At 37.7% G+C, this 72,089-nt stretch overlaps 1 long non-coding RNA gene and 1 other non-coding gene across 2 annotated transcripts; one reads left to right on the top strand and one right to left on the bottom strand.

The window, feature by feature from the left end:
* Positions 1-15,182: 15,182 nt before the first annotated feature.
* Positions 15,183-43,250, bottom strand: LOC114679396 (uncharacterized). Its single transcript, XR_003731230.2, has 4 exons — positions 43,161-43,250; positions 16,649-16,886; positions 16,105-16,316; positions 15,183-15,757 (listed from the first exon to the last, which is right to left on the bottom strand). It is a non-coding gene; the product is annotated as an uncharacterized LOC114679396 (long non-coding RNA).
* A 21,363-nt stretch (positions 43,251-64,613) lies between these two features.
* LOC114680036 (small nucleolar RNA SNORD11) lies at positions 64,614-64,693 on the top strand. Its single transcript, XR_003732111.1, has one exon. It is a non-coding gene; the product is annotated as a small nucleolar RNA SNORD11 (small nucleolar RNA).
* The last annotated feature ends 7,396 nt before the right edge of the window (positions 64,694-72,089 follow it).

The raw sequence follows: 72,089 nt of genomic DNA, 5'->3' as shown, positions 1-72,089 counted from the left end.
GTAAAGGATTTTATTTCTCCTTCACTTATGAAGCCTAGTTTGACTGGATATGAAATTCTGGGTTTAAAATTCTTTTCTTTAAGAATGTTGAATATTAGCTCCCACTCTCTTCTGGCTTGTAGAGTTTCTGCCGAGAGATCTGCTGTTAGTCTGATGGGCTTCCCTTTGTGGGTAACCCAACCTTTCTCTCTGGCTGCCCTTAACATTTTTTCCTTCATTTCAACTTTGATGAATCTGACAATTATGTGTCTTGGAGTTGCTCTTCTCGAGTAGTATCTTTGTGGAGTTCTCTGTATTTCCTTAATTTGAATGTTGCCCTGCCTTGCTATGTTGGGGAAGTTCTCCTGGATAATATCCTGAAGTGTTTTGCAATTTAGTTCCATTCTCCCCGCCACTTTCAGGTATACCAATCAGACGTAGATTTGGTCTTTTCACATAGTCCCATATTTCTTGGAGGCTTTGTTCATTCCTTTTTATTCTTTGTTCTCTAAACTTCTCTTCTCACTTCATTTCATTCATTTGATCTTCAATCACTGATACTCTTTCTTCCAGTTGATCGAATTGGCTACTGAAGCTTGTGCATATGTCATATAGTTCTCGTGCCATGGTTTTCAGCTCCATCGGGTCATTTAAGGTCTTCTCTACACTGTTTATTCTAGTTAGCCATTCGTCTAATCTTTTTTCAAGGTTTTTAGCTTCTTTGCCATGGGTTCGAACATCCTCCTTTAGCTCAGAGAAGTTTTTTATTACCGATCATCTGAAACCTTCTTCTCTCAACTCATCAAAGTCATTCTCTGTTCAGCTTTGCTCCATTGCTGGCGAGGAGCTGCGTTCCTTTAGACGAGAAGAGGTGCCCTGATTTTTAGAATTTTTGGCTTTTCTGCTCTGGTTTCTCCCCATCTTTGTGGTTTTATCTACCTTTGGACTTTGATGATGGTGATGTACAGATAGGGTTTTGGTGTGGATATCCTTTCTGTTTGTTACTTTTCCTTCTAACAGGACCCTCAGCTGCAGGTCTTTGGGAATTTGTTAGAGACCCTGGAGCTTTGCTCCAGACCCTGTTTGCCTGGGTATCACCAGCAGAGGCTGCACAGCCGCAAATATTGCACAATGGCAAATGTTGCTGTCTGATTGTTCCTCTGGAAGCTTCCTCTCAGAGGTGCATCTGGCCGTATGAGGTGTCAGTAGTCCCCTACTGGGAGGTGCTTCCCAGTTAGGCTACTCGGGGGTCATGGACCCACTTGAGGAGGCAGTCTGTCCTTTCTTATATCTCAAACTCTGTGCTGGGAGAACCACTACTCTCTTCAAGGCTGTCAGACAGGGACGTTTAAGTCTGCAGAAGTTTCTGCTGCCTTTTGTTCAGCTATGCCCTGCCCCCAGAGGTGGAGTCTACAGAGGCAGGCAGGCCTCCTTGAGCTGAGGTGGTCTCCACCCAGTTGGAGCTTCCCAGCTGCTTTGTTTACCTACATAAGCCTCAGCAATGGCGGGCACCCCTCCCCTAGTCTTGCTGCCACCTTGCAGTTCATTCTCAGACACCTGTGCTAGCAATGAGCGAGGCTCCGTGAGCGTAGGACCCTCCAAGCCAGGTGGTGTGCCGTTTGCTAAGACAATTGGAAAAGCACAGTATTAGGGTGCGAGTGACCTGATTTTCCAGGTGCCGTCTGTCACTGCTTCCCTTGGCTAGGAAAGGGAATTCCTCGACCCCTTGTGCTTCCCAGGTGAGGCGATGCCTCGCCCTGCTTCGGCTCATGCTCCGTGGGCTGCACCCACTGTCTTGCACCCACTGTCCTACAAGCCCCAGTGAGATGAACCCGGTACCTCAGTTGGAAATGCAGAAATCACCTGTCTTTTGCGTTGCTCATGCTTGGAGTTGTAGACTGGAGTTGTTCCTATTCGGCCTTCATGGAACCTCCTCTTAAATTTCTTATAAATGTTTAAGTGGATTGTTTGTTCCATTTGGTTTTTAAGTTACAAAAGTTATTTATGTGTGTGAGCAATTATATTTAATTGTTTTAGATAAAATCTAATACAAATTTGAGCTTTAATTATTGAATAATGCCATTTTCCAATAATTGTCATGTTACTGTTTGTATTGCATATCAAAATATTATTATTATTTTATTTTGTTTTTTGAGATGAAGTTTTGCTCTTGTTGCCCAGGCTGGAGTGCAGTGGCGTGATCTTGGTTCACTGCAACCTCTGCCTTCCAATTTCAAGCAATTCTCCTGCCTCAGCCTCCTGAGTAGCTGGGATTACAGGCACCCGCCACCACGCCTGGCTAATTTTTGTATTTTTAGCAGAGATGTGTTTCACCACATTGGCCAGGCTGGTCTCAAACTGGATCCGCCTGCCTGGGCCTCCCAAAGTGCTGGGATTACAGGTGTGAGCCACTGCGCCCAGCTGACATACCAAATTATTTTTAACTTTTTGTTATAAATTTTCTGAAGTAAAAGCATAAAAAGTAAGTAAAATAGTACATGGAAACCCCATGGACCTATCATTCAGATTTTACAAATATCAACATTCTTCCATTTGTGTTTTTTCTGTGCTTTCAACCATTTTGTATCTACAGTTTGGATATCATTAGTAGTATTAGTGGTATTATTTTAATTTTTTGAGGTAAAATTCACCTATAATAAAATACACAAACATGAAATGTACACTTCAAAAAACTGAATAGAACTGAGTAACCCACAATTCACACCTCATAACTTAGGGCCTTCTTGCCTCTCCTTAAAGCGTTGTTGTATTCCATTCCACTTGTATCCCCTTATCCCAAACCAGATAACCAGTATTCTAATATCCTTTTTGCCTTGGATAAGGTTTTCTTCTTCTAAAACTTTACAAAAATGAAATCATTCAGCATGTACTCTTCTTGTCTTTCTTTCACTCTACACATTCTAGCCATTTTATAGGAATTCAGTGATAAATCATTTTAATTTGTTGAGTAATTTTTCATGTATTTATTGGCCATGTATATAACTTAATTTGTGACTTGTCTGTTCATGTCTTCTGCCCATATTTTGAACTGTGGGAATTATGAATCTATTCTGGATACAAGTCCTTTGTCAAATATGTTTTGTAAATACATATTTTTGAATATTTTTTACACTCTTTATGCCTATTTCTTTAATGTTTGTAATATTAATAAAAATACTCTTGTATGCTGCATTATAGATTTGGATTTTATATTTAGGCCTCTGAGCTATCACAAATTAATTTTTGTGCATGACGTTACTAGGAGCTGAACATTTTTGTTTGCATATGGATATTCATTTGATCCAGCACCATTTATTGACAAGACTGTCATTTTCTTATTGAACTAAATTGACATCTTTATTGAGACTGAATTTGCCATATAAACATGGGTTCATTTGGACACTCCATTCTATTTCATTGATTTGTTTATCTTTGTGATGGTGCTATGTTGTCTTGATTAAATTAACCTAGAGTAATTTTTAGAGTCAAATAGTGCAAGCCTTGCAGGTTTTTTCTTTTTTGTTTTCTCTAAGATTGTTTTGCAAATACTAGGTTCTTTGCATACTCATGTACATTTTAATACAAGCTTATCGATGTCTATAAAAATGGCTGTTGGAATATGATTAAAATTTAATGTTAATTTGGGGAAAATAATGAATATCTAATACTGTATCTTCCAAAGTATAATTGATGTTTTCAGCACATTTGAGAAGTTTCCAGCTATTATTTCCCCAATTTGTTGTTATTCTGCTCCATTTTCTCTTGCCTTGACTTCTAGAACTCAAATTACGTGTACATTAAACTTCTTGTTATTGTCCCACAGATCTCTGAAGTTCTGTTCAAGTTTCTTCCGTTTTTCATTTATTTGTTCTTTTGATTAGATAATTTCTACTGATAAATCTTCAAGTTTACCAATTCCTTCTTTTGCTATCTGAAATTTGTTTTAAGCCCCTCCAGTGAATTTTTCATTTCAATTACTGTATTTTGGGGGTCTATAATTCCCACTTTGCTCTTTTTTTATAGTTTTTATTTCTGCGCTGAGATTCCCCATCTGTTCATCTATTATACACATATTTCCCTTTAAGAACTTAAACATGTTTGTAAGAGCTGTTTGAAGTATTTGTCTGCTCACTGCAACACCTGGTTTACCTGGAGGTTTGTTTCTGTTCATTGTTTCATGAGTGAGGGTCACATTTTCCTTTATTTTTACATATCTAATGATTTTTATTTGGATCTAGGACATTATGAATGATGTATTTTGTAAAGATTCTGGATTCTGCTGTGTTTATCTGGGGGAATGATTTTTAAAAAATATTCTAGGAGGCAGTTAATTTGATAGTCAAACTCTGTCTCTTACATTGGTATTAGCTGACTCTCTACACAGTAATTTTAGCCTCCACCTGCTGCTTTTATTCTGGCCTCTGAGGATCTTCCCTGTAAATATATAGTTTACTGGTTAGCCAAGAGTCTGGGTAAATTTTGGACACTTGTTTTAGGGATTATCTCCTCAGTCCCTTCACTTTCCAGATTTCCTCCCCAAGCATTCTGACCCCTCTTGACAACCCAAAACTATATTCTCTGAGACCTCAAGCATGTAGAGTTTTGTCTTTCTGCTGTATTTTATATATTTTTTTTAGGCAAATAGCCACAAAATGGTAAGTTTCACCTATTGCAGCTTGTCTTTCAAAAGCAGTCTTCTCTAGTTTCGGCTTGTTTTTGGTCACTGCAGTGCCTTCAAATAGTTGTTTGTTTGCTACTTTTAAATTTTGTTTACATTTAATCATTGTTACTTATGGGAGGGTTGACATGGCCAAGATAATCCATAGAGGCCAAAACCCTAAAACCTTTACTTTTTAATCTAAAGGCGAGCAATTGAGGATCATAAGGGTCACAGTGTTTAACAAAATGTGTTTAGCAAGTGTTTAACACATTTTACAAAACACGAGTAACACAGGAAAAATCACAGGGACTTGTCTGCCTTTTTGTGTGTGAGTTTTCTTCAACCATGCACAGAAGAAATTTTCTTGGTTATCCTGTGTACTTTTCCTGAGGCATTTTGCTAAAGAATTAGGACAAATCTGATCAGGATATACTTTGTTTGGAAATAAGATTATGGCAACGTATGAAACCCTGCCAAACACCAGTTATTCCCCACCCTCTGTTTCTCAGGCATAGGGAGTTAAAAGAAACAAGGTTATATGAATTCAAGTCTGCTATTATAATTGACAGACATGACCTAGCTCACCATTTTAAGTCCCCCAGCATGTGAAAAACTGACATAGAAAAGATTGAGACCAGCTGTTCTTTTTGCTGAAGACCTAAAAGGAAGAAATAGACAAACTGCTACATTAGAGATTAAGATCATCTATGTAAGAAAACCTTTCTCAATGTTGGAAATGATTATATTCCTCAATGGATAACCAAAGGCACTGTCTGAGAGAGAGTCAGAGAGAAAGAGAGAGAGAGAGAGAGAGAGAGCGAGCATGTGATTTCTCTGAAGGGAGACATCTGTGCTTTAAAATGACAGCATATGCTTTTATCTTTTTTGAGTTTTTAATCAACACTGTCATAAAAACTTGTGCCAAAATTTTAAAAGATATTATTTTGAAATGGGCCTTATTTTCCAAAATGCATAAGGAGCACTCAGCATAATAATGTGACTAGATGACACATCTCAGTTATTTAGAATTTTGGACCCCCAGATTTCCTCAAGAAAAAGGGTAAGTATCAATACTCTCTCAGATCTACTTCCACTACCCAAAGCACAGTATAAATATACAACATAAAATTACAATTTAATAAATACTTGAATGTCAGTATGTTCTAAACATTTTAAAGCCTATATACCAAAAAAGTAAAGATTTGGCATCAAGGTAACTGATTTCAAGACCCAACTATGCCATGGAAAGGCAGGACAATTAAAAGATACGTTTCTGTGCTGTTACTGCTCTGCGCTGCACTGTGGATGGACCTACAGATGCCCATGGTCATGGGATGCTACAATTTCCAGTAGTTCCTAGGATTGGGGAACACCAAATGCTGCTTAGTAAGATATGTAAATATCACCATTTCTTCGCTGGACACTTCCCATAGGCTCTCGGTAGTGTTACTAAATCGCCAGGGTTAAATTATTTATGTACATATGGTCTGAGTTTGACTGGCCATTTTCGACATGTGTTCTAAAGGCTTATCAAGATTTGCTTTTTCGTTAATACAAGTTTATTTTAACTAATTAAAGGGGAAATGGTTAAATGAAAAACAGCTAAAGCCTGCATTTTGCTCTATACTGTATTTGCTAGGGCTGCCATAACAAAATACCACAGATTGAGTGGCTTCACAATAAAAATTTATTTTCTCATAAGTCTGGAGGCTGGAAGTCCAAGGTGAAAGTGCTGGCAGGGTATGATTACTTCTGAGACCTTTAGCTTGCAGATAGCCTCATTCTTGCTGCCTCTTCACATAGTCATCCCTCTGTGTGTGCCCCCAGTGTCTCCCTCAGAACCAGATTTCCTCTTATAAGCACACCAGTCAGATTGGCTTAGGGGCCTGCCCTAATGGCTTTGTTTAAATTTAATCACCTCTTTGAGAGCCCTGTCTCTAAATACAGTCTCATGGGTTAGAGCCCACCAATATGCCTCTTTTAACCTTAGTCTTTAAATGCCTATGTCTAAATATAGTCATATTCTGGGTTACTGAAGATTAGGACTTGGACACATACATTTGGGAGGCAGGGGGACACAGTTCAGTCCATACTGGACACCAAATATATCATTAGCCATTTTGGCACAGTCGAAAACATAACTACTGCTCTACCAAAGCAAAGGCACACAACTCAATTGACACCATTGAGAAACTACAATAAAATCTATGCTCATCCTTTACTCATCCCCTATTATATATTTGGAAGCTTCTCTGCCCTTTCTTGGCAAAGAGGAAACTTTCAAGCCAAGTTTGTGATGAGTGAATGAAGTCGTAGATCACGTAAATGATGAAAGTCAACAGCTTTTACATATCAAATGGAAAGAAAGGATATAGGAAAATTCAAACAAAACAACATTAAGTAAAATAGTAGTAGAGAAAACTGTTTACATATTATAGTCCTATACATTACCTTATAAGGTTGAGGTGAGGATTAAATGAGTTAATACTTGTAAAACACTTAGAAAATTAGCTGGCAGAAAGAAAGTGTTCCATATACAATAGCTTATTATTCCTTGTATCATCATATAAAAATAATTTAAGATTTTTACCATTTACCTGTCTTTCTCTGTACCACAGTACCTGACCTTTCTCTGTCATTCATCCTCCAGATTTCCTTGTAAAGCCTCCTCTTTGGAATTCAACATCTTTTGGAATTCAACATCTCTGTTGAGGCAGAGGTGTCACAGGTGAGCCTGATGTTCTAAGTCCAGCCTACTTATGAGACTTGAGAATTTCCTTAGAGGTTGCTTTGTGACTGAAATTGAGAGGAATACTTTTCTTCAGCAGAAGCTATTGACCAGTCTGTCAGATACACACCAGATACAAAAGACTTGAATTACACAATTGTTTGGGGAATGCTCCTGCAGCCTGTAGTATCATTAGTTAGGAAGAAGAGGTTCTTATATTAATCAAGTCCCCTAAGGATGTTGACAAGGATAATAATTCTTTCCCAATGTGCTGTTATAACTCTCAATTGTTTCATATTAAAACAAGAGAGTAAAAAGGCTTTGGGAAAGGATACACATTTTTAATAGAAGCTATAATTCTGTGTGAAAGGTTATCTGAATAGGTTGCCCAAGAAATGAAATTATAGCACTTCTTCTATTGATATAGCGATTGAGGGAATGAAGCCAAAGTCCTGTCATCCCTTTCCATAGAGGTTTGTAAGGATACAGTTAACCCTGTGTAATTTCTGTCCATAAGTCCAAAGGCTTTTGCCTTTCTCTGAAAAGAACAAACTGGTGCTATTAACCTTTGCTTAATCTGACTACACAGCCTTATACAAAATAAAAGGCATTGTAGCCAATGAATCCTTGCAGATATTAATATTTTTAAATGAATGACAAGTTATAAACCTAAAGAGTATGTAGCCTCATGAGTAAACTTACCTGGGCTGGATAGTACAGTTAATACGTTTTACCCAGCATCATCCTAACTCTATGAGATATATATGGTGCTTCAGTTTAGTTAAACATATCAGAAATGTCTAATTGCCTGGGTAATTTTTGGTCCCTTCATACTCTAGAAAATTACCAGAGGCTTAAGTAGGAATAAAGTTCGTTTTAGTTTGATCCCTCCAGAGAGCTGGACTATGCTTCCTTGTTTAACAATAACTTCTTTTGAGCACCTAGCCACTGCTGAATCTCACAGAGAAAATACAACATTTCTAATCAATTTTGAAGTAGATTTAGACCCAGAAGATAACCAATTAATGCTTTTCAACTTTCCAAAAAGCCTGAGTACAAGCAAGTAGCCCCCAAGGCCCCAGATAATGATTGTTATTTCCATCTTCATCCAGGAGAGAAAAAGCTAGAAACAGCCTTCATTTCAATAGCGTGTTGGGCCAGTGGTTTTTATCACCTATGTAAGAGTCACTTGCAATTCATGTGCAGGATCATAACCTCTTATAGCTATAAGGATCCATAGAGAAAATCTAATCCAGTGGTCTCATTTTACAGATGAGCAGACTGAGGCCTATAGAGGTTTAGAGACTTATTCAAGGTCACATGCTTGTTAATGGCTCAGAAGGGATATTGATCAAATGTACTATTGCTAAAAGATGTGGAAAACAGCTGATTCTGCTTAGGAGCTGTATTAGTTTGTTCTTATACTGCTATAAATATACTGCCAGAGACTGAGTAATTTATAAAGAAAAGAGGTTTAATTGACTCACGGTTCTACATGGCTGGGGAGGCCTCAGGAAACTTACAATCATAGCGGATTGGGAAGGGGAAGCAAGGCACATCTTCCCATGGTGGCAGGAGAGAGAGAGAGCAAGGAAGCTGCCACTGATAAGACCGCCAGATCACCTGACGTCAGGAGTTCAAGATCAGCCTGGCCAACATGGTGAAACCCCATCTCTACTAAAAATGCAAAAATTGGCTGGGCGGGGTGGTGAGCGCCTGTAACCCCAGCTACTCAGGAAGCTGAGGTGGGAGAATCACTTGAACCCAGGAGGCAGAGGTTGCAGTGAACTGAGATTGCGCCACTGTACTCCAGCCTGAATGACGAGAGAAACTCTGTCTCAAAAAAAAAAAAGAAGAAGAAAAAAAAGAAACCCACCAGATCTCATGAGAACTCAAACTCACTATCATAAGAACAACACGGGGGAACCTCTCCCATGATTCAGTCACCTCCCGCCAGGTCCCTCCTTCAACGCATGGGGATTACAGTTTGAGATGAGAATTGTGTGGGGACATATAGTCAAACCATATCAGCAGCATAAACATTTCCTCTTCATTGTTACTTACACTGTTGTTTGTAGAAAGTATAAAATTATATTTTAGCCCAGCTCCCACTAGAAATAAACTAAAAATGAAAATGAAAACACACAGATTTTTGTTTAGAATTTGATGCTGTTTTAAGCAAAACAGTATTTAAAATGACCTTGCTAATAAGTGTGTCATGTTTTCTCCTATGAGCAGTAAGAGTGGGAGTGGGGAGAAAAATGCTTGCTAAGTTCATGGAAAAAAGAGATTGCTGGGCCTGGTGTGTTTTTCCCTCCAAGGCAGAGAAAGTCACTTTCTCATTTTGAAGAGGATTAGTGTTTCCTGGCTTTCTAGACTTGAGGCTGCATTCTCCCTACTCTCTGGCTACAGTAGATTTGGGACACTGGCTGGTGCCCAGAATTCCAGGCCCTTCTTTTTTTTATCCCTGTTTAGGTTGGAGAATAGGAAGGATGCAACTAGATAGAGGGAAAAGTTGATTTGACTGTTACAGTTAAATAAATAACCATCATCAGTCATTGCAGTGAAATACTCAGGCAAAATTAAAAAGATGTACATATATATTTATATTGTAAAAACCAGTATCTCTCACACAGAGCAGCATTACAAATTAATTGAGCCCATTTGTTTTTTGGTGTCATGTTAGTAATGAGGATAGCAGGATATTCTACAGATTTAGAGGGTGTTGATGAAGTGGATACCTTGTAGAAAAGCAATGTGCTGTAGAGTAATAGAGGTCTCAGCTTCTCTGTTCCTTCCTTAATTAAACTAGAAATTTCATTTAAGAAGAAAGAGAATCTCAGCATCATGTTTGGTCTCAAGTAAGCATGGAGGTTGGGATGGTAGGTGAGATTTCACCTTCATTGTTGCCATGTCCACTGTCCCTTGTGCATATGCTGCCATCGACCAGCTGGAGGAAATCTTCTCTGCGGGGAGAGGTCAGCAGTTGGCAGAGCATGGGTCAGTGTGGAAAAAGCAGGACATTACTGCAGTTGCTCCATTGCGTTACTTTTTCAACTGTAAATGAGGCTCCTCATTAATGAATCATGCACACAGATTGCCAGGGTCTCAGCATTAATTGGCACTAATGGGAACATCTTATGGTTGAAGGAAGAAGCTGTGGGAGCCATTTTCAGTCCGATTTGATTTGGAAGAAAACTCACGCAATTTACATTTTTCCATGAAACTTTAGGGCAGCCTTTTTCACCACATTTTCACTCCAAACCCCGAATAAGTTGCTGAATATCTGCAGAAAAGTCTATCAAATTCTTTATGAGAGAGAAGGATTACCAACAAGTGCCTCAGTGAGATTTGCCTTCTTCTGCCAGGCAGGGCATCTACAGAGAGTGTTTGAATCTCCTTTTGACGGTACTATACATGCTAAGGCCTAATGCAGTGTATATAATTTGTTTTATTCATTTGAGATCATTCAGCAGGGATTCAGTGCAAGTTCGCCTGGAGGATGTTTTATCCAATAAATTTCACTTAAAAATGTGTTCTCCCATGATAATGTACTGTTATTCCCACAAAATAGGTGATGCAAAAGTTTAATCTGAGCTGTCTTGGAATGTTTTGCCCCTTAAGAGGAACCAATATGTAACATCTCTTTTTTAACCCCAGAGTCTCTTGTAATTGGTTTTGTGATATATGTTCGGCATTGGAGAGTCAATGCTAATAGCATTGGTATATTTCAGACCTTTTCAGATCATAGAACAAATGGGTGAATCCCACTTTTCAGAATACCCTAAGCCAATACCCTAGAATGGATTAGCAATAGGCATGCCTGCCTTCAGGTGGATGCATCCATCCAAGGCACCCTGCTTGCAGCTCCCACTTGATCCTTCAGTTGGGTACCCTTGTGCAGTATGTAATCTGGAAAAGATACATAATAGCCTTAGAATCATCCTTCTGAACATTAATACCTCTCTAATCCAACACCGAGTCTGTGGGAGGAATCTGGAAGCAAGATAATCTTATAAAGAAAAATGCAGGGCTCAGAGAAAAAGATATGGAGCAAGCCTATGAGGTAGACACAATGATGATATAATTTTCAGTAGAGGAGAATGTGATAGAAAGTTTGAGATTCATATCAGTACTACAGTTGATCTACTGTTAGAAGTAAATGTTTTCTTTAGGATCACATAATTTCTTGCTGGAAAAGAACTTAGGAATCGTTTAATCCTACCTGATCATTTTACTGGTGAGAAGTCATGTGTGTAGCTCAGTGCTACATAGCTAGCTAATGATGGAGCCTGTGCTAGAATCCAGCTCTTAGGGCAAGAAGTGTAATTTACATTCTATCCTGCCGAGCTAAATGCCACAAGCACACACCCATCTCTCAGCTTCAAGAAGTGCCTTTAAGTCTGACATTCTGCTAATAGGTGACTAAATCCATCCCTATCTTTAACCTTCCCAACTGTTAATTGAAAATTAATAGTTCCAATTCTTCTTCTTTCTCTGTCTTTATGTTTGCAAAATAAATAATAATCTTTTAATATAGCCTTTCAAGGATAGTTGATATTCACTGATGACAATGGAAATGGCATTCCCCATCAAGTAAGAAGTTGTGTTAACTGACCTCTCAGTTTCCTAACATCTCAAGATCTAGTTTGACTAGCATGGCAACCTCTATCTCTTTTGCTTATTTAGTTACCCTTCCCTTTTATACTCTTAGGCCTTGCTTGAGGGGCAGTACCAAGACCTATCTGGTATAGTACAAAAGCAAGGTTAAAGGTGTCTTCAGCCCACCAGCCTGCACCCACATTGCCCTCCCCTCTACCATATACATCACATGCACACACACACACACAAACACACATTTGTGATTACATATAATGTTGTATTGATCGTTTGGATGTCACAGTACATTGGTGTTAGTCCACTATAGCTCCTTAAATTAAGTCTGGTAGGTCCAATTAGAATTTGATGCTGTTTTAGTAATGCTAAGCCTAAAATAACTCTACTGATGGGGGTCTCATGCTTATCTCTGGGAGCATCTTCTACATATGACTGAAGCAGTGATGAAATTCTGAGCAATTGTCAGACCCACAGTCACCAGGAAATGCCAAACCAGTTACTGTATCTAAGAGGTGTTTAAAAGATGGTTGCTGTGTCTCTGCATACTGAAAAGAGAGGAAATGTGTCTGGTTAGCAAAATTCAAAGGAAATGCCTATCATCAAGAAAACAAAAGCTTTCCTCCAACACCATCTGGCATAAGAAAAGTCTGAGTTAATAGTAAAATAGCATCTTGTACATTTTAGCTTTCTTTCTAATGTTTCCTATGTTTCCCCGCTTTTAGATGAGATCAAAATGATAATATTAGCTGCATTCATCTATCCATTCATCCAAATCCTCACTCTCTCTAAAGTATGCCATATGTGAAAGAAAAGTTTAAAAATACGTAAGGCTTCTGTTTTCATCTACTTCCATAAATAAGCACTATAAATTATGGCTAACCACCAAGTAATATTATTGAGCATCTGTTCATGGCATTTAAATGTCTAAAGGGGCTAAGGTTGTTTAGCCAAGAAAGGAGGAAACCAGAGTAGTGTTTGTGACAGTCCATTATCCAAAGGGCAGTAAACAACTGTTTATCATGCCCTCTTAGAAAGAAAGAAGAGAAAAGAAGCTTGCAAGTTTAAGAACTTCTTGAAGTGTCCAATGAAACAATGAAAGAGCTTCTCTATATTTACATAGAGAAATATAGAGAAATATACTTCTCTATATTTACATCTTTAACTATAACCATTTCTATGCTTACATACACATATCCATATAAAATTATAAAATCAGGATGCCCTAAAAGCAATATTTGGGTAGGATAATCAGATAGCTGTCTGAGGATGATGTTACATACATATATATAAAAGCTATCTAGTAACCCATTTTTCTCAATCAATTACTCATGGGGTAACTAGCATGTTATAAGGGCAAGTGCCGTAAAGGAGTATAAAAAGTCCGAAGTGTTTACAGTCTGAACTGAAAGAGTTTACAGTCTGGTTGGGAGACAAATTGAGTGGAGAAAGCAGTGGGCAATACAGTCTTATAGTTATGTCATCTATCGATTGTATAGTGTAGGTGGCAATACTGCAGGTGTTCTGAAGATAGCAGAAACATCATTTGCATGTCTTAGAATAGTCTGAAGGCAGAAAAATATGAATTGATCTTTGAAGGATCATATTTTTATATGTGATAAGGGGGAGAAGAAACAACAGAAAGGAGGGAAACTGAGAAAAGGTGGTAAAGTACAAATTAATAAGGTATTTTATAGAGTCAGTAAATATGTAGATTTAACCAGATGAGAAGGAATGCATTAAGGGAGAGTGGGGAATAAGTTCTAGCAGGTAGAGTGGGAGAATCCACCATAGTGCTCCCCATTGTATGACTGGGACAACGCCCACACATGACGCTACCTCTCACTTCTAGTCATTCATACTCTTAACTGAACAATCTACACTACCCAACTTATTCCTTACCTTTAATCTCTCAGAACAACAAATATCTAACCAAATGGTCCACATTGGAGGGCACTGGAATCAAAACCAATTTAATTGTTGTATAAGATTGTGCTTTGTATTCTCAAGGTAAAGGCAGAGGACTGCTTTTCAACCTCTTCTTGCCATTATCTGCTACTCCTTTCTATTTTTTCACATTTTTGTTGTTTCTCCTTCATTCATTATTAATTCAGCAGATATGTTAGCTTCTATTTTGTCTCATGCTCTGGGCTAGACACTGAGGGTACAGAGCTGTGTAAGACACTCTTTTTACCTTCAAGATGCTTTTAGTCTAGCAAGCCAAACATGCAACTCCAGTAGAGTCGGATGCATGTTATATGTTGCAGCACCTCACCCAGCTCCTGAGGAGGGTCATCTAAACGAAATGCTAAAAGGAAGAAGGAAGTAAAGGTGGTTAGAGAGAGGAATCTGCTCCAGTCAGGCAGCACAGTGTTGAAACCTAAAATGAGAAAACACAGTGCACATAGAGAACCACAAGAACTACACTGTGGGCTATAGTGTGATAGAGGACAGATATGCGAACAGGAGGTTCCTGCAATCAGAACCCCATTACCATAAGTCTTTGATAATTGTGTTCAGTCATTGACTCACAGGCCCGTATTTAATGAGTACTTCTTGTGTGTCAGGAATTATGCTAGAGGCTAGACATAGAGCTCCACACAAGACACAGAGCTACCTCAAAGAAGCTTTCATTCTAGCTATCACTAGCTATCACTCAGAAAATGACAGTTATTGATGATTCTGATGGACGTGAAGGAGCACATGATTCATCCCTAATTCATTCTAGAACAGTCTCTCTGCCTCTGATCTCCATTACTGCTATTCCAGACTCATTTTTAAATTTTAATTTTCTTTTGGAGGTCTGTTAAGTTCTGTTATTCTATTCTACTCTTTATTTTATTCATAATCTTTGTATTGTTTAAACAACCAAAATGAACATATTTCCATTAATGTTCAGAAATACCTTCTTCCAAATAAATTACATAGATGCATGTACTGAGGTTCATTTTATTTTTAAATTTGCTGAGAAATCTTTAAAATTAAGCCTAATATTCAATAATTTTTAATGAAGTATAAAATAAAACATTAGAAATAAATGTTTAAAAAGATAGTGTAGCTATTGTTTGTTATCCTTTCGTCTATTTCCCGCCATCCAAGGCCCAAAATAAAATGTAAAAATACAAAAATAAATGTAAAATTAAGAAAATAACCTTAGTAATATAAAAAATGTACAAGAACATAAAGGATTTATCTCAACAATTTAATTCAGCATTTCTTCAAGGAGACAGGAATTTGTCAATAAACAAGTCTTTGCTAACAGTTCCTGGAGAAGGATGACAAGCTGGCTGAAACAAATAAAACAGTAATAGCACGACTGAGAAAAGGTAAATAGAATTCTGGAGCGAACAGTGGTAAAAATGAATGAGATAGTGAAGAATAAATAATAGAAACGCTGAGAAAGCAATGTTTTGGGATTGAATGCAACAACAAGGAAATTAAATTCAGAGAGAGATAAGAAATGAGAAAGAGAACAAGTACAAGTTGTCTTTTCTTTTTCTTGTTCCTCTATCCAAGAGAAATAACTGTCAGCTACAGGTCGTAAAACTTTATAGACTAATGCCCTCTGACCTCTGACCCTGTGATTTATTTCCTCTGAACAGAGGTGTAGTCCTCCCTCCTCCTGAGAAAAATGAGGCAACATGGCTGGGTAGCTTCTTCCATCCATCAGGCAATGAGATGTGTCTCCAGGTCTCAATTTGCCATCAGCAGTCTTGCTCCAGGCCAAGTCAGGACCGGTTTATACACCAATACAAAGATTCAACAGACACATTTTCCTTTAGAGAAAAAAAAACCCCACCATATATAAGATATATATAAGGCATGTATGTCTTATAAATCCTTTCTGCTGCACCACAGAAAGCAAGCAGTTTCCAATTTAATTAACAGTCTTAAATTGCTGAGAGTCAGCAGAACCAGTTCATAACTGGGCAGTGCTGATTTGTCCCATTTGAAAAAAAAAAAAAAAGTTTCCTAAATGTAAAGGAAGAGTTCTTTCATTTGCATTGAGCTGTTCTACTTGGCAAATAGAAACATCCATTTGTAAATGAGCACATTTCCACACACAGGCCATCAAAGAACTATTTCCAGAAGAGCAAGTGATAATTAAACAAAGTATACATACCCTCTTTGATGCCACTTGAAGCTGCAGGGAGACTGACTGGAGTCTGGGAGGGAACCAGGGTAAATTGTTCTTTTGTGAAGCCAAGACTGCTGGTAGCCAGAGTTGGCTCCGGCTTTCGGGGGCAAAGGAGACTGAGTCATCTCCCTTCATCGAGCTGATTTGTTCAAAGGGCACAAGAAGTTCCCAGGGATTTCATGCTTCTTTGAGGCAACCTGCATTTCAGATGGATGGGAAAGGGGGTGGGCGCAGTGAATTTTGTTGCTAGGTCTCCCAATGACTTGCCAACATTTTGCCTGTTTCTTTGTGAACCTGGTAACCACCCCAGCTGGGCTCCCCATTACTCTAAACAGGAAAGGGATGAATATGCCCAGTCTTTTTTAGCTTGCAAATGTGCCCTGGTGAGGGTAAACATGGCTGTGTTTGTTCACCCTGGGGAACAAGTCAGGCATGAAGTCCCTTTTGTTCAGGCTAAGAACGACCTCCCTTCATTCTCAAGTTCAGAGGGGCTGGTGATTTCATCTGGAAATGTGAACATGAATCCTACCTGAGAAGGACAGCGCTTTCTCAAGTCGCCCGGGAGTTGGCAAGGTCTGTCTGAAGACCTTGGGAAACACAGGGATGCAGGTGATGCCTGGGAGAGACCCACTTTGGTCTGTGTACAGTTCCATAAAGGGAGTCTTCCAAATACGCAGGACAGCAAGCAGCTGGTCCAGTAGCGCCTCTAGTTTGAAATAGTTTTAAAAAGATCATGAGCTGCAGGAATGAGATATATCTTAGATGCCCTAGGAATAAAAAAAGTATAGCCATGATTAGTATTTCAGTGTATGTTTCCTGAATAATAGATGCAGAGAAAAGAGCAGAGCAATGGGTATTTCTCTTTTCGTCACGATGATAGAGAGTGCATGAGTCTTGTACGTTGCTGTGTGTGTGTAATGTGTACGTGCATCCATGTACACAGAGAGTTATATCTGGTGCCGGGGTGAGTTGATTAAAAAAAAAAATAAGCTATCACTCCTAACTTCAGTGGATTTTCAGGAAGAGAAACAGAGTATTAGAGTTGTATGACTATAGTAAGGGGCAAATACAAATTTCGTACTGATGAGTACCATGTAAGAGAAACAAAGCGCTCTGGGGGTTTAACACTAGAGGAGATCATATTTCATCACGTGAAATGAGGAAAGCCTTTATGGTAGACGTGGACTGTATGATCAACCTAGATGTGTGGGGAGGATTTCAACATATGGAGAAAGGGGACGGAAAGAGGGCATTCCACTAGTCGGGCAGAGGGAGGACAAACATGTCCATGAGGGAAAGTGCAGAACATGATGGTAGAACAATGTGGTTTAACTGAAGCATCCCATTCTTATAGAAAAATAGTAAAAGATAAGAATGAACAGTCATCTTGGGGCCATATCAGGAAACGTCTTAAATGTTAGGCTGTTTGGTTTTTAACTAAATAGAGAGTAAAGAATCTTTGAAGATTTTTAATATAAAAATGATATAATTGGAAATGCATTTTTCAAAAATTAATAATGGGATATATTAGAAGGAGATTGGAGGCTGAAACCCATGGGACTAACTCTTCTAGTCATCTAATCTAAATGTAAGAAATCTCTTATATTAGGATTGTAGAAGTAGAAATAGTAAAAGAAGAAAAAGTTTGCAGAAACTCTGAAAGTAGAATCTACAGACTTGACCACTCGTCGGATGTTGCCTGGCAAGGGGGAGAAAATAGTCAGAGATGGTGCCTGGATTTTAGGCCCAGGAGACTGGAATAATAATGTTGTCATGGAGAGATAAGAAAGTCTGTAGTCTTGGAAAGTGTTGAGTTTATTTTGGAGTGCATTGAAATGAAGGTACTAGCTAGAAACAATTATAAATGCTCAGCAGGCAGCTAAATTACAGGAAATAGGCCAGGACTAAGATATAGAATTGGGAGTCATTTACTTAGCAAATTGTTAGCAAGTCATTTATTTAGAAAATCCACTATGTGCCAGGCATTGTATGATGTACTGGGATTACAAAGATAAAGAAGATTCATGGCTTCTGATATCTAACAGCACTTACAGTCTGCTGAGTGATACAGACAGGTGAACCCACCGGTCTCCTGTAGACTGATAATCTGATCATTGTTTGGGGTAAGAGAGAGAAACACAGGGTGTTATGGCATCTAGAGGCGTTTCAGAACGTGTTACTTACACTGTGGGGTCAAGGAATGATCCCAGAGGCAAGTGGCCTCTAAGCGGCAGGAGATTATGGCAGTGAATTGGGAAGAGCATCCCCATGCAGTGTGAAAGCTCAGCTTAGAGTGACAGCAAGGTGCAAATGGGCAGAAAATACAAGATGAAAAATAGTAAGAGAGAAGGCTGGAAAGTTGAGGCCAATTATTCAGAGCCTTAAGGTTACATTAAGGAATGTAGACTCTATCCAGCGAATCATATGAAGTCGCTGATTGGTGTTATCCTAGTTTAACTTTGTTTTTTTGTTTGTTTGTTTGTTTTGGTTTTTTTGGTTTTTTTTGAGACAGAGTCTTGCTCTGTCTAACTAGGTAAAAATCGCTCTGCAACAATGTGGGAATAGAAAGAAGGAGGAGAAACACAGGGCAGTGAGATTCAGGAGACCTGGTCTTGAATAGTATCAATGTGGACTGAGAAATACGAATTGACTCAAAAGATAGAGTTACAAGTCTTCACTATTTCTTTTGTGGAGTAGGGGTAGTGGGAGAGAAGGGTCAAGAAAAACATCAAGTTTCTTCTTGGCTACAAGATGGTCGGTGTTACCATTCACTAAGTAACAAATACAAAAGTAGCGGGGGATAGTGTTTGTGTGTGTGTGTATGAGTGTGTGTTTAATTTGATTTGTAGGAAGAGACCTCGTCTTGTGATACTAAATTTGAGATTATATTTAAAGGGAGATTTCCAATGGTCAGTTGAATATGTGTTTGATGGACATAAGTGAGGTCAATCTGAGGCTACAAATTTTGAAGGCTTTATCACACAAATGAAAAGTAGAACCTCAGAAGAATACGTACTTACTAGACACATTCCCAGGCAAATACAGGAAAGTGCCAAGATATATCCCTGAAGAATATCAGTATTTAAGGGATAGGATGAGAAGGAAGAGACGACAACAAAGGCTGGGCCACTTTTACCAGAGAGGTAGGGGAAACACCAGAAGAGAGTCTGTGTTCTAGAATACAAGGAAGGAATGTGTCAGCTAGGACAATGGGTTAACTGTAGTAAACATTGCCAAGAGGTCAATGGAGAAGCCTGTATTGAATATAATGGAAAGGAATCATTAGTGTCTTAGGCAAGAGCAGTTGCTGAGGGAAGGGAGGAGAGAGGTCAAGATGTAGCAGGTTGCCACGGTGAAGATTCTGAAAGGTTAGGGAGCTTCAGTGGGACAGCCTATTAGCTATGCCAGAAAGTTGAGTGGTAAGAACATAGATCAGACAGCAAGGGCTGGGAAATGAGCAAGTTGGTGGTAAGAAGGAGGTGGAGGAAAGGTGTGAGGACCACTCGCTCTAGAAATTCTGGAGGGAAAATAAGGACAAAAACTGTACTTAGAAGGTCAGTTGAACGTGTTTGCAGGCAAAAAAGAAAGGGTCAGTAGAGGTGGAAAAATGGAAAGTACAAAGGAGAAACAGAGAGGAAGAAGCAATAGGCAGATAGTTGGTTGGAATTCAGGTTTTAATTCTGCTCTCCTTGCCCCTTCATTCCACTGACTCTCTCTCTCTCTCTCACACACACACACACACATACACACACACACACACACACACACACTGAAGTCAGGGCCTTAATGTAGTGATCCTGTGGATATTTCTTTTTTTTAATCTCCTAAATACTTAAGAGGAAGAACAAGCAGCACAGTCTGTGGAATAGACAGGAAGCATCAGAGAGTTGAGCCTAAAATACCCTAGCATAATACACCTGTTTGGAAGGCATTAGCAAACATTTTTTTAAGAATGTAAATATCCTTTTGAAGGGTTAAGGTCCTTGGACTCTGAATCATGTACTTCTTTATATAAATGATATCAGCTTTGATGAAAGGAATACTCTTGGTCATGGTTGTGGGAATGGGATCCATGGGAGAGTGAAGAGCGATTTAAGAAAATTTGGGAAGGGTAAGAAGAAAGGAAAGATTATATCAGTACAGTTCAGCTGTGCCTCCCAACCAGGTAAACACCCTTCTGTCCTCTTCCTAAAGCTCCTCCTGCCTTCCAATAATAATCTTTCTTCCCATTTTCATTGTCATTTATTGACTAGCATCCGGGTTACTAAAAACAAAACTGTTCACAAAATGTTTTAAATAGCCTAGTAGCAGAAGCAGCTCAGTAGCCAGATCTATCAGTGGGATCTGGGTTCTGATTTGGTTAAGCTCCCTGAAAGTAGCTAGCACAATGGACATACTTTATGCCCATCATAGCAAAACCACCAGAAGGATACCTGGCTTCAACCTAGGCTCACCACAGGGTAGCTGTAGAACTTCAATATGGATATTGTGATGGGTAAGGAGGTTACATATTTTGACTGTCTTTTCTTAGGGCAGGGTGGGGGTCAGGGAAGAGGCACTGGCCAGGTGCTGTAGGTCACACTTGTAGTCCCAGCATTTTTGGAGGCTGAGGTAGGCAGATCCCTTGAGTCCAGGAGTTGGAGACCAGCCTGGGCAGCATGGCAAAAGCCCACTTCTACAAAAATGCAACAAATTAGCTTGGCGTGATGGTACACACCTGCAGTCCCAGCTGCTCAGGAGGATGAAGTGGGAGCATCTCTTGAGCCTGGGAGTCAAGGCTGCCGTGAGCCAAAATCGCACCAGTTGCACTCCAGCCTGGGTGATGGAGTGAGACGCTGTCTCAAAAAAAAAAAAACAAAAAAAAAGAGGAAGAGCATGCAGCGTTCTTTCCTTTAAATGTAAATAAATAGCTAATTAATCCCAATAGTTTCTTTTTCTTTCATGATTGGCTTCAGGGACAGGAAGCAAGGTATCTTAGTTTTCAGAACTTTTCACATTTTGAATGCTCAGTAAATACTAAGAAAGCAATCCAATATGTGAAAATAGAAAGCTAGAATAAATCTGCCTCCTTTCTTGAACGTCGAGACTTTAAGCACTCAGCAGGGAAGAAGCATTTATTCTAATATAGAGACAGAGGGTTGTTTGTTACAAATAGGGGGGAAATCCAATTAAAAGTGGGATTTGTGAAACCCCTGCTTTGGCATGAGCAACACGGCAGAGTTGATACATCAGCCCTAATGCCAATGGCATGGAGGCCTGATATTGGTGATCATAAGCCAGCTTCTAGTCTATTGGCTTTCTCATCAGAGGAGGTAGTTTAATGTCCTAAATTCAGCAGTAAATATTAGTGAATTAACTATAAGGCCTGAACTTCTTTTGCCTTCAATGCTTACATAAAAATGTCTAAAACTTGCCAAAGTAATCAACTGAGAAATGAAAAACTTCAGTCACACTGGTTGTGTCATGCAGAACAGAAACAACCAGTTGGCTGAGCGATCTGCCATTTAAGCCTAGCACCTAATCATCAGATCCAGTCAGACCATTTCTAATGACATCCTTGTCATTCTTTAAAGGAAATGAAATTGTGTAATGACATGTTCTCCTAAATCTCTTTACTGTTGTTCTGTACACCTCCCCGAGAGTGCTCAGACTCAGAATGGCCTGCACACGTGTCCCTTTGTTTGACAGCTGCCCTGAGTCTGTGGGTCCTGCTTTGTCTGGGTTGAGAGCCACAGGTGCCCTGCTAATAATATCTAACATTTGCTGAGTGCTTACTAGATGCTGAACTCTGTATTAAGCACTTTAACTCCATTATTTATTTATTTTTTTTTTTTTAGATGGAGTTTTGCTGTTGTCACCCAGGCTGGAGTGCAGTGGTGAGATCTCGGCTCACTGCAACCTCCACCTTCTGGCTTCAAGCAATTCTCCTGCCTCAGCCTCCCCAGTAGCTGTGACTACAGACATGGGCCACCATGCCCGGCTAATTTTTGTATTTTTAGCAGAGACGGGGTTTCTCCATGTTGGCCAGGCTGTCTCAAATTCCTGACCTCAGGTGATCCACCCACCTTGGCCTCCCAAAATGCTGGGATTACAGACGTGAGCCACCATGCACAGCCTCTGTTATCTCATTGAGTTCTCACAGTAACTCTGCATGGTATAAATTAAGAAATTGTTGATGAAAAAATTATTGACTCAATAATTTCCCTTCTATAAAGTTATTATACTAATATTACTACACATATTATGTACTACAATATGTGTACAAAGATGTTTACCATGCTGGCCAACATGGTGAAACCCCATCTCTACTAAAAATACAAATATTAGCCAGGCGTGGTGGTGCATGCCTGTAATCCTAGCTACTCAGGAGGCTGAGGCAGGAGAGTCTCTTGAACCTGGGAGACAGAGGTTGCAGTGAGCCGAGATCATGCCACTGCAGTCCAGCCTGGCGACAGAATGAGATGCCATCTCAAAAAATAAAAATAAAAAACAGATATTTACAGTAATAATGTTTGGGGGAAAAGGCATACTGAAAGCCTAAATTTTCATCAACAGAAGACTGATCAAATCAACATTGGTACATCCTTACAGTGGAGTCCTATGAAGCTGGCAAAAGAACGAGGCAGTTCTATGTGCACTTTAATGGAACAATTTCTAAGACATATTATGTGAAAAAACAAGGTGCTGAACATACATAGATGTGTCTGAGTGTGCACTGACTATTTCTGTGAAGAGACAAAGCATCCAGGAGAATTTGATAGGAAGGTGTAACTCCAGAGATGGGGCACCAAGGGTCCAGTACATGAGAGAAACTTGTCTTTATTTTATATAAAAATATATATATATATGTGTGTGTATATATAAATATATATATGTGTGTATATATAATATATATGTGTGTGTGAGTGTGTGTGTGTGTATATCTATATATATATAAAAATCCATATTATTTACCCAACCTCAGAAATGGGTGTTATTATTTCCATTCTAAGGAAAAGTAGCTGAGTCTCTTAGAATTCACTAAATTGTTCAAATGCACACAGCTAGTGAATAGCAGAGCCAGGATTTGAATCGAAGACAGTTTGATATGTAAGCCTTATTTTTTATAGTATATTATTTATCTTTCAAAATCCATGAGGGAATAAGAAAGCATTTTAGTTATGTTACAAAAATAAATTTTAACAACAAAGAATCCCAATTTTAAATTTGTTCTTTATGATAAAATCTGCCTGCTTCAAACAACGATTAATATGAATATAAATTCAACCACAGAAAAAGTTTTCTCCACTAAATACCAGTAAAGCATATATATATGAGAATTTTTTCCTGAAAACCCCAACTATTATATTTCAACTAAAGCCATTTCTAAAATCAAGTCATAAAACCAAAGAAGCAGAGAAAGGCAGAACCAGTTGTGTGCTGGAGGTGGCTCATACTGGCTCAAGAGAGCCAATCACTAAATTTTGAGAGTCAGTTGTTAGAGACTGACATTATTTTAAAATCAATTATATAAACCTACAAGTAAATAAATTATATTAAAGGTAATAAAAATTCATTACATCTTAATTAATTTAATATTATCTGTGCTCTTTAGATTATTTACATCTAATCAATCATTATGGTAGAAATACTACATAATAGCATACTGCTGTGAATCCCTTCCCAATTCTCTGCTTAGTGATGTCACATTGAGAACTTATAATCAGACTTGATGATACTATTTACACTGAAGAAAGCAGCAAAGGCTAAAAATTAGAGCTTTTCATTCTCCAGAAAGCTGATTGTTAAATAATTATGAAGCATACCACTGGACTCAATCCTCATTAGTAGCATAAGTGTATAACGTTTGCAATTTATAGCCTTCTAATGGGGGAAAAGAAAACCAAACTTGTGGCTGTTGCAGTACAAGATGACTACTAAAAAATCTAGCAACAGAAAATTGGCCAATGATTTCTGTGGTCGACTCTGGAAACTACATTTCCAACTACTTTTTATCTAATATACCCATGTAGGTTCTTTTAAAAAAAGAAATGAAAAAAGAAAAAGTAAAAAAGGCAATTATTATTTTTTATTTATTTATTTTTTTGAGACAGTCTCGCTGTGTCGCCTGAGTGCAGTGGCACGATCTCGGCTCACTGCAAACTCCGCCTCCTGGGTTCACGCCATTCTCCAGCCTCAGCCTCCCAAGTAGCTGGGACGACAGGTGCCAGACACCACGCCCGTCTAATTTTTTGTACTTTAGTAGAGACAGGGTTTCACCGTGTTAGCCAGGATGGTCTCGATCTCCTGACCTCGTGATCTGCCTGCCTTGGCCTCCCAAAGTGCTGTGATTACAGGCGTGAGCCACCACGCCTGGCCAACTTCTCTTCTTAGGATCCATTGTTGGCAGTCACTTTGATTGGCATGTACTGATGATATGTCTTGATGGAGGTGGGCAAACGAGGAGCGGAACTGGGAGCACAGCAGTTTCATTAGCAAACACTAAAATGGCTACCAGTTCTCCCTTTAACACTTCTGGCACTGGGTGACAAGTCCGTCATCATGACACATTAGCTGAAGAAGCTCATCACTGTGGGACAGCGCCTGGCATTTTTATTTTATTATTATTATTATTATTTTCTTTTTTTTCTTTTTAAAGGGAGTCTTGCCCTGTTGCCCAGGCTGGAGTGCAGTGGTGCAATCTCAGCTCACTGCAACCTGCACCTCTAGGGTTTAAGCGATTCTCCTGCCTCAGCCTCCCAAGTAGCTGGGATTACAGGTGCCGGCCACCACACTCGGCTAATTTTTGTATTTTTAGCAGAGACAGGGTTTCACCATGTCGGCCAGGCTTGTCTCGAACTCCTGAGCTCAGGTAATCCACCCATCTTGGCCTAGCACAGTGCTAGGCTTGCAGGCGTGAGCCACCACACCCAGCCTAAATATTTCATTCCTAAGTAGAGATTGTACTTCTAATTTATAATCTCTTCTCAAGAAATTACTTGTGGGGTCCACAGAATGGAGGTTTTGTAGATGGATTTATTCTCCGTGTTATCCACATTTGTAGACTTTTAAAAAAGAAAGAATAAGACAAAGGAGGAATAAAAATGTTTTTCTGCCTCATAATAAAGGCATAATAAAACAATAAATTATTTTCTGGAACACAATGGTAAATAAAGACTTCAAAGATTAAAATAATCTGCAACCCAGAAAACAATCATAATGGAAACCAGTTTAAATGGAACTACTAAATGAGAAATAAATCTGTAAAGACAGTGCTCTATAAGATGTAGTAATGCATGGCTATCACACCTGCAAAGAATATGGGGAACATTTCTAATGGACTATTTGATAAAGACTTGGAATTGTAAAATATTTATAAAAGACCAGAAGAAAAAAAAAAGCCTGAAAACCTGTTAAAAAATTAGTGAGTGTCAGCAGGGCAAGGTGGTTCACACAGGTGCATGCCTGTAGTCCCAGCTACTCGGGAGGCTGAGGCAGGAGAATCGCTTGAACCCAGGAGGCTGAGGTTGCAGTGAGCCGAGATCGCACTACTGTAATGCAGCCTGGTGACAGTGTGAGACTCCATCTCATAAAAAAAAAAAAGAAAAAAATTAGTAGGTGTTACGTACATAAGACAAATGGTCTTATTGATAAACCTCAGGCTTCAACACTATTCTTTTTATTATTATACTTTAAGTTCTGGGGTACATGTGCACAATGTGCACATTTGTTAGTAGGTATACATGCACCATGTTGGTTTGCTGCACCCATCAACTCATCATTTACATTAGGTATTTCTCCTCATGCTATTCCTCCCCCTTCCCCAACCCCACAATAGGCCCCAGTGTGTGATGTTCCCCATCCTGTGTCCAAGTGTTCTCATTGTTCAAATCCCACTTATGAGTGAGAACATGCAGTGTTTGGTTTTCTCTTCTTGTGTTACTTTGCTGGGAATGGTTTCCAGTTTCATCCATGTCCCTGCAAAGGACATGAACTCATCCTTTTTTATGGCTGCATAGTATTCCATGGTGTATATGTGCCACATTTTCTTAATCCAGTCTATCATTGATGGGCATTTGGGTTGGTTCCAAGACTTTGCTACTGTGAACAGTGCCACAATAAACATACGTGTGCATGTGTCTTTATAGTAGAATGATTTATATGATCTTTGACAAACCTGACAAAAACAAGCAGTGGGGAAAGGATTCCCTATTTAATAAATGGTGCTGGGAAAACTAGCTAGCCATATGCAGAAAGCTGAAACTGGATCCCTTCCTTACACCTTATACAAAAATTAAGATGGATTAAAGACTTAAATGTAAGACCTAAAACCATAAAAACCCTAGAAGAAAATCTAGGTGATACCATTCAGGATATAGGCATGGGCAAAGACTTCATGACTACAACACCAAAAGCAATGGCAACAAAAGCCAAAAGAGACAAATGGGATCTAATTAAACTAAAGAGCTTCTGCACAGCAAAAGAAACTATCAGCAGAGTGAACAGGCAACCTACAGAATGAGAGAAAATTTTTGCAATCTATCCTTCTGACAAAGGGCTAATATCCAGAATCTACAAAGAGCTTCAACATTATTCTTAGAGAAAAAATTAACTTTGGTAAATGAAGGGGCTTGGTTTCATCTCTGTAGAATCAGCTTGCATCAACTCGCTGTTGGTATGTCATTTGCTTTAAAGAAGAAGTGTTACATATATTTATACATATTTTAAACCATTCTGGTCTTTCACATCCTCAAAAGGGAGGTTATTCAGTTAGGGTATTTGATTGCTCTCCGAGGACAATGGCATGTACTGAGAGATGTAATTAGGAGATACCAGATTAAGCTGATAGCATCTAAGGATAACTCCCTAGTCATATAGTCATGTTTTTAGAAGTTGTTCTGCTGACTGAGGTTCACTGATGGCCTTATTAAACAAAAATCTAACTTTTTAATTTATAAGACAGACTTAAAGGAGTGTAGCTGAAGTTTCTTAACTCAGAAAAGTACTTGTTCATGATTACTAGGCATGACAGCTCAGGGACAATTACATTTTTACTATGTATGCAAAGCCTGCCCCAACCTCTAGGCAGCCTGGTCACACATATTATGTGATTTCAAAGAATCCAAAAGAATCCTCTCACTTTAAAAGAATTGTTACAGACTTCAGCCTGTTATTCTTAAAATCCATACTATTTAAATTACTGCTTTGAATGAATTATTGCCTCCAAAAGATAGTCTTGAAACCAAGATAAATGTGCGTTTATTTATTTTGTAATTGACACATTGTTATTGTACACATTTGTGGGGTACAATTTGATGTTTCAGTACATGTATATGTTGTATAATGAGCAAGTCAGGGTAGTCAGCATATCCTTCATCTCATGAATTATGTCTTTGTGTTAAGAACATTAAAAAGTTTCTCTTCTAGCTGTCTTGTAATAAACAATGCTCTACGGTTAACCAGGCACCCTGCTGTGCAAAAGTACAGTAGAATTTATTCATCCTGTCTAACAATAACTTTCTTGTTTGGGTTTGTTTTTTTTGTTTTTTTGTTTTGTTTTGTTTTTTGAGATGGAGTCTTGCTCTGTCACCCAGGCTGGAGTGCAGTGGCACAGTCTCAGCTCACTGCAGCTTCTGCCTCCTGGTTTCCAGCAATTCTCCTACCTCAGCCTCCTGGGTAGTTGAGATTACATGCACATGCCACCATGCCTGGCTAATTTTTGTATTTTTAGTAGAGATGGGGTTTCATCATGTAGGCCAGGCTGGTCTTGAACTCCTGACCTCAGGTGATCCACCCTCCTCGGCCTCGCAAAGTGTTGGGATTACAGGCGTTAGCCACCGCACCCAGCCCATCCTATCTAATAGTAACTTTCTACCCAATGATTCTCCTGTCCTTCACCCTGTCCCTAGTCTCTGGTAACCACTCTTCTACTCTCTTTTATGAAATAAACTTTTAAAAAATATATTTTACATAAGAGTGATATCAGGCAGTATTTGTTTCTCTGCCTGGCTCATTTCACAGAACATAATGTCCTCCAGATGCATCTGTGTTGTTGCAAATGACAGGATTTTATTCTTTTTATGACTGAATAGTATTCCATTGTGTATATATACCACATTTTCTCTATCCATTCATCCATTATTGGAAACTTAGGTATATTCCATGTCTTGGCTATTGAGAATAGTGCTTCAATAAACTTAAGAATGCAGCTATCTCTTCAACATACTGATTTCATTTCCTTTGAACATATACCCAGGAGTGGGATTGCTAAATCATTTGGTAGTTCTATTTTGTATTTTTTAAGGAAACTTTAGACTGTTTTTCATAATAGCTCTACTAATTTACATTCCCACCAACGATGTGTAAGTGTTCTCTTTTCTCCATGTCTTTGCCAACATTTGTTTTCTTCTGTCTTTTTGACAATACCATTCCAACTGAAATGAAGTAGTATCTCATCATGGTTTTCATTTGCAGTTCCCTAGTGATTAGTGACGTAGAGCCTTTTTTCATATACCTGTTGGCCATTTGTATTTCTTCTTCTGAGAAAAGTTTATTAAGGTCTTTTGCCCAGTTTTTAATTGAGTCATTGGGGTTTTCTTGCTGTTAGGTTATTTAATATATATTCTGGATATTCATCCTTTGTCAGATATACAGTTTGCAAATATTTTTGCCCATTCTGTGGCTGTCTCTTTGTTAATTGTTTTCTTCACTGTGCAAAACATTTTTACTTTTATATATTATTGTCTATTTTTACTTTTGTTGCCTGTGCTCTTGAGATCTTATTAAAATATCCTTGCCCAGCCCAATGTTGCAAAGTATTTTGCCTACGTTTTCTTCTAGTAGTATCATAGTTTCAGGCTTTACATTTAAGTCTTCAATCCATTTCGAGTTGAATCTTATATATGATGAGTCATAAGGGTCTTGTCTCATTCTTCTACAGGTACATATCCAATTTTTCCAGCACCGTTTATTGACAAGACTGCCTTTTCATCGATGTGTGTTCTTGGCACCTTCGTCAAAAATCATGTAGGTGCATGAATTTATTTCTTGGCCCTCTTTCTGTTACATTGGTCTATGTGTCTGGTTTGCTTTTTGTTTATTTTTTCTTGCCAGTACCACACTTTTTTGTTGTTTCCACAGCCTGTAGAATGCATATATTCTGAAGTCAGGTAGTGTGATGCCTCCAGGTTTGTTATTTGCTCAAGATTGCTTTGACTATTTAGTCTTTTGTAGTTTCATATGAATTTTAGAAGTTTTTTTTTTTCTATTTCTGTGAAGAATGTCATTGGTATTTTGATAGGGATTCCATTAAATCTGTAGCTTTTTTTGGGTAGTATGGCCATGTTAACAATATTAATTATTTCAATCCATGAATGTGGGATATTATTCCACTTATTTGTGCCCTCTTTAATTTCTTTCATCAGGGTTTTATAGTTTTCACTATAGTGATCTTTCACTTCCTTTGTTAAGTTTATTTCTAGGTATCTTATTTTGAGGAGTAGCTATTGTAAATGAAATGGTTTCATTGATTTCTTTTTTTATATAGCGCACTATTAGTGTGTGAAAACAACACTGATTTTTGTATGCTGAGTTTGTGTCTATCCTGGAACTTAACTGAATTTGTTTATTATTTCCAACAGTGTTTTCATGGAGTCTCTATAACTTTCTACATATGTAATCATGTTCTCTGCAAACAGGGACAGTTTGACTCTCTACTGCCCAGTTTGGATGCCCTCTATTTCCTTGTCTTGCTTCATTGCTATGGCTAGGACTTCCAGTACTTTGCTGTATAGAAGTCATGAAATCGTGCAACCTTGTCTTTTTCCTGATCTTAGAGAAAACCCTTTCATCTTTCCTCATTCAGTATGATGTTGGCTGTGGGTTGATTATTTACGGCCTTTATTGTGGTGAAGTTCACAACTTCTATACCTCATTTGTTGAAAGTTTTTACCTTTAAGAAATGTTAAATTTTGTCATAATGCTTTTTCTGCACATGTTGAAAAGATAATATGGGTTTTTATCTTTTTAAATTTATGTTTTTAAGCTTCAGGGTACATGTGCAGGATGTGCAGTTTTGTTACATAAGTAAACATGTGCCATGGTGGTTTGGTGCACCTATTAAGCCATCACCTAGGTATTAAGCCCAGCATGCATTAGCTCTTTTTCCTAATGCTCTCCCTCCTGCCCTCCCCCAAGAGGCCCCAGTATGTGTTGTTCCCCTCCCTGCATCTATATATTCTCATTGTTCAGCTCCCACTTGTAAGTGAGAACATGTGGTATTTGGCTTTCTGTTCCTGTGTTAGTTGGCTGAAAATAATGGCTTCCAGCTTCACCTATGTCCTTACAAAGGCCATGTTCTTGTTCCTTTTTATGGTTGCATAATATTCCATAGTGTATATGTTCCACATTTTTTTTATCCAGTCTATCACTGATGGGCATTTGGGTTGATTCCTTGTCTTTGCTATTGTGAATAGTGCTGCAGTGAACATACACATGCATGTATCTTTATAGTTGAATGATCTATATTCCTCCGGTTATATACACAGTAATGGGATTGCTGTGTCAAATGGTATTTGCGGTTCTAAATCTTTGAGGATTCGCCACACTGTCTTCCATAATGGTTGAACTAATTTACATTCACACCAACAGTGTAAAAGTGTTTCTATTTCTTCACAGCCTCACCAGCATCTGTTGTTTCTTGACTTTTTAATAATCGTCATCTGACTGGCTTGAGATGGTGTCTCATTGTGGTTTTGATTTGCATTTCTCTAATGATCAGTGATGTTGAGATTTTTTTCATATGTTTGTTGCCTGCATGAATGTCTTCTTTTGAGGAGTGTCTGTTCATGTCCTTTACCCACTTTTTAATGGGGTTGTTTGTTTCTTGTAAATCTATTTAAGTTTCTTATAGATTCTGAATATTAGACCTTTGTCAGATAAATAGATTGCAAAAATTTTCTTTCATTCTGTAGGTTGTCTGTTCACTCTGATGATCATTTCTTTTGCTGTGCAGAAGCTCTTTAATTAGATTCCATATGTCAATTTTTGCTTTTGTTGCAATTGCTTTTGGTGATTGCATCATAAAATATTTGCCCATACCTATGTCTTGTATGGTATTGTCTAGATTTTCTTCTGGGTTTTTATAGTTTGGGGTTTTACATTTAAGTCTTTAATGCATCTTGAGTTAATTTTTGCATATCTGGGTATCACCTGGTTATCACCAGTAGAAGTTGCAGAACAGCAAAACTGCTGTCTGCTCCTTCCTCTGGAAGCTTCATCCCAGATGGACACTGACCTAATGCCAGCTGGAACTCTCCTGTATGAGGTGTCTGGCAACCCCTGTTGGGAGGCTTCACCCAGTCAGGAGGCATGGATCAGGGACACACTTAAGGAAGCAGTCTGTCTCTTAGTGGAGCTGGTGCACTGTTCTGGGGGATGCCCCCTTGTAAGGATCACCCAGACTCTTCAGAGCTAGTAGAGAGGAAAGATTAAGTCCACTGAACCAGAGACTTTGGCCACCCCTCCCCACAGGTGCTCTGTCCCAAGGAGATGAGAGTTCTGTCTGAAAGCCCCTGGCTAGAGTTGCTGGAATTCCTGTAGGGAGGCCCTGCCCAGTGAGGAGGGATGGATCTGGGTCCCACCTAAGGAAGGAGTCTGGCAACAATTGGCCACAACCACTGTGCTACGCTCTGAGCAATAGTGCCCAGTCCAAACCTCCTGATCTATCTAGCACTGGCCAGGGGAAACTGCTGACTAGAGCCACAGTGATGGCGGTCTGGTTTTTGTCTTTTTTTTTCTTTTTCTGTTAATGTGGTATGTCACATTTATTGAATTGCATATGCTGAAGCATCCTTTTATCCCTCCAATGAGTCCCACATAATCATTGTGGATAATCTTTTCACTGTGTTGTTGAATGCAGTTTGCTAGTATCATGTCAGGAATTTTTGTATCTATGTTCATCAGGGATGTTGGCTTTTAATTTTTGTTGTTGTGTTATGTCCTGGACTGATTTTGCAATCAGGGGAACGCTGGCCTTGTAAGATGAGTTTGGAGGCATTTCTTCTCCTTAACTTTCTGTAATAGTTTGAGGATAATTGGTATTACTTCCTTTTAATTGGTAGAATTCATCAGTGAAACCATCAGATCCCAAGTTTTTTTTTTTTTCTATGAAATACTTTATTACTGATTCAATTTCCTCATTCATTATTAGTCTGTTTAGATTTTCTATTTCTTCATATTTTGGTAGGTTGGATCTGAGAATTTATCAACTTCTCTGTGTTACCAACTTTCTTCATGTGTAGTTGCTCATAATACTTGAACAACAATGGTATAGTTGCTAATAATAGTCTCAAGATTCTTTGTAATTTTTGTGAAGTCAGTTGTAATGTCTTCTCTAATTTCTAATTTTATTTATTTGAGTCTTTCCTCTTTTTTAAGTCTTGCTAAAGGTTTGTCAATTTTATCTTTTCAAAAAAAACCTCTTCATTTTATTGCTCCTTTGGATTATTTTTGTAGTCTATATTTCATTTATTTCTTCTCTGAGTTTTATTACTTTCTTCATTGTACCAATTTTGTAGTAAGTTTGTTCTTCTTTTTTAGTTTCTTGAGGTGTCACATTAGGTTGTTTACTAGAAATCATTCTACGTTTTTGAAGTAGTCATTTATTTCTAAGAATTTTCCTCATAGAACTGCTTTTGCTGTATCTCATGTTTTGGTGTGATGTGTTTCTATTCTCATTTGCCTCAAAAGACTTGTAAGTTTTCCTTTTAATTTCGCTATTTACCCATTGATTATTTAGGAGCATGTTTTCTAATTTTCATGTATACAGTTTCTGAAACTTTTTGTTGATTTTGTTTTATCAACATTCTCCCTCTATCGCCAACAATTTATATTTTGGTTATATTAATTTACGTATCTATTGTGTGTTTATTTGCCACCAATTTTAGCTATTGTTAATTTGACCTTTATTCTTCATACTAGAGGATTGAAAGCTTTGCATAGCACCATTACAGCACTGGAGTATTCTGAGTTTGATTATAAATTTACCTTTAAATGTAAGTTTTATACAATTACGTGTTTTGTGATAGTAATTATTTTCTTTCTACTGTTAGTCGTAGCACTCCCTTAAGCATTTATTGTATGGCCAGTCTTGCAGCAGTGAAGTTCCTCAACTTTTGCTTATCTGAGAAGGTGTTTATTTTGCCTCCTTTGCTGTAAAGCTTTGCTGAATACATTATTTGTGGCTTAGAGGTTTTTTTTCTTTCTCTCTTTCTTTCACAGCTCTGAATATATTATGTCATTCTCTCCTGGCCTGCAAGATTTCTGCTGAAAAATCTACTCAGTGTAATGAGGATTCCTTATATGTGACTTGATGTATTTCTCTTGTCACTTTTAGAATTCCCCCTTTATATTTGATGTTTTTATTATAATGTGCTCTGGAGGAATATTTTGAGTTTGAATATAATTGGAGATTTTTGAGCTTCATGGATCTAGTTGTTCATCTCTCTCTCCAGGTTTGGGAAGTTTTCAGCTGTCATTAAATATGTTTTCTGTGTTAAATATGTTTCTTTTTCTATCTCTTCTCCCTCTGACATTTCTATAATGCAAGTATTTTTTCACTTAATGGTGTCTCGTAAGTCCTAGAGAGTTCTCCATTCTTTTTTATTCTTATTTCCTTTTTTCCCCTGTGACTGGGTTATTTCAAAAGACCTGTCTCAAATTCAAAAAATCTTTCCTCTGCTCAGTGCAGTCTATTATTGTAGGTTTCAATTGTATTTTTTATTTTATCCATTAACATCTTCAACTCTCAGATTTATGTGTGATTCTTTCTTATTATCTCTGTCTCTTTGTTGAACTTTTCATTCATATCATGAATTGTTTTCCTGATTCTTTCAAATTGTTTGTCAGTACTCTGTTGGATCTTGCTGCGTTTCCTTAGGATTATTATTTTGAATTCCTTTTCAGGCACTTGTAAATAACCTTTCTTTGGGGTCTGTTAATGGAGAACTATTATTCTCCAAAATTATTCCTTTGGAGGTGTCAGGTTTCCTTGCTTTTTCATGTTTCTTGTGTCCCTATGTTGATGTGTGTGCATCTAGTAAAAGAGTTAATTTTTTCAATTTTATAGAGTAGCTTTAGTAGGGAGAGAATGCTTTTTCTGTATATGGGTGCTAGAGTGTTGGTTAGGTATGGTGGTACATTGGCTTTGGTTTGGGTGGATTCAGTCATGTGGCTCTGTACAGTTTCTTCAGCCATAATCCTCATCAGTGATGTCTGTAATTGCTTCAGTGGCCTAAGCTATGGGAGTTTGTGATGGTGGTGGCACAATTTTTCAAAGAATTCAAGCACTGGACCGATTGCCAGGCCAGGCATGAGTGTAGCAGGATGGCTGACTGTCCAACAGGCTCTCTGTGGGGCATATGTAGGCACAACCAGCTGTCTGACTGTGCAATTGATTCTTTGGTGAGCAAGGCTGCTGCCACATTGTCTGTCAGGTTGGGCAAGTATCGTGGACCCAGTGGGCTAGCCATCTGTGTGGCAGTTTCTCTGGGGGGTGGGACAACCATTGCATTGGCTGTCAGGCTGATGTGGTGTATATGAGTGCAGTGGGCCAGCAGCCGTGTGGCAGCTTCCCCACTGTGAAGGTGCACATGTGTCACAGGAGTTTGGGTGCCACTTGGATTTGGGGTCTTGGTTATTCCCTCAAGCCAGGAAGCTGGGGTCACGAGGCTGCGGGTACCCACATGAACATGGTGGAATGATGGCAGAACCTTTGGGAGGGAGAGAGTTAGTAGCTACTGGCCTTGAGGGCAGGATACATTCTAGCAGTGAGTCTTTCAATATGGCAGTGTGTCATAGGAGCTTAGGTCATGGGAGGAGGAGATGTAAAATGGGCTCTTACTCTGGGGCAGTGCAGCCACACACACTCCCATCAACTCTTCAAACAGGATTCAGGGCCTGTAAAAACTGGGGGATTCTCCCGTAGCAAGTATTCTTAGCATCTGTGACAGTAATGGGGACCACTGAGAGCCTCCAGCTTAGCTTTTCCTCATAAGAAGTACTCCTTGGCTCAAGTCAATCCTAGTGAAGAAAGAATGTGGCAGAAGCAGGATGCTTCACACTCCTCACTATGGCGCTATCCTGCACTTCCATGCTCTGTGGGGACTGTGCTGCCCCTCTGGTGCTTTTCAGCATGCTTTTTCAGTCACCTACTCAAAATATAGTTGTTTATTCATTGTTTCGTTCCCTTTTTATGGGATGAGCACCAGGCAACTTTTCCGCTATCTTGCTGACATCACTCTGTTAAATGTATATTTAAAGAAAGAAAAAATAAATAAAGGCTGGGGAAAAATGAATTAAGAATTCACTTTAAGAAGCTGGAGGAAAAGGACACAAGAGTAAACAAAGAAAACAGATAGGAAGAAAGTATAAATAAAAGAGCCAAAATTAATCAAGAAAAAAGGTCTAAAAGACACTGTAAGCAAGGAATAAAGATAAATGATAAAATGGAAAATATTTGGAATTCATGTTACAAAAGGCTTATTGGCAATCAGAAAACTGCAAATTAAAACAAAAAAACTAAGGTATTATTTCGCATCTTTCACACTGACAAAATTTTTAAAGTCTCACAGTAACAAATTTTGATAAGGATATGGGATAATAAGAAATTCACATACCACAATTTAAATTGTACAAACACAATAGAAAGCAATTTGGTGACCTTATAAAGTCAAAAATGCCATTCCCAGAAACTCAATAATTCTACCTTTAGTCAAGTTCTATAGCATATTTCTTGCATATATGTTCAACAGAAATGTGCAAGAATAATCATTGCTTAATTAGAAGTACAACAGAATTGGAAATGTTTATCAATTTAAGACAAAAATAATGTTAGACTTTCACAGTAAATATTACACAGCAGTTAAATTCACTAGTGCTATCAATACAAATATATATTAATACAGATAATTTTCAAAAATGTAATTTTAAGGGAAGAAAGAAAAATATGGAATGTATTTACAATAGGATGTCATATCCATAAGGTATAAAAATGTGCACCTCATGTTTTATATGTTTAATACAATTAAATATTAAAAGTACAAAATCATGGACAGGAAGGATGTAAAACTCCAGAACAGTACTTACTTTATGGGGAAGGGAAAAAGAAAATGGCTTTGCAGGGATATACAGGACCTTCTATTAAATGTGGCACATTTTCTTTAGGAAATATGGCAAAATGGTAGATTTAAGTAAATCTGGCAGTGGCTTCAGGATATTTGTTTTATTTTTCTCTAGACATATTGTGTGAGTTGTAAATATGTAATAATGAAAATAAATAAAAGAATAAAATGTACTATTTAGAGCATCTTCTAAAGTTATTTTAGTAAGAAATCTTTCCTTACTCCTTTGAAAAGAAATTAATAGAATTTTATCTGATTTGGTCATGAATTTCTAGATCTTGTTAAGTTCATAGTTTTAGAAACAAATATTTGATGTTAACAAATCATATTTTTGTGTGTGCTTTTTTTTTTTTTTTTTTTTTTTTAGAAACCGAGTCTCACTCTGTTGCCCAGGCTGGAGTGCAGTGGTGCGATCACTGCAACCTCCACCTTCCGGGTTCAAGCAATTCTTCTGCCTCAGCCTCCCAAGTAGCTGGGATTATAGGTGCCCGCCACCATGCCCAACTAATTTTTGTATTTTTAGTAGAGATGGGTTTTCACCATGTTGGCCAGGCTAGTCTCGAACTCCTGACCTCATGATCTGCCCACCTCATTCCCCCAAAGTGCTGGGATTACAGGCGTGAGCCACCGTGCCTGGCCACTTTTGTCTTTAAAACAACTTTAAGCAAGCTGCCTTTCCCTCCAGAGAAAAATATAGAAGAATAACAAGAACACACTTAAACACACAAACAGCCTCACACCTAAACAAAACATACACACATATGTGAACACATATGCACATGCCTACCCACCTATATACATGTTCATCCACACACATACACATACTCCTAATTTCTCTATAGCAATGTGATATTTACTGTACCTTACTTTACATAAAATTGTATAACTATTGTCCTTTAAAAAAAAAACACACACACAAAAACAAACAAAAAAACTGTTATCTTAGGTTCAGGAGTGTATGTCCAGGTTTGTCTTTTAGGTAAACTTGTGTCATAGGGGTTTGTTGTACAGATTATTTTGTCACCTAACTACCTATCCAGTAGTTACTTTTTCTCATCCTCTCCCTCCTCCCACCCTCCAGTGTCAAGTAGGCCCCAGGGTCTGTTGTTCCTGTCTTTGTATCCATTTGCTCGATTTACCTGCATTTACAAGTGAGAACATGTGACATTTGGTTTCCTGTTCCTGTGTCATTGTGCTAAGGATAATGGCCTCCAGCTCCATCCATGTTCCTGCAATGGACATGTTCTCATTCTTTTTTGTTGATGTATACATATCTGAGTTTGATTCTATTTGTGCTGCAGAATCATAAGACAGAGTTGTGATGAGGTATGTCTGTGGCATTGCTGGATCATGTGATCACAGCTAGAATACCATTGGTTTCTTTCACAATTCTACATTCATTTTGCGATTTAATTCACCTCTCAGATCTGAAAGTTCTGAAGGTCATCCGAGCTGCCAATTTTGTGATAAATGTTTTGTCTCCTGACATTTCAATTTACTCACTTTTAGTCATTTCTATAGGCTGCACTCATTTTAGCATTAGCATACACTTCCTTTTCAGGGAGGAAGGAAACAAACTACCCCTAATGATTTATGACTTAGAAGTTTGCATATGCTGTATTGGGAATCAGTTTTAATAATAATCTTCATGATACTATTTCATTTATGGTTCATATATAATATGGCAATAGCTCAATTCCTGTAGGTAAACACAATTTGACATTTAACAGAAAATTAAAGTATTGGGAAATGAGCTTTTTTAAAAAAAAAAAATGGGCCATCTAATAAGATCTATTTGTTGAGCTGATATTGTTTCTAGTGATTAAGTTAAGTTTTAGTGTTGCCTAAAGTGTTTCTCTTGTGGCGAATGATTGAGAAAATAATTATAATGGGCTATGTCTTTGACAGAGTCTATAAACACTGAGATGGCAGCACATGATTAAATTTATGTTCAGATTGTAGAAATCGTTGCTGCTTAAGAAGAGAACAAGCATATTGATCTTCGAGAGTGAAATAAGGCAAGATGAAAGGAATAATTAAATCTGGCGGTATTGGTGTTCCCATCCATAGCAATACAATTATACAAATTGCATCTCCCCTCACCTTGCCCCTCCTTCTTCTCCTCTTCAAGTTTAAACTCAAGACCTCCTAATCAAATGTTGTAAAAAAGATTTTGTTTTTATTTGCCTTGCTAAATCAGCCTGTTTTCAGCAGAAAAAGGCTTTGGCATGATCCCTGAAAAATATTCTCTTGTAATTTCTATTTGAGGTGGAAACATGAAGAATGCTTAAGCCTGTTTTAATCATTTTGCATGACTCCTCTTTGGTCCTGAAACCCTGTGACTAATATAGGTACTTGGGGAGGTAAACAATGAACTCATATAGGCCAGTAAGGTACAATTTAATGCCAAGGCAATCATTGTGACCTACTGTAGAGTGGTAGGGGAACATCTGGGGTTGTGATTCTTCAAGATAAAAATAAAAATAGTAATAATAATAATAATAAATCCCTATGGGTCTAAGCCAAGCTTTGTTTGAGATGAAAAATTCAGAATTCCTCTCTAGTAACCGTCATGTACTAGATTTCACCTAGAATGTCTAGGAATGACTCAGAATATATAAGAAATTCTGGGAGATAAATCCTTTTTTAAAAAAAATCTAGGCTTTCCTTTGATTGGGAAAATGACTCAATTTAGAAGGAATTACCATTCCTTTTAGAGGCAGTGGGTTGGAGGATCCTTCTGTTTGAACACCAGGATCTCCCTTGTAAAGCTGTTCTGCTCGCTAGTCTTTTACTCTGAGAACTACTCACTCTCTTATTTGTCTTGTCAATATTGCAATTTCATGTTTCTTCCGCCTGCTCAGCAGTTAATCCAGTTGAATGTCAATCTGCTCCTTTGTATGATACCAGTGTGATGCTAAGTTAATGTTCACAGTAACCATGATGCAAGCCTTCATTTTTACCTAGATCTCATACGTTAATGGCACTTTCCATATCCTCATTTCTCTTGCATCTGGAAATTTCTCCATTGGTCCCCTTCATACATCACTATTTGTTCATCACTGTTTCTGGAATATAATCCCTTAATATGCTCCATGAAAAGTAAACTATGGAAAAGTAAATTTGAGAAATACTGCAGTCCAGTCAGTCCTGCACTGTTAAATGTGGTAGCCACTCACTATGCATGGCTGTTGAGTGCTTGAAATGTGGCTAGTTCGAATTGAGATGTGCTGCAACTTCAAAGTAGACACTGATTTTGAACACTCACAATGAAGAAAAATATAAAATGTCTCAATAATTTTTATATTGACTAAATGCTAAAATGATAACATTTTTGATATACCAGGTTAAGAAAATATTATTAAAATAAATTTATAATTTTTTTATTTTGCCTTCTGGAAAATGTGGCTCACATTATAAATAACTGAGAAAATCTCCAGAATGGCACCACTGTAGTCACTTTTGGAAATCTACAATATATAATTACATAATAAGAGTTCTGAGGTCTCACAATAATAAACTCTGTTTAACTTGGTTAAAACCTGTATTTCCTGTATCTCATTGACCATGGGATTTATTTTAACATAAAAACTATACATACTCTCCAACAGCTAGTAGTTTAAATAAACCCACTTCGGAAAACAGTGTTTAAGGCTCAAGGGATGAGAAACCTTGATTCTATTTTTTCTGTGTTGCATGCTTCCTGATTCTCAGTAAGATACAGAGGGCAGGGGTTTGAGAGTCCAAATGCCTATCTGTTTAGTCCAGATATCACAAATATGCCTGGTATTCCTGATATTAATACAAATTAGTTACTTAGCTTTATTGATAAAAATATCTGTGAAAGTATAAGTGGAATTCAACTTCATAAATGTGCTAATGGCTCTTCTCCATCATGAACATTAACCTTCATTTGGGATTTGGCAGTGTTGAATACATATGTAAATGTAATGATTTGATGGCATAAGAGAATGGAATTTCTATTATAATCATAATAGGCACTTAAAACCTTGTCTGTAGTTATCCTGAATCATAGAAGAAGTGAAATAGTCAAGATCATGGTAAAAAGGACTGAAGAAAAAAGTCATAATAATAAAATATTAGTTAATTTTGAAACAATTTTCATATCCCAGCACTTTGCTGAGCACTTTATTAACCCCGTCTCAATTAATTCTTACAATAACTTTATTAGTTAGAGACACATTCTCTCCATTTCACCGACAAGGAAACTGAAGTTTGGAAGAGTTAAGTAACTTGATCAGAGTTTCATAGCCAATAAATTATGGAGCCGTGAACTCGGAGCCTACATCTTAATTGCTGTGACAATTATACGGTAGCGTATGCATGTATAAACCTCCTTCCAGGGAAAACCCCCAAGGACTGAAAGGGAGCAAGGTGTGTGTATGTGGCCAGGGGGAGAGAAGGGGGACTTTCAATTTCTTTTTCTCCTTTATAAAAATCTATGCAATGTTACCACAAATATGCCTTCATGTTGGTTAGGAGAGGGCAAAAAAATATTTATTTGTAACCCTTAGACTTTTTTTTTCCTGGAACCTCCCCATTAATATTAAATAGTCTTTATCTACACAGGCTACATTTTCCCCAGACAGACCAGTCTTCCTGTACATTAGATGAGAAATATGGCTGATTTCAAAACTTGCAGTACAGTGAATATGCCTTGTCTTCTCTCACCGTACTGCTTTGACAAATACTACTCTCTCAGCTGAGAATGTCTTCTTTTTTCATCTTTCTTTGCTTCTTTTTTTATCTCCTTACTCAAACTGTTTCCACAAATCCCATCCCAGATGTCACTGCCTCCAGGGACCTTTACCTAAATCAAATCATCCTCTACTCCAAGTTGGCTTAGATGAGCCACCATCACCACAATGGGTATCTTTAACCTGATGTATTTTGCCCTATGAAAAAAAACCTATCATACTATTTTGAAATGTAATAGTAAGATGGGCCTAGTAGTGGGTATTTGTCACCTGGATCTAAGCTCTCTTTTAATGTTTAAGAAATGCTTTTCACTTAGTCACTTACAAGAGTAGGTAAAAAGTAGAGCTTACTTCTTTATGATACAGTATAGTACAGTTCAGTGGAAGATTTGGATGTGCCCAGACAGAGTGGTAAGCCTCAACAGAGAATTTCAAATAAGGTCTGCAAGGTTTGAGAGGGAAGTCATGCCCATTTGAAAAAGTTACAAGACTTTGTTAGAGTCAGCTCTTCCCCTTGTAACTAAACATATAATTATGGGTTCATTGATGAGTGTATGTACTGGGCAATTCACTGCAAACTAGGTTTAATCTATACATTAACCAGAAAGTCAGGGATGCCCTGAATCACTCCATCATCATATGAAAGCAGTACAAAGAAGGCCTGGATTAGGCAAGTCCTGAAAGCATAATTATTTTGCATGAGCAGAAAGCTTTTAACCCAGTGCAACTGACGTTAACCAAACCTCCTTCAGCTCCTACCTGTTGGTTATTTCCTAGATTCGTTGATTGAGAAAAAAAAAAACATTCCAACTGAATTTACACAACACGTTAGGTTCTCCAGAAGTAGATGCTGAGATGGAGTCTGGAATGCAGAATGTTTGTTAGGAATCAATACCTGCTAAAGGGAGAGATGAAAAGCAGGATTGAGCACAGGAAGAAGTCAAACAGTGATAGAAGATAAACAAAACTTGGTCAACCCCATGGAGAACTTAAAAGCATATTCATCACGATTACCCTGCTTTGGGCCCAAATAACGAGGCCTTTATATTTCTACTTCACTCAGTCATTGAACATGGGCTTCCCTAGACAAAGTTCTGTCCTTGGACAAGATGGCTCTTGCACTTGAGGCAAACCCTGAAGGAAGTGACAACTGAAGCCTCTCAGATGATAGATGAGGCAACTGATTTTTTTCTTAAAAGAGGAAATAAATCCTTCTGATGAGGCAGAACTTTGGATAGTATATCTGATTGTTCACTATTCCTTGAAGGAATTAAGGCCTCAGTGAAGACTCTGCATCCTGAGATAACAAAATTGGAAGACTGATGTCAAAGTGGCTTAGTGGAGCATGGATGGACCTCTTGGAATGGGCTAAAAAAATGGAAGAAACTTGGTTCTTATATGACTGTTCATCAGAAGGCCTTCTTGGTGGGGAAGGCTTTCAATCATCAGGTGGCTTTCAATAATCAGCATCACTCTCCTTGTGAATGTTGATCAGCCTCTTTCCATAATCTCTTTTACCCCTAATCAATAGGCTCAGAAACAAAGCAGACTTGGTGTCAAGGATAAAAGAGATGTCGGAGCCTAACATTATAGACCTCACCTCCCTAAAGCTGTTTACTTCCACTGATAAGTAATCAGTCAGTGAGTAGCAGAAGCCAATGTTGAGTGACCTCCCTTACGCTCCCCCTTCAATGTGGAATACTGTCTAAGAGGAGCCATTCATTTACTGAATTTCAGTTACACTGGATCCTTGATGTGGAAGGGATGGAAACTGGCTATTTGGTGACTGTTTTGTTTTCTCTGCACACCATACTAAAAAGCCGTATCACCAAGTGAAGAATCACAGAATACCCTATTAAACAGGTGGTATATCACAAACATTGCTTCTAACCAAGGAACACTCACTTTATGGGAAATGAGGTAAAGACGGTGGCTTAGAACTGCATTCTCTAAAAGAAGCTGGACATGGAAAACAGTGGCATGGCATATTAAAAGACTCAGGCACTATACCAGCAGTAAATTCTCTGAATGATTACCTGATATATAATGCTATTTCTCCCATCACCAGAATATATGGGTCTTGGAACCAGAAGTTGGAAGTGGGAGAGGCCCCTCTTACTATTAGATCCAGTGAGCTAATGATTTACTTAAAAAATTTGCTTACCTTGCCCTGTGACTTTGGCTAAAGTTTTCAATTCTCAAAGACAAAATGCTCCTTTCCATCATGGGTCTCTTATCTTGGCTAACTATAAACAGGAAATAGGTTGCTGCTACAAAATGGAAAAGAGAGGAGAATGAATAGGACATATAAAATCCCCATAATTTTTTTTCTAGTGGTAAAATGTAATGGAAGACAACAGTAAATCTATATAAGCAATACCACAAGGCATTCGGATACTTTAGTGATAACAGCTTGGTCAGAGCACCCTAACAAACAGAAGTGGCTGAAAGCAAATGGAATGTAGAATTGGTGAAAAAAGAAGGAAATCGTGGCAATTAATTATTGCCTCTAGACCAACTTCAGAAATGAAGACTACAGCTCTTACTCATATTTCTTTCTTGCTCTGTGTTGTATATAATTAGAAATTTTAAGTTACTTTATTTTTCTCTCTCCCTTTCCCCTCTGTCTTATACAGTGTTCTAGGTGGTAGTAAACTTTCCAGTCTAGTCCATAATATCTGGACTTGTGACAGAACGAAAGGAGAATGAACATCAGCCAGTGATCTTCGCTTGTTGCTAGAAGCAAAAATTGTGAATTTTACTTCTGGAAAGAGAGTAATAGGCTTTATGGCTGTAGGAGAGATTTTTGCATCATTTTGCTGAAAGCACTTTTTTAAAAGTCCAAGTGTTTTTACTATAACAGATTGACATGTTCCTGGAAACCTCATGTCCTGAAAAATCATTTTCAAATAAATATAGGGCTTATTAGAAATAATAGTTTGCGACAAACACTCAAAATCTATGCCATTTGTAACCAAAGCAATAACAATCCAAATAAGTATTCCAGTCCAATTTAAAAGGAAAGATATTGTAATTCTTAACATTTTTAACTAGAGGAAACCTTGTATTGTTTTAAGAAAGTTATATATAAAAAAGGATCAAGTTCGCTAACTTATGAAGACATGGCCGAAATGCACAAATGCTGAGCAAAACCATTCAATAAGCACTTTTTGAGAACAGCACATGTCCAGAATAAAAGAGGAGGGAGTAATGTGAATGAACACCATGTATAATTATAATATTATGCTCCTCCACAGCCTTCTGTGTTCAACTGTGTGAACATTCACTCACTGTTACTTGATGGCACAAAAGATTTGTATGGTGAGAAAAATCATAAATAGATCAATGAAACTTTTGTATTGTACTGACATCATTCCCATATCAACCAATCGTGTAAGCTTATTTCTTTATAGACATACATGTTATCAAAGCAGTCTGTGTAAGTAAGGAAAGAAGAGTGCACATTGATTTGGAATAACCAAAATCAGTGATGTATTGGATATTCGTCACTGTGATGGTCATGTAGTCCAATACCATTTTTAAGTTTGGAGAACTCTACAGAAGCTGAAATTTCATATTTTAGCTGAAAATTTCAGCTTCTGTAAAATTTCATTTCCCTAGCTTCTCTTGGACCTAGAGCAAGGCACTCACCTAGGCTCACCAGCAAACAGACCCACACTGACTTTTAAAGCAAGACTCCCAATGCAAGAAAGCAGAAATGGGGAGGAACTCTTTCAGATGATGTCAGCAGTTGCAGCAAGATCAGGTTGCTTAGGGAAGCAGAGATAGAGGTCAAAGTAGCAGTCTCCAGTGCCCAATACCAGATGTATCTCCAGGACAAGACACTGGGTCTAGTGCTTGTGTTCGCCACACTGATGTTCTTGCTGCTTCTACAGCGATGTCATTTTGGACTTGTTTTTCGCTGTTTTGACCTGAGTCTGATTCTCTTGTTATTTTGTAGATTCTTTGAGTTACTTCATGTCCTCTAGTAAATTTTTTCCCACTTAACTTAGACAGCATAGCTTTTGCAGCTTGCAACTAAGAGCTTTGACTGCCACAGTCATCTGGACTCTGAAGGATTTTAGAGGAAGGGTTGTGCCTCTTATCACAAGAGTGCATACTGTTGTGCCTGGAAGGTAGAAACCACTCAATATATGCTTGTCTCATAAATAAATGAATAGATGATGTTGATATGAGAAATATATTTGCCATAAAACCAATGAGAGTCAGTAATTAAAATAATAACTAGTACATCAGACTTGGAATAGCATTAAGATACTAATATAATCCTAATAATAGGTATTCTAATAATTGTTTCTAAATATTTCTACAAATAGGAAACCTTTGCACAAACAACATAAAGTATTATTTTATCTTAGATAACCATTTGATGTTAGAAAATGAATTTTAATACATTATAAAAAAAATAAAAGTTACTACCTGTTTGGTTATTTCTTTTTTCTGCCTGATGCTAAGATGTCTGTCATAGTTACCTTCATTATGGTTTGAACTCCCCAATATATTCTGCTGCCACTTTTGGAAGTTTTTAGTAATTTATCAAACTTTAACCCTTATCAACTAAAGAATAGTGACTCCCTCATAACTGCATAACCTTAGCATTCCATGGAAAACTTATATGGACTCTAATGCTCTTAACCCTTGAAACTTATTTCTCATATTCTCATTTCTCTGGGTAAAACATCTAAAAAAATAAGAGAGTTCAGCCAGGCATGGTGGCTCACACCTGTAATTTCAGCACTTTGGGAGTCCAAGGTAGGTGGATCACTTGAAGTCAGGAGTTTGAAAACAGCCTGACCAACATGATGAAACCCTGTCTCTATTAAAAATACACAATGAGCCAGACGTGGTGGTACATGCCTGTAAACCCAGCTACTTGGGAGGCTGAGACAGGAGAATTGCTGGAACCTGGAAGGCAGAGGTTGCAGTGAGCTGAGCTCGTGCCATTGCACTCTAGCCTGGGCGACAAGAGTGAACTCCGTCTCAGTAAATGGTTAATAAATAAGTTCATGATTGTAACAGAGAGCAAGAGGAATTGGTGAGATTACAGGTTATTGAGGGTTGACATTTATGTGCAGAATTTCCTTATATTTTAATTTTGATGATTGAAAAGCAGATTGTATCTAATCTCAGATGGCTCCTGCAGTCTTCTTTCAGTATTCCAGCTGGACAAGTTTGGACAAGCATTAAGAAATCAGTATCTCAAATCTCAAACAAATGGTAAGGTAAGAAGACAGGTTAGGGAGGAATATGAAAGAAGTTGGGCTACCAGGGTACATGCTGAGCTGCTCTTAAGCTGCTCTTTTGTACTCTAGCAGATAGCAGATGCCTATATGCTCCCGAATTAGCTCTTTGTTTCACACATCACAAAAAGGAAGATGCTATTATTGTCGTTTTAATCTTGACAGCAGATAAAAGGCAAGATTGTATATAAGCAACACACTTTTCTGTAAGCTTTTTTTTCCCTCAAAAAGGTAAAGGGGGAAAATATATGCATAAATACAATATATTCATTTTGGAATTGGATAAAAAAAATCAGTGGACATCACTTTGTTCCTACCAGTGTAGGTTGGAAGGTGCTTTAGTTAAGTAATCTCCCAGGCTTCATTCTACATGTAAATGTCTTAGATTGCTATCTATCCATGAAAAATAGAGAAATGAAAGAAAGAAAAGACCTACTGTCTCCACACATGGCTGACAGTCAATTTTCTACTATACTTTTCATTTTAAAATGTGCATATTGAGATAGTTTCCAGTGCATTTCTGGAAGAGCTGTTACATTTGATCAGGTTCCATGCTGGCAAACTGCATTTTGGAGCCACCAAGGATCTCTCAATACTTTACCATCAGCTGACTAAATTGGTCTCCATTTCTATGGTTTTATACTTGAACTGATGGACATATGATCTCACACTAGTGAAGTCTAGGAGTCATTATAGACTCTGAGCAATAGCATAGGGTTCATATAAAGAGTGAAATGGGTACAAAGGCCCACTTAAGCTGACACTTATACTATAAGGGTCTTCCCAGGACTTTGGTTGGTTCCTCAGATTTGGAAATATCTGAAGGAGGCAAACTGGCTTGAAATTCTTCCTAGATATCCAAGACTACTTGGAACCAAATGCTTTTATTCTATATGCAGTAAGCTAGACACCAAGGGACACCCCAAAGAAGCACAGGTTCAGTAGCACAGGTTTGTCTGAGTGGCAGACAAAATAACTCAGAGAACTTTAGAGGACATACTGGTCTGGCTGAAGCAGAGGAGGAGAGCCTTTTTTACCCTGTCATTGTTCCATCCAGATGCTCTAGAATCCCTTTTACCCATTCTGTGTATCCAACGCAAAGGTCGTGTGTGCTTTAATTTTAATGCTTTTCACCTGCAACTGTCTTCAATGGCCTGACCTTAGCCAACTAAAACAGCTTTGCCTACAGTGCAAAGAATCAAAAATATGCAGTAATTTGCACTGCCAATACCTTCCTTCTGGGAGAAGCTAACAGTCAATGATTGACTCGTGGGAGTTTAAAAGTTCAGCCTCCTTTGAAGACAAGACAAATTTGAGGTATAATTTACACTCCAGAGCTCCCCACAGGATCAAGTGGGGTCCAGAACTCTTGTTTGCCCTCTTCCTCTTCCCTCTACTGCTTCCCCGCTTTCTTACCAGTTTTCCTGAGAACACTTCTTAGCAAATCATGTGCTTAGGAATCCTTGTCTTAAGGCTTCCTTCTGGAGAATCTGATATAATGCACCTTATTAAGGAGTTGGGACTTGCTCTGGAGCCTGAATAAGAGATAGGATTGGATTTGGAAGTGAGAAGGGAGAACAGCTCTATTACTGAGAAGGTAGAATGAACAACATAAGAAAAGGAACAAAAAGGTTTCAGTCCAAACTGGTGTGGTGTACTAGAGTACAGTGAAGGAACATTATGGCTGGATTAAAATTGGGTGGTTGTGAAGTCTGGCCTTTTAGTGTAGCCATCATGCAATATTTTGAGTATTTTACCCCATGGGTAATTTTTCACTCTTCTCCCACTCTCTCCCCTCTGGAGTCTCCATTTTCATTTTTATATCCATGTGTACCCATTGTTTTGTTTCCACTTATAAGTGAGAACATGTGGGGTGTGACTTTCTGAGTTATTTCATTTAAGATAATGACCTCCATTTCCATCCATGTTGCTACATAGATGTTCCATTCTTTTTTATGGTTGTATAGTATGCTATGTTGTATATGTACCACATTTTCTTTTTATCCAGTTCTCCATTGATGAACACTTAAGTTGATTACATATCTTTGCTACTGTAAATAATGCTGCAACAAACATATGAGTACAGGTATCTTTTTGATAGAATAATTTCGATTGCTGGATTAAATAGTAATTCTATTTTTAGTTCTTTTAAAAACCTTTGTACTGTTTTCCATAAAGGTTGTGCCAATTTATATTCTCATCAACATTGTATAAGTGTTCTCTTATCTCTGCAAACTCACCAATATCTGTTTTCTGACTTTTTAGTAACTCTCATTCTGACTGGTGTGAGATGGCATCTCACTGTAGTTTTACTTTGCATTTCTCTGATGATTAGTGATGCTGAGCATTTTTTATGTTTGTTGGCTGCTTGTATGTCAACTTTTGAGAAATGTCTGTCCATGTCCTTTGCCCACTTTTTGACAGAATTGTTTGATGCCTTTTAGATTCTGGATATTAGCCCTTTTTCAGAGCATAGTTTGCAAATATTTTTCCCATTCTGTAAATTGTCTGTTTACTTTGTTGATTGTTTCTTTTCCTGTGCAGAAGCCTTTTAGTTTAATTAAGTCCCATTTGTCTACTTTATTTTTGTTACATTTGCTTTTGAGGACTTGGTCATAAATTATTTGCTTAGGCCAGTGTCCAGAAGCATGAAACTCATGATTTAATCTGTTTTACTTTCTTCCAGAAAACCTGGGAGTCAAAATTCTAAGTACTCATCTCAAGTTGTAAAGATGTACAAAATTAATGATATTAGGAGACATAGATGAGAGAATTTCTCTTTGGGCCTTATTGCAGCCTAGAGAAGAGATTACTCTACAGTCAAGGGGCATGGTCAAATTAAAGTTTACTACATTTTTTTTTTTGTCTTGCACATAACTGGAAGTAAATGCTAAAAAGAAAATGTTATTTTAAAATAAAACTACTGTTTATTCTTTAGCAAGACAAGCAAGTACCTTCCTAAGTCTAGCCCCATGCTACATTTTAAACCTTTCTGTTTAACTACTCTTCTCTGTGCACATAATTGGTTCATCCTTAACTGAGCCCCTTGTCAGTATTTGAACATACTTTACTACTCACACACTCATGCTGCTCCTCAAAATGTCCTTCTATCCCTTCTCTGCCTGACACACTTCTGTTACATTTTTCAATACCCAGCTCAAATGTCACATTCTCTACCTTATCCTACCTTTTCAAGTAGTTTTATTTCCATCTATCTTTATGGGGTTTTGTTTGTTTTCTTTTTTTGAAATAGGGTCTCACTGTGGTGCCTAGGCTGGAGTGCAGTGGTGTGATCTTGGCTCAATGCAGCCTAGAGCTCCTGGGATCAAGCAGTCTTCCCACCTCAGTATCCCAAGTACCTGGGACCACAGGCACACACCACCATGCTCCACTAATTTTTGTATTTTTTGTAGAGATGAGGCCCCACTTCATTGCCCATGCTAGTTTTTGTGTTTTATTAGCACTTGGCATATTCTTTAATATAACACTTACATTGCCTTTAAAAGTCAACAAGTCCCTAGGATTCTAGAGAAAAATGTACTTATTTTTGTTTTGTTTCTCCTCCCTATTGTAGTGCCTGGTACACTGCTACAACTCCATAGGTATCTGTGGGTTTCGAAATGAATTGTATAAATTTGGATTAATAAAGTGAGGCCAAATTACAAAAGTTCTTGGACAGTAAACTAATCTGAATTATAGCCCGAAAATACGGTGAAACACTTAGGATTAAGAGAATAAGAAAATGTGCTGAATATTTGGGGAGACCAATAAAGCCATCATAGTCTGCTCCCTGTCTTCAGCCTCCCCTAACACACAACTAGATCTAAACAGTGATGGTGTCGTGTGTTGGTAACAGTATTAGCCAGAGGAGTGGTTGTGCAAACTGGTCAATACAATCCTGATTAAGCATTTGTTATTTCATATATTTACTAACATATTTGAGAAGTGATTTCCTGCAAGCATAATGGTTAAGAACAAGGAGTTTTAATCTGAGAGATTTAGGGTGAAATATAGACATTGCCAGTTACAACTGTGTGACTTTGGGCAAGTTATTTTCATTGGTGAAATAAAGATAAAGGCACTGACCTCATATGGTTGTTGCAAAGAACAGCATTTTGCCTCCAATAGTAGGTACTATAAATCACAATATGATTGAGGCTTTCTCTGACAAGTATACTCCATTTTATCAGGGGGATTCCCCCAGGATATCCCATTCAAAATGTGCCAGCATTAGATTATTCCATATGCAGTTAAAAATGGGAATTCCAGATTGAGGGATAAACCACGGAGGCATAAAATACATGGCATGCTCAAACAACAAGTATCATGACTCCTTCATCTACTCCTACCTCCACATCCCTTCCCACAGATTGAGGCAGCAGCTAATCTAGGCCTAAATTCCTCAAACCTCACTCTCGCCTTGAAATACTATGGGATTTCTGGGTCTCGCTGAACTATGAGAATATCCCCAAGTCACTAACTTGTTTTCAAGTGTTTTCTGCTAATGTACAGCAATATGGTAAAGTAGTTCTCCTACTTCTTTCTGATCAGAAATTTTACCTGGGATCATGGAGATCCACACCCTCGATTTCTTCAACTTTTCTTCAGCCAGCCCATTCTACACTACAAGGATTGTATCCATCCCTGCTGTAGAGGCTAACTTCACCTTGTAGGTTCTCCATCTGGAATTTCTAACTTCCCATTGCACAACGCACATCATGCACAAGTATTAATGATACATGACTGACCCCTCGGATAGAATATTTTTACCTATTCTATGCTACCCTTAATGTAGGATTCATAACATTTTATTCATACAAAAGAAACGTCTACCATACTTAATGAGAAATACATATGTTATTCAAAATCCGTAGGGATCATAGGGGCATATATGAAATGACTGTACTGTAACACATGTGTAGCATTTCACTCAAAAATTAATCACTAGTAGTTCAATCTTTATGCCCAAGATTCCTCACTTTCCACTACCAGCACTTACTCTGTCTCCTAACAATAGCTTCATCAGCTCCCCTGACCACAGTCCTATGCACCTTTCTTCCTTCCTGGCTTCTCTGTAGCATTTGCTATTTATTACTCATGTGTTTCTTTCCTTCAAACAGGCATCCTGAAACCCTCATTTAATAAAATATTTAAGTTTGTAAAAGATCCTCCAGTTACCAGGATCCACCTGCCTCAGAAAACAGACAAGGACTTGTAAATGGCACTTTTTTGAATTAACATTATTGTTTTCTGATCACACAAAAACAGATAAATAATCATGTAGGGATATTAATGGGTAAGCTGTCAAGAAGTTCAGGGACTCTATGTCAACAAGCCCCTGAGGTGTTTTTAGTCTGTTTGAATTTACTCAATTTCTCCAACTTTCTGAAAATTTTCCAAACTGATTTGGCCGTTTCCACCTATAAGTAGTTTTGTAACATGAATGGCAATATGCCTAAAACTGAATTTACCTTGTTTACCCAACTTGCTCTCCTGAACAATTCCCATTTTTAACACTTCTATTTTTCCTTACTAGTTCATGTTTGAAAGCTAAAAACAATCCTTAGCATACTTCTATACTTTTTCATATCCAGTATGACATTGGTTAATTCTTTTTCCTAAATGCCTCTCAATGTGAAGTCCTTTCCATAGTCGCTGCTAACCTATTCAAAACCCTCCATACCTTCTGCCCGAGTACTACAAACTCTGAGTCTACCATCTTGCAATTCTTCCTGCCCATCATTGATAGATGATTCTTAATATCATTTCCCTTTTGAAAAATCTCCAATGGCTCCCATTGCTTAATTGTTGAATTGGTAAGAGTTAATATCATTAATTATTGTTTAATGACTGATTCAAACAAGCAAGAAAAATGATATTTGAAGTGGGTTTGGCCCATCACAGGAATGTTGAGGTATCAATATGTTGTACACATAATTAATCATCTTCTAGAAGTACTTGGCCAAACAAGAAGAAAAATGAGAAAAAAGTATGAGAAGAGGAGGAGGAAAGAGAAGAAAAAGAATGAAAAGATAGGGGAGAAGAGGAAGGGAAGGACGGGGAGAGAACAGATGAAAGAAAGAAACTCATCTAAGGCTATTACATAATTGCCTCTTTCCAGATTGCTTACTTCCTTTGAACATCTTGATTTCTCTTTTTGTGTAAGTCCAATTTTTAAGAAAAATCAAGTTCGAAGTAAAAACAAAAAAAGTAAAATTTATAAACTAAAGAAAAAACAAATCACTTGACTTGACTTTAATGCTTTCCTGGAAAATATTAAACTAAAATAGCTCTCTCTATTCCAATTTTCCAATTTAGAAACAGGAAATAGAAAAATATTTTGTGGCTTTCTCTCATAAAAGACAGAACATTCTGTATATTTGAACCCTGCATGGCTCAGATGTGGTGCTTAACATGCCTTTTTTTTTTTCTTTTTTTAAGATTTGTTTCTGTTACCTTTGCTTATGTGTCGATTAGTATGTCAAAGAGAATATCAAGACTGATGAATGGTAGTCTGTACTTAAGGCATCTTATTGGTGCAAGAAATAGAAAGTAAACAACTTTAAAAGTGAAAAGCAAGCTCTCTCTACTAATCTGTGTTTTTAGGAGTGAATGCAGAAGCATGATTGAGAATGAAATTAATGGTCAGAATATTCTTAAACCAAAAATAATTTTGTTTTAAAGAATAAAAAGTAATAACTACTGCTGGTTTTAATATTGAGCTTGGCTCTTTAAGTCACCCAGTAAGAAATCCATCGGGATGTAGACCCTAATGTGAAGGAGTTGAGTTAAGGTCGTTTAATTAAATTTAAAGATTTTCCTACCCATGGGAAACGGCATAATTAGCTGTTTTCTAACACATTTGACCTGAAGATGCTTGAATCAGCACATAATTGAATGTATTAATAGAAGTAGCAAATTCTAATTATGAGACTTAGTTGTTGGGGTAGTGGAAAAAAGAAGTTATTCATTATTTATTCGAGAGAGTTCAAACAAGTGTAGAAGAGGGGGAGGAAAAGAGGCACTTACCAACTGTCTCAGGTCCACAATCGTGCAGCCTCACATGGTGGCTCTTAGGAGAATCGGGCAGCTGAAGATATGAGTCATTTTGTTATTCCCACGAAAGATCTCAATCTGCATGCCAGATAAATTACCACTAAAAATAGAGTGAAGCACTCACAGCAGTAAAATGTACCAGCTGGACTGATGCCTGCATCACAGATTAACTCTGATATATTGGGCTTTGGTATGTTGCTGTGATGTTTCTGAGGGCACATATATGCAAATCTACACACTAACAAGCTGTTCTCAAATGGAGTTCCACTGAGTAAGTACTTGGGTTGTGTGGTGCTTATGCAAGTTTGAGTAAGACATGGCTTCTTTTTAAAGGAAAACAAGTCTCATGAACTCTCACTCCAAAATTATTTTAATATGTTAAATACTTACACGTGTAAAAACTACGAACTTAAACATAAATTCTTATACTTATCAGCTCTTATACAATTAAAACAACAAAGCAATTTATAAAATAAACAATGAACCAGTAAAATTCAAATCAACAAATTTGTGTGACCAATGATACTATTTTGTTGATCTCCACTCAAAACCCAAGATATGATATTGGCTACTACGGCAGAGATTCTGCTGAGTTTATCATGCCCAACCCATTGTGTGCCTTGTGGTGACTCAATTCTCAATCACTCTTTTATATTTGAACTAATGCAAAACTGACCCTTTTATTATATGCCATGAGGGCATTTGGCTTTCATTTGCATTAACATGAATGACATTTAAATATTAAGCAATCCTTTTTTTCTTATTACTCCTAGATAATTAATGTAGTATTACTAATCAAAATAAACTAAAACAAATAAACTCAGATACTGAGTACACTGTATAGTATATTATTTTGCTTTCTTAGCAGATATAGAAACTACTATTTTTTTCTTCTCATTCATACATGCACTCATTCGCTCAACAAAAAAGGGTGTTTTCTATGTATTAACTATCGCAAATAATGATTATGATCAATGCTGCACAATCCCTGGTCAGGGAACATTTTTAAAACTTTAAACGTTCAGCTATAAATTATATATCCAAAGAGCTACAATTTGTGGCTATGTTAATAGGGTTAAGAAAGTACGAATGTAGCAGAGCACATCTCATTGGACTGGGAAGTGAAGCCCAATTTAAAAATAATTACAACAAAAGTAATGATGATTCTTATTACATTTCACACATACTCTTGAGTGCCTGATAGGTGCAAATCATTGGTTGGGTGTTATCTTATTGAATCTTCACAACAAACTAATGAGATAGTTATTATTTTCATCATTATATAGATAAGGCAATTGAGATGCAAAGGCATGCAATTAGTAATAGAGCTAAAACTGTAATGCAAGCAGAATAGCTCCAAAATATGAGTGTTTAATTACACTTATACATCAAAGAGTTGGTATTTGAATTGAATACTTTATAATTAACAAATAGGAATTGAGCACATACAATGTAATAAATTATATCCCATATACATTTATATGTTATAAAACTATTAATACATATTATAAATTTAATAATACTGTGGTTAATTGTATGTGATAGTTGTAACTTGGCAATGCAGGCCTGGACTTTAATCCTTATGGTAAAACTGGAAATGGAAGAAGGATGAAATATTCCTATGTATTTTATTTTATTTATTTATGTAGTCATTTGTGCCATTTACTTTAATAATCAATCAATGCCACTTTGAAAAAATTATTTTTTAATATTTCTTCTACTTCCCCTTGTAACCCTGTTAATTGGGAAATATGAAAACTTCTTAAGAAAAAAATGTATTTCTGCTCCCAGATCAAATGGTGTTTTATTTAAAAGAACAGCACAAAATATATCATTGTGTCTATCACTTCCTTCCACACTACTTGACTTTGGACTACTACGAAGAATTTGCTGGCACCCCTGAGGATCAGCACTGGCTGTACTCCTTGAAGGCCATATATAAGTATAGTGTCTGAGTAAATTTGGTGGGCTTTCTTATACAGTAGCTAGGGGCTATAATTTAACTGATGCTTGATTTTGATATAAACTCTGTAATCTAAAAGAATAACACACACATATATATACACACACACATATATATCTATATATACACACATACGTATATCCTGAGCTTGCCAAAATTCAACTTACCAACACACACATATAATAAATATAAACAGTGAGCCAGTAAAATTCAAATTAACAAATTTGTGTGATAGATACTATTTTGTTGATCTCCACTCAAAACCCAGATATACATATATATGTCGATTTCAACTTAACACACATATACGTATATACATACATATGTATCTATGTATATATACATGCATATACATATATACATGTACATATATACAAGTATATATGTATATGTACATAGATACATGTGTATATACACATATATATGTGTGTTGGTAAGTTGAAATTGAAACGTGTATATGTTGGTATGTTGAAATTTACATATATATGCTATATCTGGGTTTTGAGTGGAGATCAACAAAATAGTATCACACAAAATTGTTGATTTGAATTTTACTGGTTCATTGTTTATATTACATAAATATGTGTGTTGGTACATATATATACACACACGTACCAACATGTACATATACACACGTGGGTGTCTACATATATGTACATATATAGTACCTATGTATATATACATATATGTATGTATATACATATATCAGTCAAGTTGGTTCTTTGGTGTCTCACAGATTCCCAAGATCACTGTTTCACAAAATTTGATCTAACATTGATGGATGATGTGCCTTCATTTTATCTATTGGCCTATAACAAAGAATGTAAAAGAAATAGTGTGTTATTTCACATGGAAGTTAATATAGGTGTAATGAGGTTTTATAATGTAGTTGGCATTCTAATAACAAAACTTCATCATATTCTTTTAACTTTTAGGTTCAGGGGTACATGGGCAGGTTCGTTAAATAGGTAAATCGCATGTCACAGGGGTTTGGTGTACAGATTATTTTATCATCCAGGTAATAAGCATAGTACTTGCTAAGTAGTTTGTCAATGCTTTCCTCCTCTCACTGTCCACCCTCAAGTAGGTCCCAGTGTCTATTTCTGTCTTTGTGTCAATGTGTTCTCAATGTTTAGCTCCCACTAATAAATATGAACATGTGGTATTTGGTTTTCTGTTCCTGTGTTAATTCACTTGGGGTACTAGCCTCTAGCTGCATCCATGTTGCAGCAAAGAAAATGATATTGTACTTTCTTATGCCCACATGGTATTCCATGATGTATATATACCACTTTTTTAAATCCAGTCTACCACTGGTGAACATGTAGATTGATTCCATGTATTTGCTATTGTGAATAGTGCTGCGATGAACATACTCATGCATGTATATTAATGGTATAATGGTTCATATTACTTTGGATATCACTATAAGGGATTGCTGGTTAGAATGGTAACTCTGTTTTAAATTATTTGAGAAATCACCACACTACTTGTGACAATGGTTGAACTAAGTTACATTCCTACCAGCAGTTTATAAGTGTTTCCTTTCCCTGAACCTCACCAGCATCTATTATTTTTTGACTTTTTAATAACCATTCTGACTGGTGTGAGACAGTATCTCATTGTGGTTTTGGTTTATATTTCTAATGATTAGTGATGTTGAACATTTTTTCAAACGCTTGTTGGCTACCTGTATGTCTTATTTTGCAAAGTTTCTGTTTATGTCCTTTACCTACTTTTTAAACGGTGTTATTTGTTTTCACTTGTTAATTTAAGTTCCTTACAAATTCTAGATAGTGATCCTTATTGGATGCATAGTTTGCAAATAATTTCTCCAATTTAGTAGGTTGTCTGTTGATAGTGTCCCTTGCTGAAGCTCTTTAATTAGGTCCCATTGGTCAATTTTTGGTTTTGTTGCAATTGAGTTGGTGTGCTTATCATTAAATCTTTGTCAGGGCTGTGTCTAGAATAGTATTTCCTAGACTATCTTCCAGGGTTTTCCTAGTTTTAGGTTTTATATTTAAGCTTTAATCCATCTCGAATTGAGTTTCGAATGTGGTGTAAGAAATGGCTCCAATTTCTACATATGACTAACCAGTTATCCTACCACCATTTATTGATAGGGTGTCCTTTCCGCATTGCTTGTTTTTCCATTTGTTTGTGTCCTCTCTATTTGAACAGTGTTTTGTAATTCTCATTGTAGAGATCTTTCACCTTTCTGGATAGCTACATTCCTAAGTATTTTATTCTTTTCATGGTTATTGTGAATGAGATTTTGTTCTTGATTTCACTCACCGTGTAGATGCTGTTGATGTATAGGAATGCTACTAATTTTTATAGATAGATTTTGTATCCTGAAATGTTGCTGAAGTTGTTTATCAGATCTAGGAGCTTAAGGCAGAGACTATCAGGTTTTCTAGGTATAGAATCATATAAGCTGCAAATAGGCATAGTTTAACTTCCTCTCTTCCTATTTGGATAACTTTTATCTTTCTCCTGCTTGATAGCTCCAGTTAGGACTTCCAGGACTATGTGGAATAGTAGTGGTGAGAGAGGGCATCCTTGTGTTGTTCTGGTTTTTGAGGGGAATATTTCAGCTTTTGCCTATTTGATATGATATTGGCTGTGGGTTTTTCGTAGATGGCTCTTTTTATTTTGAAATATGTTCCTTCAATGCCAATTTGATAAGGGTTTTTATGTATGAAAGGATGTTGAATTTTATGGAAAGCCTTTCTACATCTATTCAGATGATCAAGTGATTTTTGTTTTAGTTCTGTTTGTGATGAATCACATTTATTGATTTGTGTTTATTGAACCAAACTTGCATCCCAGGGTAATGCCTATGTGATCATAGTGGATTAGCTTGTTGAAGTGCTCCTGAATTGAGTTTGCAAGTATTTATTTTGCATCTATGCTCATCAACAATATTGGCCTGAAGTTTTCTTTCTTTCATTGTGTCTCCGCCAGGTTTTGGTGTTAGAATTATGCTGGCCTCATAGAATGAATTAGGAAGGAATTCCTCTTCCTCAATTTTTTTGAATAGTTTCAGTAGAAATGGTGCCATCTCCTCTTCATCTATCTGGTAGAATTTGGCTGTGATTTCATCCTGGCCTTTTTCTGGATGGTAGGCTTTTTATTACTGTTTCAACTTCAGGACTCATTATTGGTCTGTTCAGAGATTCAGTTTCTTCCTGGTTCACTCTTGGGACATTGTAAGTTTCCAGGAATGTATCCCTTCCTTCTAGGTTTTCTAGCTTGTGTGCAGAGAGGTGTTTGTAGTAGTCTCTCAGGATGTTTTATTTCTGTAACGTCAGTGGTAATGTCCTCTTTGTCATTTCTGATTGTGTTTATTCAGATCATCTTTTTTCCTTTATTAATCTAGCTAGTGGTCTTATTTGTTCTTTAAAAAATAAACAGCTCCTGGATTCACTGATCTTCTGTTTGATTTTTGCATCTCAATTTCTATCAATTCATCTCTGATTTTGGTTATTTCTTTTCTGCTGCTAGCCTTAGGATTGGTTTTGTCTTGTTTCTCTGGTTCCTCTAAGTGTGATGTTAGGTTGTAAATTTGAGATCTTTCTAACTTTTTGATGTGGGCATTTAGTACTATAAACTTTCCTTTTAACTGTGTCCCAGAGATTCTGGTATGTTGCATCTTTGTTCTCATTTGTTTACCCAAAAGTTAATCAGGAGCAAGTTGTTTAATTTCCATGTAATTGTATGGTTTTGAGCAATTTTCTTAGTTAGTATTGATTTCTATTTTTATTGCACTGTGGTCTCAGAGTGTGATTGGTATGATTTCAATTTTCTTTGAATTTGATGAAGATTGTGTTATGGCCACTTGTGTGGTCAATTTTAGAGTATGTGCCATGTGCAGATGAGAAGAATGTATATTCTGCTGTTTGGAGTGAAGAGTTCTGTAGATGTCTTTTAGGTTCAATTGGTCAAGTGTCAAGTTAAGGTCCTGAATATCTTTGTTGGTTTTCTCCTTTGATGATCTATCTAGTACTTTCAGTGGGGTGAAGAGTCCTACTATTATTGTGTGGTTATCTAAGTCTCTTTATAGATCTCTAAGAACTTGCTTCATGAATTTGGGTGCTCCTGTTTGGGGTGTATATAAATTGAGAATAATTAGGTCTTCTTGTTGAATTGAACCCTTTACCACTGTGAAATGCCCTTTCGTTGTCTTTTTGGTCTTTGTTGGTTTAAAGTCTGTTTTGTCTGAAATTAGAATAGCAACCCTTGTTTTTTTCCTGTTTTTCATTTGCTTGGTAGATTATTTACTATCTCTTTACTTTAAGCCTATTCCCTATTCGTGTCAATGCATGGGAAAAGGTTCTCTTGAAGACAGCACACCATTGGGTCTCGCTTATTTATCCAACTTGCCACTCTGTGTCTTTTAATTCGGTATTTAGCTAATTTACTTACAAGGTTAATATTCATATGTGTGGATTTGATCCTGTCATCTTGTTAGCTGGTTATTATGCAGACTTGTTTGTGTGGTTCCTACATAGTGTCAATGGTCTGTGTACTTAGGTGTGTTTTGGTAATGACTAATATCAGTCTTTCCTATCCATATTTAGCACTCCATTCAAGATCTCTTGTAAGTCAGGTCTGGTGGTAACAAATTCCCTTAGCATTTGCTTGCCTGAGGAGGATCTTATTTCTCCTTCACTTAAGAAGCTTAATTTAGCTGAATATGAAATTCTTAGTTGGAATTTTTTTTTTTTAACAATGCTGAATATAGGCCCAATCTCTTCTGGCTTATAGGGTTTCTGCTGAAAGATCTTCTGTAGCCTCATGGGGTTCCCTTTGTAGGTGACCTGCTCCTCATGTGTAGCTGTATTTAACATTCTTTCATTTCAACCTTGGAGAATCTGATAACTACATGTCTTGGGGATGATCTTACACAGTATCTCACAGAGGTTCTCTGTATTTCATGAATTTCAGTGTTGGCCTCTCTAGTGAGGTTGGGGAAATTTTCACAAATAATATCCTCAAATATGTTTTCCAACTTTGTTTCATCTTTTTTCAGTGATATTACTGAGTTGTAGATTTGGTCTCTTTATATAATCTCATATTTTTCAGAAGTTTTGTTCATCATTTTAAATTTCTTTTTTCTTTATTTTTGTCTGACTTAGATCAGAGATCCAGTCTTTGAGCTCTAAGAATCTTTCCTCAATTTCATCCATCCTGCTATTAATACTTCCAGTTGTATTATAAAATTCTCTATCAGATCAGTTTGGTTATTTCTTATAATGGTCATTTCATCTCTCAGATTGTGCATCATTTTATTGTAATTTTTAGATTCATTGGATTGGGTTTTGACTTTCTTCTGAATCTCAAGGATCTTTGTTCCTATCCATATTCTGAATTCTATGTCTGTCATTTCAGCCATTTCGGCCTGGTTAAAAACCCTTGCTGGGGAACTAATATAGTCATTGGGAGGAAAGAAGACATTCTGACATTCTGGCTGTTTGAGTTGCCAGAGTTCTTGAGCTGGTCCTTTCTCATTTGTGTGGGTAATGTTCCTTTAACTGTGGTGAAATTTCAGTATGGTCAGTTGACTTCTTTTCTATAGGTTTTCAGAAGCGCAAGGCTTTGTGCAGGGTCTTTGTAGCTGAATTCTTGTCCTTTGTTTCAAAGGGGACTATACTAACAAAGTATTCTGAAGAGTAGATGGCACTTAAGTGTAATTACCAGTAGGTAGGTTTTTGCTTAGCCGTATGGCTCTTCTGTATTTCCTCAGGGCTGCAGCCATGCTCTGTCTCAATGTTCTGAAAGTGGGGACTCCTTTCTCACTCAAGTGCTGGCTGCAGATCTTGGCTTGGCACTTTTGTGCTGCACACCACTATCCAGGGGTATGCTTAGGCTTTAGGTTTTCTCTCCAACTTGGAGGCAGCAGGGGAAGAGTGTTTGGTAGTGGCTGTGGCAGACGGTCTTTCACTTGTCTCCTGGGGTTCCAGCCCAGAGAAATTAACAGTTGCTACCAATCAGTGCCATCAACCCACAGGCAGGGCAGCTGTGCTGTGGACCCAAGATGGTGGGGAGGGAGGACTTGCCTACTCATAAGCAGGGGGACTCATGGGGGACACAGACTAGCCTCTTCTTCTTAGGGCAGCTGCAGCTTGCTAGAGGTATGGATAAAGCACTCAGGGTCTTTGTTCCTTCCCCAGTCTGAGGGCAGCAAGGGCAATACCAGTACAGAGGGACTTTCAGTTGCCTATGGGAGCTCCACCTCAGACAAACATAGAGCCACTGCTACCGACAATATTCAGCCAGAAGGTGGGGTAGCTATGTTGCTGGTGAGAGCTGGGGACCCCACTTGGTGAAGAGCAGGTAGTCGAGGGCTTATGGGAGAAGAGACTGGGCTCCTTTCCTTATGGTGACTATGGTATACTGGAAGCACAAGTAAAGCCCTCAGTCTCTTTGTTCCTTCCCTAGTCCAAGGGCAACAGAGGCAGATCTGCTGCCATAGCAATGGCAGAGGAGCTGTTGGTTGCCTCTGAGAGTACCACTCCAGAGAAAGACAGAGCCACTACCGGTGGAAATCCTCATCTGAGGGTGGGGCAGCTGTTCTGTGGTTCTGAGCCAGGGGTCCTGTCTGGTGTAGAGTGGGGGATAGGGGCTCACTGGGAAGAGCTCCTGGGCTCCTCTCCATATGGTGGTTGTGGTGTGCTGGAGGTGCCACCATAGCAATCAGGGCCTTTATTCCTCCCCTAGCCCAAGGGCAGCAAGGATGGTGCCACTGCAGCTGCAATGGCCGAGGGGCTGTGGGTTGTCTCTGGGATAAAGGTAGAGCAGCCACCACCAACTGAAGTGTTCAGGAGGAGGCAGGGTAGCCGTGCTGGAAACCCAAGTCAAGAGGTACTGTCCAGGGAGGAGTAGCAGGGTTGGAGATCCATGTGGAAAATAGTCTGGCTGCTTTTCCATAAGGTAACTATAATGTCCTAGAGGTTCACATTAGTTCCTAATCACTGAACTCTCTTCCAAGCCTAAGGGCAACAGGAGTGAGGGCTGCAGTAAAAATAGTGGCCTGCCTGCTCATTCTGAAAGCGTCACCCCAGGGAAGTGCAGAGCTGCTACCCTGCAAGAGCCCAGGGGGAGGGTGGCTGGAATCTCAGCCTGGGAGGCCCCACCCAGGTATTCTTTCAACATAAAAATCATCTTTCAACTCTCAACTTCCATATGCACATTCAAGGATTCACAGAGAAAGCAGAGTACTGCTAGTAGTCAGGATCCCAAATCCATAGTGGAAAATAATTATACAACTTCAGAAAAGGGAATTTGCTATGCCAGACTTATCAGAGAAGTATTCAGGACATAGGTAGGGTTTGAAATAGGCCCTGAAGTAAGAAATATGATGGAAAAACAAATTTCATTTGCTGATCATAAATGTACTGTGAAAAAGATGATACAAACAAATGGAAAAACACTCCATATGGATTATAAGAATCAATATCATTAAAATGGCCATGCTGCCCAAAGCAATCTAAAAATTCAATGCTATTCCTACCAAACTACCAAAGTCATTGTTTTCACAGAATTGTAAAAAACTATTCTAAAAAATTCACATGGAACCAAAGAGCCTGAATAGCCACAGCAATTCTAAGCAAAAAGAACAAAGGCAGAGGCATTATACTACCTGACTTCAAACTATACTCATAGGTTACATAACAGAAACAAAAATGAACATGCAAAAACAGAAATATAAACCAATAAAACAGGACAGAGAACCCAGAAATGAACACACCTACAGCCATCTAATCTTTGACAAAGTCAGCACAAATAAGCAATGGGGAAAGGACTTCCTGTTTAATAAATGGTGCTGGGATAGCTGGCTAGCCATACACAGAGGATTAAAACAACCCCTTCCTTTCACCAAATATAAAAACCAACTCGAAACAACTTAAATATTTAAATGTAAGACCTCAAAGTACAAGAATCCAAGAAGAAAACCTAGGAAACACCATTCCGGACAGCAGCCTTGGGAAAGAATTTATGATTAACTAACTTTTCAAAAGGAATTGCAGCAAAAACAAAAATGGACAAGTGGGACTTAATTAAAGAGCTTCTGCACAGCAAAAGAAATTATCAACAGAGTAAACAGACAAACTACAGAATGGGAGAAAATATTTGTCAACAGTGCATATAACAGAGGTCTAATACCCAGAATCTATTAGGAACTTAAACAAAATAACAAGCAAAAAACAACCCCATTAAAAAAAAATGGGCAGAAGACATGAACAGAAATTTCTCAAAAGGAGACATACCAGTGGCCAACAAACATATGAAAAATATGCTCATCATCACTAATCATCAGAGAAATGCAAACAAATACCACAAGATACCATCTCACAGTAGTCAGAATGACCATTTTTTTTAATTATTATTATACTTTAAGTTCTAGGGTACATGTGCATAACGTGCAGGTTTGTTACATATGTATACTTGTGCCATGTTGGTGTGCTGCACCCATCAACTCGTCATTTACATCAGGTATAACTCCCAATGCAGAATGACCATTTTTAAAAAGTCAAAAACCAACAGATGTTGGTGAGGCTGTAGAGAAAAGGGAACACATACATTCTTGGTGAGAATGTTAATTAGTTCAACTACTGTGGAAAGCAATGTGAAGATTTCTCCAACCACTTAGAACAGAACTACCATCGGACCCAGCAATCCCATTACTAATGATTTCTAGGAATAGAAATCATTCTACCGTAAAGATACATGCATGCAATTGTTCATTGCAGCACTATTCACAATAGCAAAGTCATGGAATCTAACTAGGTGCCCTTCAACAGTGAACTGGATAAAGAAAATATAGTACATATACACCATGGAATACTATGCAGGGCTAGAAAAAGAATGAATTTTTGTCCTTTGGAGCAACATGGATGCAGCTGGAGGCCATTATCCTAAGCAAATTAATGCAGGAACAGAAACTCAAATACCACAGGTTCTCACTTACAATGAGAGCTAGCCATAAGTATTCATGGACATAAATATAGCAACACTAAATATAGGGACTCATAGAAGGGGGAGGGAGGGAAGGGTTAAAAAACTCACTGTTGGGTACTATGCTCAGTACCTGGGTGACAGGATCATTCACACCCCTAACCTCAGTATCATGCAATATACCCATATACCGAACCTGCATATGTACCCCCTGAATCCAAAAGAAAAAAATAAAAATAAATAACCAATGAATGTATTATGAAGAAGAGAAATTCACTTTCTTTGGCTAGAAATTAGTAATGGAACTAATAATAAATATCTGAACTTGTACACTTTATCTCACACGCAATAAGATTGGCTCTTAAGAATAGGGTCCTGATTCAACTATGATTTTTATTTGCCTGATTTCCTTTTGGATAATGAAGGCATCTTTAGTCATCATCTCTTCTGAGACATTTGTGTAAAAAAAATTTTAACAAAAGAACAATGGAAACCTGAAGGCCCGGCATGGTAGCTCATTCCTGAAATCCCAGTGCTTTGGAAGGCTGAGACAGGAGGATCACTTGAGGTCAGGAGTTCAAGACCAGTCTGGGCAATACAACAAGACCTCGTCTCTGCAAAACTAAAAAATAAAAACTATCCAAGTGTGGTAGCACACATCTTTAGTCCCAGCTACTTGGAAAGTTGAAGCAGGAGGCTTGCTTGAGCCCAGGGCTTTGAGGGGTGACCTGAGACAGGATTAATGGCATCAAACTGAATATAACCTGTTTGGAAAACAGAACGTTTTAGCATTTCCTCTCACTTTATACTTTACCACAATTAGAGGATGCAAGTTGGGAAATCTGCATTATAGTTTCCCTGGAGAAGCAAAAGCATATAAAGAATGAAACAATTTACATAGCGAGATGATTAGAAGAGTAAGAAAACCATGCAGAAGCCTTGAAGTATCAGAGCTACATCTTCGCAAAATGGCATTAGACTCCAAGAAAATCTTCAGGCTTAATTTCACCCAATATCAGGTAAAACCAAAATTATTTTAAACAGTGGTTAAGATTAACATTTGGGTGTCTTTATTTTGTTCTAGTCTTTCCCCCGGAACAGTATCACTATTCATTATAAATTGGTTCATGGATATAACTTGTCATTTTAACACGTAGTTTTTTGTTGTGTTTATAAAATTTGAAAGTATGAGGAAGTGTGGGTTCTAACACCAGTCTCAGTTAACTGTGGTGATAACCATATCCATTCAGCTGGACCATGAAGTGTTGTAAAGCTATCACTATGCACCTGTTGATAATTTATCCGAATTACAGATGCACCTTGTGGGAAGAGGAAAAAGTATCTATATTTATTTGCTCGGCAAACCCAAAACTCAGAAGAAATACCAATAGTCCTTACAGAAATGCTATGGCTGTATGTCTAGCATGATACTATAAACAAATAGGGGATTACCTAAGGCCCCCATAGCCAACAGGACTGTGAGAAATAAATTTAGAGATGCGATTACATGGCTGACTTGGATCCTCTAGGGAACATACAACAACTCTCATATAATTATGCAGTGAGACTTTGAGTGGTAGCTATGGAATAACTAGTACTTCCATTTTCAACATTTGACTATTTTAAACCAGCTTTCTCTGATACCAAATGCCTGAAGGGTTCCATAAAAACGTTTAACATATTTTAAATGCAGTAGCTTTACAAATACTTGGTAATTTAAATGATAAACTTCAGATACCCTTCATAACTCCTTCACGGCTCTGAATTCCATATTACATCTGTTTTTGTTTTAGATATCATCTGAAATTTAAAGACACTTTCATCACGTTTGAAGTAAAATGATTAATGAAATGTACACTAACAATATTCTCTGAGACATTTCTAACCAGTCATCAAGGATGGCATACAACATGTTTCTTAAAAGTGGTATGATAGCATATTATTCTAAATTTGGTTACTCCCAGAAAGTCTAAAGGAACATTACCAAGGGATATAGCTCAATGATTATGCAGCCTCAAGTAAATGAATAATTTAGTTATGATTTAACCCAATAAAATCACTGTCCTAAATTACCATATACTATGTGGCTTTTCTACCAAAAAGTTCTAAGGTGCATGGGACAAGTGTGAAGAGGCAGTCTTATGTACAGCATATTGTCCCAGACTTCTCAGCCCAATTCGCCCCCAAATTCAGTACTTCACTCTGATGAAGTATACTGAATCCAATATATTGACATCCTCCTTTTAAAAATCCCCATAACTTAATATCAATAAGCACATATGATGAGTTATGAGATAGCAATCTAGCAATTCCAAGGCCATGTTCTTATAGCAAGCTACGCGTATTTCTGATACTGATACTCTTGTGTTTTGCATGCTTGACCTTGTGCAGTAACTCTTTTACACAAGGTCAAACACCTCACTATGTTGTTTCAAAAGAAGAATCCATGAGACAAATCGGGCAAAAATTTGTTGGAGGAAACAAACAGAAGCAGAGTCTGAGAATGGTCTGAATGGAGGAGTCATGGTTGGAGTCAGAGAGCAATGAGAAAACCCAGAGATCATGAAAAGGACTGTGCCTACCCTGATCTAAATAAAAAGAGGTTTCCTGACTTTTAAGAAAATCTGCATTTTTAGCACCATTATTTTATCCACATAATACTACATCCTAGATTCTTAAGGAGGAATGAACAATACCCCTCTCCCAATTTTCCTATCTGTATAACTCACCAACTTGACCTTATTACATAATATACATCAAGGTATTATTTTTTTCAAACAGTAAATTATTGATCCAGTGATCAAAAGAAGTTCCTAAAAGAGTTTAACATTCGCCCAAGGAGTAACTTGTTATACTGGAGAACCGTGGAAGAACATTCTAAATCAGTGTGACTTACAGAAATACATATTTTGTATATTACATGAGCTGAAAGCACCACGCTGGCAATTCGCAGAAGCTGTCTTTATAAACAAAGTGAAGTGTCTCCAATCAATTCCTGCTAATGCACAGTAATAAGAAGCAAATCACTCAATCACCAGCACAGAAAAACAGAGTACAATGGTCCATATTCAATAGCCCCAAAACAAATTATAAAGGGCTAAGTAGGGTGGGGTGAAGCTCAGTATTGGGAGGTTTGTTTTTCATGAACAGATGGTTTCATCATTAGTTGGGGTGCCAACTAAAACTTTCGGGGCCGGGAGGCAGAGATCATTTCCTGTCCACCCACTGTTCTATTCTGCAATTCCATCCATTTCAGGAACCTCTCCTAGCAAGCTGTGAGCCTTTCTTCTCCTGGCTATTTTGCATCCTAGAGCTGATAACAAATTGCAGCTCTTTCATAACCCATAATGTCTTTTCAATGACCAAAGCAAATCCATACTCATGTAAGTGTGCCTTTTCCTAGGTGGATGCTGAAGGAAGTTACACACAGTTACTTATACCATAGTCTCACCTACAGAGTTAGAAGTTGCCATTAATTATCTCCTCAGACTGCTCCAAACTCAACAATCTCAATAAGTTCTGTTTCCCAGTCAACCCTCTAATTGCTTTTGTTGTTGTTGTATCTCATTTCCTCTGGATCCCATCCAAATTCTCTATTTCTTAGATCAATAATAGGGTTAAAATGAGTCTCATGCCAATAGCAGTCAAGACTAAAGCAACATGAACTATGCTGGAGGAATCACTTCATATTTCCAAAGCTTACCTTTTAGAGATTGGATTGAATGGCGGACATGTGTTATTGACTGTTACCTCATATTTTAGGCCTTATACAACCATGTTTATATAAAACTTGACTGAAAGAATCCCATAAGCTTGCATTCAAGTTCTATTTGCCTACCCCAAAATGTTTTTTTAAATTCTTCCTTAATGAATTATACTTTACATGTCAATTGCAATATCAAGCTTAATAATTTATTCAATTTCTAAGGATATTTAAATTTTAATTAATTTGTGTAGGGTCCTACCCTAAGTTGGTATTATGCACACTAAGGAATATGTATGTCTTATTTATACATATACCTAGTTGTATAAAATATGATAACCCATTTTTAAAAAACTAAGAGTAGCCAAAAATCAGACTCATGGAATCTTATAGGTGGAAGAACAGTACGTCATACTGTATTCTTTCAGAGACTTCTGTCTAGTTGCCTTAGTTTTCAAACAGGGAAGACAGGAAGACAGTAAGCTCTGTGATTTTAGAGCATATAATTCAGCCCACCTTGACACAGATACCATAAGCTTGACACAGATACTATAATAAGAAAATAATTAAAAATGCAATCAAAGATTACTCAAATCGTGCATTAAATGTATTCATCACATAATTACAAAGGAAAAAATTATAAATCCCCTAACTAAAATTTCCAACTGGAGTCAGCTACTTTTTTTAACTTAACGGAAGGAAATCTTCCATATGCAAATATTCAGTGGATTGAATATTGTGTATCATATGGACTACAGTGGAAAAATCTGAAAGTACGACCTCAGATGATCAAAGTTGACATCAATAGTGATAGGTCATGTTGATAGCATGTACACTTGATGTGATGAAAATGTCACTTTACCTGTTTGGTCTTCTTCCCCAAAACCCATAACCTCAGTCTCCTCATGAGAAAAACATTATGCAAATCACACTTAGGAGGCATTCTTCAAAATATCTGACCATTAATCCTCAAAACTGTCAAGGTCATCAAAAACAAGAAAAATTTAAAAAACTGTCACAGCCAAGAGGGGCCTAAAAAGATATGATCACTAAATGTAATTTGGTATTTTGGATGAGTCAGAACAGAGAAAAAAAAATTAAGAAAAAAATAAGACAGTGTGAACATAGTATAGACTTTAACAATAGTGTGTCAATATTGGTTTCATCAGCTTTAATATGTACCATGATAATGCAATATGTTAATAAGGGAAATTGGGTGTAGGGTATATTGAAAGTCTCAGTACTATCTTCACAACTATTCTATAAATCTAAATATATTCTAAAATGAAAAGTCTATTTAAATATTAAACATGTGCACACATGTGCATTTGCACACGCACACACAGACCCTGCACACACAGTGCATTTCACCACTACTACGGATTGACATAAGCACCTCTCCTCGACAACAAACCCTGAAATAAGAATGTTGTTTTATTCATCTTTGTATCTCCTACAAATATTTAGGCCATGCCTATTACTTACTACTTATAGAATAAACGCCCATGGAATTGAAAGAGATGATGATCTAATATCCAGGGTCAAGCTGACTGCACAGTAAGAAAACAAAAGTTTCTATTAAGATGCACTTTTCCCACTCCTGGCAATTACTGCAGAATTTATTCTTATCTTGAGAGAAAGACCCATAATGGTGGATTGAAATTGGGGAAAAAAAAGAAGAAAGAGTGAACACAGGGTAGCAGCCATGCCACTAACAAATGCAACATATAGGAATCTGTCTCCTAACTTACAAAATTACCTTAAACTCCATCACTTAGTGCCTCAAAGTCAAAAGGAGAAAAACATCTTAAAGAAGACAACACATATACTTACATTTGAAGGTTGTTCTGAGGATTAGGTGAAAAAAATATGTTTACGCCCTTTGAAAATCACACAATCAAATAGCAGTTCCTAAATTTCCCCAGAGGTGGAGCACCTGAAAGTCATAGTGGTCCTTGGAGACCAAAATGAATACTGATGTATTGAATTGCATTAGAGGAACCATTTTAAGGGTAGAAAATATAACAATGTGATGCAGAATGAGATTATAACCATTAGTGTAACGCACGTGCACGCACACACACATACACACAAATTAAATTTAGTTCAATTGTCTCCTAGTAATTTTTGCCATTATTATGCATCTGCTATTTTGTTATCCTGTTTTCCTATATCCTCTTGTTAATTGTGTGTCTTCCTCACTAAACTATTGCCAAGTACCCATGTCTTGTTAATTCTTGTATCTTGAGAATAGATTTTGGCACATAATAGACATTTATTCAACAAATATTCCTGGAGCACTTATTGGAAATCATGAGATCTAGCAAACGAAAGATTAAGATCCCCATTCTTAAAGTACTTACATTCTAATTCTAGCAGGCTAAAAGGCTAGAAGGTGATAGATGCAATGGAGAAAAGCAGAGTAGGATAAGGGGGGATGGGAGTTAGAAACAGGTTGTGGAATTAAGCAGAGCGATTACACTGTCAATGTGAGGTTTCAGCAAAAACTTGAAAAACTAATGATTTCAACAAAGCACATATCTGGGTGCTAAACATTCCAGGCAGAAGAATAAGGCACTATCTAGATGCAAGCTTGCCTGTCATGTCAAAAAGCATCCAGGAAGCCAAGGTGCCTGGGGCACTGTGAGTGCAAGGAAGGGGAGTAGGCAAGGCCAGGATGGTCAGGCCAGGCAGGGCCTTGTAAGTCGTGAGAAAGACTTGTGCTTCCCTCCACAGTGAAATGGGGAGCCACTGCAGAGTTTCGAGCAAGAGCCACACCATCTGAGCTACATTTTTTACAGGCTCACTCTGGCTGCCATGTGGCCACTATGTGGTGGCAAACACAGAAGCAGTAAAGAGACCTGTTCAGGTTGGTTGCCATAATCTGGTGGCTCAGACCAAGGTAGTAGGTGTGGCCATGATGAAAATTAGCTGGATGATAAATATATCAAAGTAGAGCCAAAAAAATTTAAGACAGATTCAACAAATACTTTAAATGGATAAATATTGGCCAATATTCATTAGCAGGCAAGCATCATCAAGTACCAAAGGCTTAATAACCATTTATGGGCAAAAAAAAAAAAAAAACTTCAAACAAAAACCACATTTGTTAAATTAGCATGATATGTATTAAATTATGTTGACAATGACTTAATTATTTGATTTCAGCCTCAGAACATTGACACCCAGCTTACTGACTTAGGGTTTTGGGCGGGGAGAGAGTTTGATAACCACTAAGCTACATACATGTGTGAATGTTGATACTGATACCGAAACTAATTTATGACAGGGGCTGTGAGGGGGTATCTCACCTGTTCAAAGAAATATCATTATCTGATTTCAGCCTTACGTTGGAGAGGAAGTCGGAGCCAGCCAGGTGGAAAGGATTACAGTACTAAGCCCTGGAGGTGGCTCTGCTTAGTAATTGATACCATTTTCTGGCACTAGTTATTTTTATAAAGATATTAGCAAAGCAACAGCAAAATTAAAGTGCTTCATAATCCTTAGCACTCATCATCAACTTCTGAAATATGATTGCATGTTAGCTTTTACTGTTACTGTACAAAAGCACTTACTTAAAGGTAGGGAGGACAAACTCTGTTAATAGTAGTAAAGGGGAGAACTATTGCCTCTTTCCAGACTGTGGCATCACTTCTCCCAAAGCAACAGGAGTTACAGAGATCTCCTGAATCTCCTTTTTGCTGAACTTGGCAAGAAACTGGTAGGTATCTTCCAGGGTGTGTGAGCAAAATATGTCCCTAGAAAGGTTAACAAATGGGTGACAGGTGACTGCTGTATTCCTTCCTCATTCTTCTCCTTTTACATATTTCTTCCCCCTGCTTCCAGTGGCCTCCCAGGGATCCAAGCCTGCTCATAGGAAATTAAATGAGGTTAGTGATTAACATTTCAAAGTGAATTTAAGTCACCGCTTGCCCTCCATCTGGGGAACGCACATTACAAGCTTAATTTGTGGAAGAGCAGACTTTGTATCCCTCTTAGCCATCAGGGCAGGGTGCTATTTTATTTACTCAGGGGATCTGGGGAGCACAGCATGTTTCCTCAGCAGAGAGGAGGAGGATTTTGCTAGTTGAGGCATGTCCACGCTCCCCAGATCAGCTGCCTAGCAGTAGCATCCTTCCCTGCCTCATT

This window comes from Macaca mulatta, chromosome 7, assembly GCF_049350105.2.
Source record: "Macaca mulatta isolate MMU2019108-1 chromosome 7, T2T-MMU8v2.0, whole genome shotgun sequence".
Classification (NCBI taxonomy): domain Eukaryota; kingdom Metazoa; phylum Chordata; class Mammalia; order Primates; family Cercopithecidae; genus Macaca; species Macaca mulatta.
The sequence above is the reverse complement of the archived record's forward strand: the minus strand, read 5'-3'. Positions and strand labels throughout refer to the sequence as shown.